The sequence below is a fragment of the Telmatherina bonti genome (genome assembly GCF_933228915.1).
Source record: "Telmatherina bonti genome assembly, chromosome: 15".
NCBI lineage: Eukaryota > Metazoa > Chordata > Actinopteri > Atheriniformes > Telmatherinidae > Telmatherina > Telmatherina bonti.
Window position 1 is genome coordinate 18,868,525 of NC_136613.1, and position 72,089 is coordinate 18,940,613.

The 72,089-nt window shown below is 37.2% G+C and overlaps 4 protein-coding genes across 8 annotated transcripts in view; all 4 read left to right on the forward strand.

Moving 5' to 3' along the window:
• Positions 1 to 10,376, forward strand: part of hs6st3b (heparan sulfate 6-O-sulfotransferase 3b) — a gene marked incomplete at both ends in the record, with an annotated part of 90,246 nt that extends 79,870 nt beyond the window's left edge. The window contains one exon of the mRNA XM_079253832.1: positions 9,608 to 10,376. Within this exon, the coding sequence (XP_079109958.1) occupies positions 9,608 to 10,376 (769 nt within the window). The remainder of the gene's footprint in view (positions 1 to 9,607) is intronic.
• Positions 10,377 to 19,203: 8,827 nt separating this feature from the next.
• LOC306766434 (muscleblind-like protein 2a) lies at positions 19,204 to 38,952 on the forward strand. Of its 4 annotated transcripts, XM_079254198.1 has the most exons (10): positions 19,204 to 19,422; positions 22,736 to 23,400; positions 29,932 to 30,096; positions 30,190 to 30,417; positions 30,501 to 30,755; positions 32,758 to 32,811; positions 33,154 to 33,310; positions 33,744 to 33,779; positions 34,574 to 34,668; positions 36,029 to 38,952. In XM_079254198.1, the coding sequence occupies exons 2-10, from the start codon at positions 23,221 to 23,223 to the stop codon at positions 36,041 to 36,043; spliced, it is 1,185 nt and encodes a 394-aa protein (XP_079110324.1). In that variant the 5' UTR covers positions 19,204 to 19,422; positions 22,736 to 23,220; the 3' UTR covers positions 36,044 to 38,952. The 4 variants fall into 4 exon arrangements, with proteins under 4 accessions (XP_079110324.1, XP_079110325.1, XP_079110326.1 ...); XM_079254199.1 differs by lacking the exon at positions 33,744 to 33,779; XM_079254200.1 differs by lacking the exon at positions 32,758 to 32,811.
• A 932-nt stretch (positions 38,953 to 39,884) lies between these two features.
• On the forward strand, positions 39,885 to 56,031 carry rap2aa (RAP2A, member of RAS oncogene family a). Its single transcript, XM_079254457.1, has 2 exons — positions 39,885 to 40,726; positions 55,314 to 56,031. Exons 1-2 carry the CDS (start codon positions 40,413 to 40,415, stop codon positions 55,549 to 55,551), a joined length of 552 nt encoding a protein of 183 aa, XP_079110583.1. The 5' UTR covers positions 39,885 to 40,412; the 3' UTR covers positions 55,552 to 56,031.
• Positions 56,032 to 71,520: 15,489 nt separating this feature from the next.
• LOC306766998 (FERM, ARHGEF and pleckstrin domain-containing protein 1) overlaps positions 71,521 to 72,089 on the forward strand; it is a 57,378-nt gene continuing 56,809 nt past the window's right edge. For both annotated transcript variants that reach the window (XM_079254877.1, XM_079254878.1), the window contains exon 1: positions 71,521 to 71,715. The gene's annotated coding sequence lies outside the window, so the exon portion shown is untranslated. The remainder of the gene's footprint in view (positions 71,716 to 72,089) is intronic.

Here is a 72,089-nt window from a genome sequence, read left to right on the forward strand (position 1 = left end):
TTTTATTTAAAAAAAAAAACCTTAAACCCATAAAAATAATGCTGATGAGCAAATTAATTAGCAAGGAGACGACAACTGTTAGCTGAAAGCCAAAAGCTGCTATTAAATTGAAGGTAGATGATGTAATTAATGCATTTAGCATTAAACCTGTGTCATAAATATAATCATCTGCATATTTGTCCTCTATTACCTTAGAGCACACCATTGAACCAATATGTTTCTGCCAGTCATAAAAAAAGCTTTAGATCCATTTCTAGTTTCAGTCTGCTCGCTAACTTCTAAAGCTGTTTTATCAAGACCAGCATTTACACATGAAAATATACATATTGAATAAAAATCAGGGCATCAACCATACAAGGGGAAAAGAAACAGTTTGTGTCATTCAATAAATCTGGCTCACACACTACTGCAGAGTTCTTGCTTATATTGATCTTAACCAGACAAGAAAACCACAGACAACATCAAGTTATATGATATATTTTTAAACTATTCAATAAGCTGCATCCGATAAAGTAAGAACACTTAAAGCGTTGACTGAAAATAAGTAAATATTATGTTCAACCGAAGTTTGTATTGTTATGAAAAATGTAAGAAAATAAAGCATCAATTAATTAGACTGTAGTGTTAATTCATTTATGCACAAGAGAATGAAGAAAGAATTTCCGAATCTGACGAAACTAAAGATATTTTAGATGTGGGTCCAGATTAATTAATAATATCTGTCACTATGGTATTATTCTCACCACATGAACTCAGGTCCGCTGCAACAGTATCTTCTTTTAAATGCAGATTTAAAACGTTTCTTGTCACACTAACTTTTAGCTTTTAATTGTGAGTTGTTGTTGTTTTTTTTGGTTTTTTTTTTTTTTTAATTGTTTTTGATTTTTTTATTTACAACACTGCTCTTATGGTCTTGTGTTTTAAATATTTTGTTACCTAATCATACTTGCATCGCTTATGTAATGCTGTGCTATGTTGTTGAAGCACATTGGGTTGCTGCTTGTCATAGTAAATTTACTTTATAAATAAACTTAACTTGACTTATTAGTCAGATTAATTCTCTACCACCAAGTCCTCGTCTGAGGATTCAGTTTTGTCTGTGATGACATCCTCTTCGGTCAGATTCTGTAGGACTGTTCCTCAATCTCGAGGAAGTTAGTGGATTAATCCCTACAACACTTTCAAATGTTGTTAACTATTAATAGAGTGGCACTCTTACTGTAATTCTCCTGGAAATTTATCCGTAACTCTTTGTGGGCCATTAGCTCAGTCTCGAATCTGCTGTGATAATTCCTGCCCCTATTTGTTTCTTCCAGCAAAGCTCATAAAATGCCATTTTTCTAGAAAATAGATGTTCAGTGATTCTGATTAGGTTTTGTTTTTTTCTTTGTTGTTGTTTTAAATATTATCAAAGCACTATTTTTCAGAAGCAGCAGAGACACAACAATTATCACCGTTGAAAAATTTCAAGGGAAGTGAAACTGCGACCACGTCACTAAAAACATGTACAGATTATATTTAATAATGCAAAATAAATATTAGTTAATGCACTACACTGAACAATATAACTATGTCTCTAGTGGATTATAACAACATTATATATATATATATATATATATATATATATATATATAGATATATATATATATATATATATATATATATATATATATATATATATATATATATATATATATATATATATATATAGATATATTAATAACAAACAAACATTTAAAAGCTCTGAATGCTGTTTTATCGCTGCATGCTAGCGTGGAAATCCTGCATGTTGTCCTTGTGTGCCTGAGGTTATGTGTCCTGTTTGAGTTTACCTTTAGATCTACATTCTTTATTAAAGCCTGTGACATCACTCTGTTCCTAGGATTTACTCCTATTGCCCCAAACACTCTAGCTGTGAAAGATGTCGTTCAGTTTATCTGTTGTCAGAAAGGAACAAGCTGAATGGCAGAACTGATCTCAGTCAATTACTCCAAAGAACTTCCATGTGATTTGGGGGAAAATTAGTGGCTGTAGATGGTTTGAATGATGGAGATATAATCTAAATAAAATAAATTGGTAGTTTACTCAATACAAAAAAAAATGTATTATTCATATCTGCGAAAACACACAGCTTTGAAGCAAACATACAGGGGTGTCCAGCTTCAGTCCTAAAGGGCCCCAATCCTGCATGTTTTTAATGTTTCCCTGCTCCACCACACCTGACTCAAATGAATTAGGCATTCACAGAACTTCAGAGGTGGATCCATTTGATTTAAGTTGAGTAATTTGGATACCCTTGATTACACCATAAAACATTTTATTATACATTATAGTCTGTGGAGTGCAGTCAGGGTAGGCAGTTCCTACCCAACGCAGAAAGAAACAAATGGCATCACTCTATTTTAATAATTAATTTAGATATTTTTCACTTTCTTTTACAGTAATTAGTTTATTAAAACAATCTTTCAGAACATAATTTCCTGTTGCCTGTAATAACAATCATTAAGTGATGGCATTTAGTGCTTTCATAGCGCAGTAAAAATTACTCAACAGCACCTCCTCCTGGCAGAGAAGCTGCACAACGCACCCCTGCGCCGTATAATAATCAAGGCCATACCCTCTACTGGTGGCACAGCACTGCTCTGCCTTTTCCTCTTGTATCTTCGCAAATATGTGTGATTATGCAAATACTGTCAGTTTTCCCAGACATGTAAAAAGGCAGTTCGCTACACTGCACTATGCCAATTGTCTACATACGTTTACAGAGAATTTGTGAATAGATGCTCAAAGTTGGCTGATGTGCTCACTGGATGGTTGACCCTGCTAGAGAGGCTTTAAAACAATTTTAGCATTTTTCTTTTGAGGAAAAACATCAACATAAGCTACTGGTTGTCATGACAAAGAAAGACTGCTATTGAATAATTTAGCTAGCTTTGCATGTTTTTTAAAGGTCTCTTACAATCTTGATTGTGTCAGATTAAGTAGGCACTTACTTTGTCATATTACCTTATCATTTGTGTGCAATTTGCGACTGCCTGCCTACCCAACCCTAAAGATCACAGCATGTGCCTGATTATAATGCTATTCTACAGAGATGGAGAAGGTATTTGTACCAACTAGATGAGACGGCAATCACGCCATGGATGTAGCTGCACCGAGGAACAGGGGAACCTTCTTGGGATATGATATTGCCTGGCCATACAGAAACAGCAAGACATTCATGTACTTGTTATGTTGGCATGAAGCTCAAGATTGAATCAAGTGGTATTTTATCATTTCAGTTCCGCTATTGGGGCAAATTACAAGCCAGTCAGTCTGGTTAGTCAATGAGAGAACAGCTTCCATAGCGCTTCATGTGGTGGATTACATGGTAGTCCTAATCCAGCTATGTGGAGAGTAGGGCTGCAACTAACAATATTAATAGTCAACTAATACGTAAATATTTTAACATTTAAATTTTCATAGAATTGCATTGAAATGATTATTTACATGGCCCTGCGATGGACTGCCAAGCTGTCCAGGGTGTACCCTGTCTTTCGCCCAAAGACTGCTGGGATAGGCTCCAACTTCCCCGTGACCCTAAATTGGATTAAGCGGTTAGGAAAATGAATGAATGATTATTTACATCTTGAAAAAAACCAGTTTTATAAGGTAAACAAGGGCCAGAATCCTTAAAAAAAATTCCTGAATACAAACAGTGATCCAGATCACCACCAAAATCAAATCACATCTTCCTTTTCACATTTTGAACAACTCCTGAAAATTTCATGAAAATCTATCCATAATTTATTGCGTTATCTTGAACACAAACAGATGAACACTGGTAAAAACATAACCTCTCTGGCGGAGGTAACAACCGCACATTACTACTCACTAATGCTAACCTTGCCATCCGGAATGCTGGGAACCATGACTCTGGGTGCTTTTATTTCAGATGGTCATGCATGACTGCCGTGCTGCCGTGGTATGCTAACTCTGCAGGGCAGACTACACATTGCACCCGTTTGGCACTTTGTTTAGCGTGAAATATCCCCAAACTTGTGAAATAGATTGCGCCGCCATCAATTTGTTCTTCATTGTTTAAACAAAGACGCTGCACAAAATGACAATACTGCTCCCAGGACTTCCTGTGGTGCTTTGCGTCATTTGCTTGGTGTTTAGAGTTCTTATACTGCCTGAAAAGCCATGGTTGGTAAATGATGTTAAGTTGCCTGGAGTAGCGTTTTATTAGCAAAGGCGTTACCGGCATTTATAACGCAACGCATTGACAATAGAATTTCCCATCGATGAATTTTCATTGTCAACAAGTCATTGCAGCCTTAGTGGAGGGCATCTGAACTGGACCACAACAAAATATCTGTCGCACAACCACCAAGACCAAAAGGCTGTAGTTCATGCCAGGATTTAATGACAGTACCTGAGCCTCTCGCTGTCATGATTTGGGTTTTTCCCTTTGCTTTGTTTTCGGGGTTCCTGTTTTATTTTGTATTTTTTCCTGTTTAGTTCCCTCGGTTCTTGTTTAGCTTCATTGATTTCCTGTTATTGAGTTCACCTGGGTTCATTTTGTTAATTGCTTCACCTGTTTCTTGTTTGGCTTTCCTGGGTATTTATACCACTCAGGTTCACTCCTTGTTTGCTGGATCATTTTGTACCTCAGTTAGTTTGTCTGTTCTTAGTTTCCTGGGTTAAAAATAAATCAGTCTTGAACCTGCATCCCTGCTCCCTCGTCTCCGCGTTTGGGTCCACACCACATCTCCACTGCTCTCGTGACACTCGTACAATGAAGTTTCAATATTTGGTGGATTTTTAAGGAATGGCATTGAAAATTGCTCCAAACCTGTAAAAGAAAATAAGAAAAAAAAAAAAGCCAAAGTTGAGACCTTCACTGGATGAATAAGGCCTTGTACACACACATCTGGGATTTTATTAAACCAAATCTTTTCCCCGCTGTCTAGAAAAAAGCCTTGAGTCCACAACACCTTGATTTCATAAAGGAAAAAAAATCCTTCCCCACTTAACCACATAAGCGCCTAGTTTAGCACATTCAGAGTGCGACCATGCTGCATAGGGTGCACTAGTGATGTCAGCATTTTCTGTTAGAGGCAGTGATGTTATACATCTTGATATACACGGCTTTCATTTCTGAGAATCATGTATGATTTCAGTCTCAGTGTGTCATTACAATGTGCTGAATATAAATCTTATTTTTCTTTTGTTCATTTCATACTAAAACAGAATCTATTGACAAGCAAAAAAAAAATAAACAAAACAACGTAATTTTACGTAAAGTTTCACTGAGAATAAAGACCCTTCTGTGCCCTAAAGTCTTTCCAACATTTCAGTTTCATACTTGACTGGAACACTGTGAATGACACTGCTGTGATGAAGAACAGCTCCATAGCGCTACCAGAGGTCATCTAATTGGGATACATTCATGTTCCCCTTCCTTATCTTTGTCATTCTCCACGTATTTTTGATTCATCAGTGGAATACTGCAATATAACCTGGTGCGCAGATTCACTAAATCAGCAGAATATTGTCATCATATTAACTTCTCCCCTATCGTTTAAAACCATTTGATGATTTAAAAGAAAACTCTTTTCTGAAAGAGAATGCTTCTTTGGAAAGTGAATGGGGGAAAAAAGTAAGGTGGATGTTGATCCTTATTATCGGGTGTTATTTCAAATAATAGACATCTCTTTTTTTCCAGCGTTTCATCCAACCCTTTCATGATTGCATTTTTCCGAGTCTAAAGGCAACTGGTAAAATTGCACAGAGCTTCGACACATTCCAGCATCCTTTCCTTCACATCCTACATTCAACCTTACTTTACTTTCCATTTTTATCCACACTTTTAAATTCCTCTTCCATCTCTGTTTAATGGCCTCTGTTTAGTTGTGCTCCAGTGAAGTAATGCTGCTGCTTTAGAAATAAGTATTCTGGGACAGAATGAGCTGCAATATGCCTTCTATCCATTATTGATCCATGATTAACTACAGTTCAGCAGGGCTCCAGACTTTAACACACTAAAACAGGCTTGCTAAAACTTGGCAAAGGCATGTGGTTTGTCACATCACTGCCAAACGAGACAAGCTGGGCTTTCACCATAACATCTACGAGAAAGCCTCCGAGTGTAAACTTTTCACAGCGCTTTTGATAGCTAGTGTGAAATGATTGTGGGGGTGATATTGGTGATAACAGAAGCCAGAAGTAAGAGAATCCTGTCAACATATACCCCCTCCCCCTTCGACAGCCATCTGTATCACTCAGGGAAAGCCTCCTTGAGACAGCTCTGCAGACCCGCTGATCCTGATGTATTTTGACGCTGATGGTGCACACAGCTGACCTTTGGGCTGTCGAGTGCACTCAGACAACACTTGTGTTTATGTCGCTGGTCTAATGAGGATGTATCTGCACCCAACCAACTCCAGAAGCAAGTGCCAGGATGCAGCTGCTCCTACCAGGGCTGTAACCACAGCTTCTCATCTGATCCGTACCAAAGAACTGGTTCAGCGGTGACATTCCTGTAGTACCGCTAGAGATGAACGTGAATGTGTGGCGATCTTGTGCTTCAGTCAAGAAATGCTGAACATTTTTGTTTTGTTTTTTTGCCATATATGAAGTTCAAATCTATATAATACATCAACAATTTGGCTAATACTTTAACTGCATACAGTATACCGAGTGCATGCTCTGTCTCTTTTAAGTCTTGAGTTAAAGATGGGAAATGTTTCAGCTCATAAGATGAAACTCAGAACAACTCACATGCTTAGAGGTGATAGCAAGGATAGTCTAATTTGTATCAGATAAAAATGTTTATTAAAGTCAACTATAGAGAAACATAAAAAGTACTTTGTGTTTGTTTTTCTTTTACATATTTATATATATATATATATATATATATATATATATATATATATATATATATATATATATATTCACCCTTGGGTGAAACTGTGTGGTTGTTTGCTGTGTTGAAAGCTCTAAAGCTGCACTGACAGCAGCTTTGGAGTCAGGGTGAAATCTCAGCACTGCGCTTCACTTTACCTACTCACACTGCTCTCAGGGGGCGCTTGGATCATTAAATATTCACATGACACACACAAAAGGCATCACCTTAGGAGAGGTTTACCTGGCTGTCACCTGTCCAGTCTTTGTTTTTCATCAGAATGTGCTTTCAGTGGAGGTCAGCGCTCAGATGTTTGGGTGTATGACACACAATTTCAAACTTTACTTAATTTAACTCTTGTACTCAATATTGAAGCTGATTTTTTTTTTTTTGTTGTTTGTTTTGTTTTTTGTTTTCTGTTCCTTGTGACCTGCCTGTCACCCAATGACTGCTGGGATAGGCTCCAGCCTCTTTCAACCCTGAATTGGATTAAGCTGTTGACAAAATGGATGGATAGTTTCCTGTTTGTTTTGTATTTTCTGTGGTATAAGTAATTAACATAAAATAACTTCATAACTTACAGGGTGCAAACAAGACTGTTGGTATTTTGTGTTTCAGCACATGGGATAAAGCTATGAAGAGGGCTAGGACAGGGGCTGAAGCAAGGTCCAGATAAAATACAGTTAAAGGCTGTAATAAAACATGAAACTCACCAGGTACAAGGTAGCAAAAGACATTTAACATTCAGCAAGAGTCACTAAGGGAATTTTGTTTTTTGCTCATTTGTTTGCTTGTTACAACTGTAAAGTGTGGAATGAAAATTCAACACATACATGCACACCCACATCCAAACACACACACACACACACACACACACACACACACACACACACACACACACACATATATATATATATATATATATATATATATATATATAGATATATATATATATGTACACACACAAAAGGCATCACCTTATATATATATATATATATATATATATATATATATATATATATATATATATATATATATATATATATATATATATATATATAAACATATATATATATATAAACATATATATATATATAAACATATATATATATAAACATATATATATATATATATATATATATATATATATAAACATATATATATATATATATGTAAACATATATATATATAAACATATATATATATATATATATATATATATATATATATATATATATATATATATATATATATATATATATATATATATAAACATATATATATATATATATATATATATATATATATATATATATATGTATATACACATATATATCACTCTATATATATCACTCTATATATATTAGAACTATATTATTAAATGATGACAAAGGGATGGGGTTTAATTTGTTGTTTTACCTCCACCCAGTTCTTTTCGAATACATCTGTGTTTTTTATATATTATTCTTGTTTCATTTAGGATACTTAGCAAAATAAGAAAATACAAGTAAACAAAGTTTAAAAACATAAACAACAGCAAAATTACAACCCCTACTTAAAAAACATGACGTTTCAAGAATCCCAAAGCAAACCAAACCAACAACCGTACACATTTCAGAAAACACAGAAATAAAAACTTAAAACACATCCAAATTTAACAAAATGCAGCAACAAAACAGAAATACACTCAGAAAACCAGACATTGTATTTTAAAAAGTTGCAACATTTTGACAACACACAACAAACCTGTTCTTCTCATTTCCTGAAAGTTTTTTTTTTTGTTTTTTTGATGGGCTTTGTGAACACTTGGGGGTATAGTATAGACTGAAATCTGTTTATTGCCTCTGTAGGCAACTTGTCTGACTGATAGAAAGCTCTAGGCTTTATGTTCTTGCAGGTCATTCACACCTGAGAGGCATTGAGGTCACATGTCTGTCATGGACTCACTTGACAGTCTTATGGGTCTTTGGGGTTTGTTTTCACCTGTGAGTTGTTTACCAAGCTTGCCATCACGTGAGTTGTAGTAAACACCTGGAACTCACTAGTCAGTCAGAGCTAATGACTCCTTTCAGCAGAGATGTGAAATCTCTTAAAGAACCAAGAACTACTTTGGGATTACCATGACCAAGTTGATTAGAATCTACAAGGAGATGTTTTATGTTTCGCTGTTATCTTTTGCATGCTAACACTGGCTTGCTTCTTTTGCATGCTCATTTGACAATGATTGCAGGAACCAGTAATTCAGAATTAAAGATGGTCAAATGTGTTTTTATGCTCTACAGAACTGGATAACAAAGGGTTGGATTCCTGGTAAAAAGTGCTGCAGATTGGAGGCACAAAAGCTGAAGCCTTATTATTTTGTAAGAATGTTTTGGTTGGCTCAGTTTTTTTCTTACTTTCTCTGTGTCTCTGAATTAAAACTATTTCTTGATACCCAATTAAACTCTTTGTTGGCAGGTGGAAAAGTCTGTAGAATCTAAACAGTATTAGCCCCCGCATGTAAATTCAGTGGTCCAGTTCAAGAGTTCATTTTCTGAGGGCAATATATAGAAACCAACTATAATAGTCTCATTAGCGAGACTTTCAGTTTTCCAATTAGCATTCAACCTTGAAGTTTCATACAGAGACAAAACTCACCATTTGTCAGCACAATGCAAGGCGGCTCTCTGTGATGGTGATGCACTCACAGCTTTCTAACTGTGTTTGTTTTGGCTGCAGGAACTTTTACTACATCACCATGCTGCGTGACCCAGTCTCCCGCTACCTGAGTGAGTGGAAACATGTCCAAAGAGGAGCCACATGGAAGACTGCCCTCCATATGTGTGATGGACGCTCTCCCACCCAGGACGAGCTGCCCACCTGCTACAGCGGGGATGACTGGTCTGGTGTCACCCTGTCGGAGTTCATGAACTGCCCATCAAACTTGGCCAATAACCGTCAGGTCCGCATGCTGGCTGACTTGAGTCTGGTGGGCTGCTACAATTTATCCTCTATGAATGAGAGTCAGCGCAACCACATCCTCCTCAGCAGCGCCATGAGCAACCTGAAGCACATGGCTTTCTACGGTCTGACTGAGTTCCAGCGCAAGACGCAGTACCTGTTTGAGCGGACGTTTAGCCTACGCTTCATCTCTGCTTTCACGCAGATCAACAGCACACGGGCGGCCAATGTGGACCTGAGCGAGGCTGTGCGCAAACGGATTGAGGAGCTGAACTATTTGGACATGCAGTTGTACGAGTATGCAAAGGACCTGTTCCTCCAGCGGTTCCAGTTCACCCGCCAGAGGGAGCACCAAGAGGTGCGCTTGAAGAGGCGTGAGGAGAGGCGTTGGTTGCGGGTGCAAAAAGAGCAAGACAGGCCATGGCCACCCAAACAAAAAGTGAGGGGAAACAGAGGCGAGAGAGGGGACGAAGGCTTTGAAAAGGCAACTGACAGTCACTTGCCCACCACCACTGAGGATTACACAAGCCAAGTGGCCCGTTGGTGAGGTCTCATCGAGAGAGACCAGCAAGAGAGAGGAGCTGATGGAGATTCATCACAGACATTGTGTCCAAATCTCTCTTGCACAACTTAGGTCTCTCTTTGTGTCTCACTAATAATCAGTCTCCTGCTTCTATCTGTTTTGTCAGCTATAGTGTGCTCCGAGTGCTCCGCTAATTCTTTATCAAAATTGCCAAGCTTGTGATTCTCACAGCAGCTCTGTCTTGGAGCGCCCTTTGGTGTCTTAAATCCTTAAATGATGTTCGTATATTCCTTTTATTGAGCTGTTGCCTTGGTTATTTCTGATTTGCTCAATGAGACAGTAAGTTGAAGAGAGAGAAATCAGAAGAAGCTGCTGCTCTGATTATTTATGTTGGCATTCACAGCAAAGTGATGAGTGTTAAATTGATTTTTTTAAAAAAGACAAATGCCAATGAAGACACTGTCAATGACCATTCTCACTTCAGCAGCATCATATTTTTGTCACGACTCATGGTGTCACAATTAATAAAGACGGTAGCCTTAAAACTTAGTTTTAAGTGTTTCAGCATTTGGGAAGCAGACCCACAGTGTGGGTTAAGAACCCAAACTGGTTCACATTTATTGGAGTGTGGCAACAGGGACTCAACACTGGGTTTCATGGATTCAAGACCACCTCTTTACCCACTAGGCGAGAGAGGCTATCACCACTAAATAGTTCAAATGTGTATTTCTGAGTCAGTGTATGACACAAACATGATGAAGTGACTGAAACTCAGTGAAGTGAGATGAATTCCAACAGTTTTCCTTAATTGTTGTGTAAAGCCAAATATGACATGTTTTAAAGGTGAATCTAATTAATTTTTTTTAATTTTATTTTGTTCCTCAGAGATCAAAGTTTGGGTCATTAAGATGAGAATAAGATTTTTTAAAAAGTCAAACAGATGAGGCTTTGAGAGCTCCTATCAAAAAGAAATGCAGGAAAAAAAAGAAAATTAACATTTGAGATATGTTTAGTCAGCTGATGATAAAGTGCTGTCAACTGGGCCTGTTGGTGCGGCTGCCTGAAGGCAGACAGCTTGCTGAATGCATTAAACCATCATTGCCCACATCAACATTGTGCTGGATGATTTCAGAACTGTAATTGTCAGTCTTTTACAGGATTTAATATACATTTTCAGACAAATCCAAAAGCTCAAAGCAATCCCTTCCTCCTCACCAGAACTTTCTTGTCGTTGATCTGACTTGACTGAGAGGGGTAAACTAACTCCTTCAGGTTTCTGCTCTGTTCTTAATCGTATAAGATTAGTTGCATTCATCTAGTGAACAAGCTCACACAAAAAAAACTCATTCATTAGTTTTTAATGTTTATTTGTTTTCCAAAGTGCAATACCTTGCAGTCTTTAGAACCTCTCTCAAGGAGTTGTCCCGCTTAACAGAGTGTATTCTACAAGTGAAAGTGTTGGTAAATAGAACAGGTGATGAAATGTCAGTGTGGCTGGTATGTTGCCTGACTGTAAATGAGATGATCAGCATTCAGTTCTCACGCCTCTCCCTGTCAAACTGGTTGCTTTTACATGTTTGTAGATCTGACGGCAACTTTGCTGTGGGCAGTGAGTGCACTCAAACACCAGCAGAGTGCCAGGCTTGTTTTTCATCTGGTCAAAAAAGGCTTTCGTGGCTGTGATGCTCTTATGTCTCTTATCTCATGTTCACTCACAACACATGCACATAAAATAAAATGTTCACTAAATGTTAACACAGGAAACCTATGCAGGAGCTATTACCATTGCTAAAGCAAATTTTTCATGTTTCTTCTTTGAAGAAATGCCTCATGTGGCACAGTTTTGTTTTATTGCGTTCCGTCTTTGAGTGATTCATCCAGGCCCCTGCAGTAAGTGTACTGAATGAATAGTGGTGTGGCGTTTGCAGATGTCGGGAGGTTTTTCTGCGCACCTGTCTGCATGGATGCACTCATGTTAAAACGAGATCAGTTAAGTGTGTGGATAGAAGAGGGAGAGGAAAGAGGAGATGTGTTGCACGGTTATAACACTCAGTCAAGAGTTTCAAGTGCAGCTAACCACGTTACAGCACTGTTCTCTGCATAATTGAGAATACAGTCAAGCAATTTGTGATGTTGCAGACGAGGTTGAGAACATGCAATTTAATGATGGATAATGGGTCATTCAGAAGGCTCAGAAAGAAAATTAATATAAAAATGACAGTTTTTAGTCATGCGAAGGTTCTGTATTATGCCAATACAGTTTTTAAAATCAGCTGAACACAAATCCAAACAAACAAAAAAAAGAAAACAAAATTATCCCCTTACTGTATTTACTACATTTACTTCTAAGTGATTATTTTCTTTATTACACGTCAACAATGAGAAAAATAACACTGTAGAGTCATATTTTCCCTATTTATATGTTAAGTATTACAGTGCTTTTCTCACTGTGGGAGAAAAAATAGTTGTCAGTATAGTTTCCTGCAATATTGTTACTTTAAAGGTCCAATGTTTAGGATTTAGTGACATTCATTGATGAATTAAATCAAGACCGGCTGAAAATATTTGCCTCAACTGCACAAGTGAAATTACAGTAAGTGCCAATAATGCAAAAGAAGTTTTTAGCACCATTTGTAAAAAGTAATGATGAAGCAGTGTTACAGACAGCAACTAGACTTGATCAGATGGATGTTCATGGGAGGAAGTTTTCCTCAGATATTTTTGCCAGTTAAGTACTTTTTTTTCTGATGAGGGTTGAGCCAAATTCTTCAAAATCTAACAAAACAGACATTGTTGGCCTTGGCTTCTTGTCGTCGATAAAGGAAGCTTTCGATGAGCTTGAGGCTATTCTTCTCCCAATATCCAACATCATGGTATTCATTTGTAATTGATTGTTTAACTTTCAGGCACCAAATGAGTCAATTTCTGTCAATAGGTGCCTCCAAATCCCAGAGGCCCAACACCAAGCCAACAATCAGCTGCTGGGCATGTCTGAACTTTCTGTGAGTTTCTGCCAATCTTCTTTCTGTTTGTCTTGTCACCAAATTTTCTGCTAATTCAACTTGTAGAATCAGCCTAAAGGATTGACGAGATTGCTCACTCCCATTTGTTGTTCGATGTCGCAACTGAGTACAGGACAAGGCAGGCAGCAGTGACAAAAGAAAGCTAACAGTTATGTTTCACATGGCACACACATCTTTATTCAAGCAACACATCCACAATGATGTGGCCTTCTTATGGGAAAAAAAAAAAAAACGCTCTTTATATACAGTCTATGGAAAAAACTGAAAACCAACAGGAAATCATGGCTAAAATTAAACTAGCTCTGCTTGACGTAACAAAAAAAAAAAAAAAACACAAACATGTCATTATGTTTTCTACTTGATTTATCTGCTTGTGGTTCTACTTTCCTTTCCTGTGTATTGTGCATTCTGCTGTCCTGTTCTACGTTTAGAAACAATGTCTTCTTAGGCAGGTGGAGGCTTTAAGTCCTGTGCCACAGATAGAAGTTGTCATTTGGCCAGTTTATGCACTATTTTGTAAGTTCACACACTGGAGACATGGAAAAACCCAGCATGGGGATGTCTCACCAGTGCTCTTATTTTTCATGGGTTTGGTGTATAAGGTGCATTGCTTTGACCATTTATGCCATATATGCATTTACTGCTAATTCTACTTAAATTAAACCACATGCAAATGTCTTTTTATGTTGTACACATACTGTATGTATGTAAGTGTGTGTATATTAAAAAAGAACTCTTAAAAGAGTAGCATCGGATCAGTTAATGAACATATCTTAAATAAATGTCAATGGTCTAGTTCCATTTTGCATTTTATGCTAAACTTAAACACGCTGTCGAAATTTAGGTCACTCAGCTTGGTAATTCTCAGAATTTATTTCAGAAAATGACGATTTTCCATCGAGCAGCGCAATTCACACTTGGGTGTAAATAAAGTGATGACCAGGCGTAAATGAGAATTTTCACACTATTATACACCTGTCCCCAGAGCTGTGTGACATGCCACTTTGTTAAAGGAGGAGTTTAATGAACATGTACTGCTCCACAAAATGACATCCCTCTGAGAATCTGATTTATCTGCTTCATTTGATTTTCACTTTTGCTGAAGAATGGCTTTGCCTGACAGTTATCAGTCATAACTCAAGAGAGTTTTCTTAGTGTAAAAGTTTTCTGTGTACATATTAAAAGTCTTGTGATGAAAAGAGCAATCCAAATGCTTTTTGGTGTGTTATATTTAATCTGCCGTTTTTCTTGTCAGACCTGAAAAAATGAGCAAGTTCTGCTTAACACATCAGAAATAAATGCAATGAATGCTGATGACATTCTGACGTGTGCTTTCTTTATATTTAAAGTAATCCAATTGTTAAGGTTTGATGCATCAGTTTGCTATATTTGAGGGTACAGTAAATATAAATCCATAAAGACAGAAGACTTATGCTGTTTATCTGACTCCTATGAATGAAATACAAAGATCACCCTGGTTAAGGATAAAGTTTACAAAGCAAATCATGGATAGAAGCTTCAGTAGTGCATACACACATTTAATCAGTGCTCTCTGACTAAGATCAATGTTACCTAGTTTTGCATCTGTTAAAAAAAAGGAACACATTTTCATCTTAGTATGTGTGCAAAACTAATGTTGAGGCTGGTCAGGGATTCTTAAATATCTTGCAAAATTTCAGAAAGGGTTTACACCAAATACATACTTTGACATAGCCAATACTGCATAAAGTAAAGATCGCATATTAGTCAGAACTTGTTTTTTCTTATCAGGAAGTAACAAAATAAGCTTGTCTGAGGCTACCACAAAAGACACATACAATCTGAAAATATTCACTATAAAATTTCATAAGAGATAATCAAGTAGCAGCAGTCAACTCCCAAGAAGCTAAACAGAAATTTATTAAGGTAAATATTACCTGAAGATACAGGGATTATGTGACAAATTTCAGCATATAAGCTGAAAAAAGACAGACTGTTAAATTGTTTTTACACAATCAGTGATTGCTTCGAATTTCAACAACATCTTGAGAAGGCATATGAAACTAAAGTGCCTGAGTTAACTTGGTGTTGTCTAAGACACACTGTATTTTGCATCCTTGCCTCTGTTAACATGTTCATCCTTCTGCTTCCCCTTAGGGTGTGGAGTGGGGATTGCCAGCTCAGCATTTTAGCTTGTGAGTGCAGTTAGTCATTTCCATTCAGATTGAATGACTGTGTTAGTGTCTGTGTTTAACCAACTGAAGTATGTAATGGTTTGATAAAAGTGCTGTCTTGCTGGAGGATATTGCTTTTCTGCAAATGTGTGGTTGATAATGAAACACTGTTGATGTAGAGACAGCTTCTAAAAGTAACTCTTTTGTACACTGCAACGCTGTAACTGTGGTATCGCTCTCACCCTTTTGTTTTTTTCTTTTTGTTTTTACTTTTAAAAAAAGAAATAAGAAACAGGTAAATGTTTTGGTACAGTGAAATCAAGTTATAGTGTAGAATAAGTTTATAGGGTTTTCAAATTCATGCATTCATTCTTCTACTTATCTTAATCAATTTGATTTGCAATGATTGAATACATATTTTCAGTGGTTTTATGGTGGTTAAATTAAAGAATTGACCCCAAATGATCCCACACTTATTGGAAACATAATTCATTTGGCTGCACTGCAAACCCACAGTGACTGCAGGATTAACTGCAGCTCATGTTGAGTCTCGCTAAGACTTGCAAGATCATAATTTGACAAATACTGCCATCTACTGGTCATGCTAGGTAGTTGCTGCTTTCCGTGTCCGTCAGGAGACAGACTAGTCATAAACTCATAATACCAATTTTATATGTGGAATTTTATATAAAAACGCATCAACATGTATATCAATGAGATAAAATTCAATTATTTATCATAAAATATTAATGCATACATTCAGATGGATGTGTTTTTTCTTAGAAAGGGTAGACTGTCCTTATGTTTCTCACAATATAGTAAAAGCAGGGCAATTTAAAGCTAGCAAGAATAATGCAACTTGGTTATGCTGACTGGATCATTCCCTTCAAGCTGACTGCTTATCATATCACATGTCTGTGTCTTCAGAATTACAATTTAGAAAATGTTTAGTAGCAGAATACTTTTGTTCCAAAGTCATTCAATTTTGAAAATATTGTTTTGATATTAGAAGAATCGTTTGCTTTGTAGGAGGGGAAAGGAAAGTACAGAGGACATGGATTAAATGTGTTTTAACTACCCCAAACCATCATCCAGTTAAGTACATTTTTACACTTATGAAACTGATGTACCACTACTGGATGCTTAATAATCCACTGTGTGAAAAAACATGCATTCTTTACGTCACAAAGTTTGGTAATAAATTATACTAAATAGAGTATAAATGTCAAAGATGCGCACAACAAACAGTGTTATGGTCAAATGAATGAAAGCACGAGCTCCCGCAGTCTCTTTGTTTTTTATGTCTGATTCGCTTTGACAGTGACATTTCCCTCAAACAGAGCAATACAGTGACCTTTCCAAGTGACACTCAGTGCCACATCTTCAGTCTGAGATCTGTCAGTGTGACAGATCAGATAAAGCTCCTCTGTGGCCTCAAGAGACCTGGAGAAATAAAAAAAGGCAGAATAAAATAGTCATGACTCTTTCAATTCATGACAAGTGATGGAATATATACAGTTTTAGTTTCGCTTTGGCTGACTTTGCTTTGTTTGAAAGAAAAAACACTCAACAAAACAAACTATTTACAGAGTTGTTCTTCTTTACAAAAGGCTAATTTAATGTTTTTGTTCACTTTCTTACTATTTATCACTAACATAGTTGTGAATTTAGTCTTAAAACAGCTTTCACGAAAATAATTATGGTGTTAAATACATTAAAAGCTTCCCATATTCCTCTGTCAATGAAGCAGAGAATCCACCAGCATTAGAGATTATACTCTATCTGTTGTCTGTGACATTATCATAATCAGAATAAGATAGGAAATACTTCAGTGATCCTAAAAGGAAATTGCTATATGACAGTGATTCTTAAAACAGCTAAATATTGTTAAATACTGTAATAACTAAAAAAAATAAAAATAAAAAAAAAAAATAAAAAAAAATAAAAACTATGAAAATAAAAGTAAAAAGTAGAAAAAGGCACAAGATTAGTTTGAAATGTAGATCAGGGATCCCTAATCCTGGTCCTCGAGGACCGGTGTCCTGCAGGTTTTCCAAGTGTCCCCGCTGCTACACACCTAATTCAAATCAATGTGTATTCAGCAGACATTTGTAGAGCTTGTCTGAGACTTAGTCTGGTGTGTTCCAACAGGAACAATTGGAAAACCTGCACGACACCGGTCCTCGAGAACCAAGGTTGGGGATCCCTAATGTAGATGATACAATAAATATAACACTAAAATTAGATATTTACAAAAGAATATCATGAAAGCGCTACTCTACAATACTAATGGACTCCAATGGCCAGAAATCTAAAGGTGGAATCCATCTGTGGCTGAACGTGTTCCTGAAGTTGTTCAGCACATTGTGCAGAGGGTGCAGAGCTTTCCACTACAGTCCTTGATTTGGGCAGCATCCTCCTTCTGACATTGTCGGAGTGACTTGTCAGAGAGCTCACGACTGCATGACTGGCTTTGCAGAGACGTTTGTTGACTTTGTTATTGTCAGTCAAGTTCTGGCTGCTGCACAACAGCATGAGGAATGGCACTGGCCACCACAGACCCATAAAATAGTCTGAGCATTGTCTGGCAAATGTTGAAGGACCTAAGTCGCCTCAGAAAACAGGGACAGCTTTGGCTCTTTTGTAGATTCCATCTTTGTTTTTGGAGAAGGCCAATTTATTGTCAACAAACACTCCCAGCCATTCAAAATCAAGCACAGTCAGCACAATTATTATGCCCACATTATAAAACTGCATTCTAGTGATTTGTTTCTTTTCTCAGAGGGGTTTAGACCAAATACATATCAAATCATTTTTGGTTTATATTAACTTAAATACAAGTGAAATATGGGGTGGTGAAAACAGTCAGCTGTAACCGTTGCATGATATAATGTCTAACACAATCAAAAATGTCTACATGTAAGCAGCAGTGGTAAAATCCTTGTAGCACAATCATGTTGTTAAACTTAAATGGTATACTGTGGTCCCTGCTCTCTCTTCCTTCATTTCCTGTCTATAAGCTTATCTGGGTTAGCATCCATCTTATTTGACCTTGGGCATACCTTCTATGATACATGCTACCATTGGAGCATTTGCTTCTGGTGCTTACAGCACGGAATCCAGTCTCAAGGGTCTAAATTTCAACTTTTACATAGTTATCCTTGTCAGCTTTTTGTAAATGTAAATACATATTAATATATGTTCACACGGGTCATTAGTTAATTTATTATTATTAATTCTTTATTTCTAATTAAACAAAGTCTTTGTCGAATGAATATTGACATACTTCGTTAACAACATGTTTATATTTATGTGTGAACGCGTGTTTACATACACTAATCCACAAAACTCACATGGTTTTATCACTGTTCCCTTGGTAACAAGCAAACCCTTGCCCTTTTAGCCTACTGGCATTCGTGTGGATTGTACCACCTTACGGTTTGTGCGGAGGGGGGTATTGGAGAATATACCGTACTGAATTTCGTCAGTGTGCTCGTAATTTATTATTTTGGATGAGCGTAATGATCGGTTTAATGGATAAGATAGTTTAATGTAACATGGTGTTGACTGTACCGAGTTTTAAATGTTATATATTCGCCCATTTATGGTCTCCTGACCCCACAGGACCCTGTCATCACATCAAACTGACGGTCGTACAGTAAGCTGTCAAAAGCTTGTTGCTTAAATCTGTGCTGTGCTACAACGGTAACGAAGAAATGGGGTCGAACTAGCTTTAATTCTGCGAAGAGGTAAGGAATTAAAGTAGTTGTTAAACAGACCGCTTGAAAGCACTTGCCATCTTGTTATCATTAGTTCATTCGCCGTGTCGTCCGTCTGTCCTCGCTTCTGCGTGATACCGTTTCCTGAAGGAAGCTGTTCGATCCTGATGATGAGGTAAGCATATCCTGTCCTCGGATCTAATGTGGTTTAGGTCATTTGCTGAATATTAGACTTACTGATCAGCACAATGTCCGCGTGTGACAGGGATGTCTTTAGCATGCTAGCTAAGTTATTAGCTAGCTAGTGTGGCTCACTTTCAGAATGCAAATCAGTGCATTTAGGTGTCAGGCTGTGCTAATCGACCGTGTGATGTAAAATAGCGTCAGGTAGATGACTCATTGTGGGAGCTAGCAAGTCCAAATATATTCTAGCTACTTTTGAAAATGAAGCAATACGTTTTTAGCTGTTTATTGTACATAGAGCTCCTACATATGCGCGCATTATCTCACTTTAGCTAGCAGCATTGCATCCACTGTGGCTGCTTTTCACAATCAGGTCTTTATATATGTCAGGGTAATCAAAAGTATAGTTAGAGAGGCAATGAATAGACTAGTTAAAATATGTTTGGGTTGATAGTGCTTCAGATTTGAAAGGAAAATTATAAGAAAGTATAACTTTATTTTATGGTTACCTTAAGGTTAGCTTCGAAAGATTGATTAACATACAACATCCAGTTTGTGGCACTATATGCAAAACAGACAACCGCAAAACATTGTGCAGAAAAGGCTGCATTTTAAAAAGTCTATGTAACAAGAAACACAATATATTAGTAATACACAACTTTTTTCTGTGTAATTGTTAGTTCAGATTGTCAGATGGTTTCATTATGTATTATCATTATTTTTATCATAATACCTTTTGTCTGTGTTTTCTGCTTTGTGAAATCAGTGGTTTTCTAATAATGTTTTGTCCAATTTGTTATGTTTTCTACTTGCAAAGAGACTAACATACAATAGAGAAACATTGCATTGCATGACAGTTTACTGCATGTACTCATTAACTTAATCTATGTTGTAGCAAGATGTAACGTACAATGATACAAAGTCTCAAAATAAACTAACTTAAAATATAAAGAAATACATAGAAAATTACCCACTGATTATAATACAAATTTGCTGAATTTTTGGAGTTATAACATATCTGCATGTAATTCAGAAGCTGTTTATGAAACAATGATAATAATATTGTTGTAATAATATATTAATTAACTATCAAATTACAGTTCATATCCTAAATATACAGCTTCGTGTTTTGTAGTCACAATGTTTTGTTTAATTAAATCTTAAGAAGGCATGTACAAAGTGTTGAATTCCATATTCTTTAAGTAAACTGAAATGATAGATAGTCAATAGGAAGTTTTCCCATTGGTGTATGAAGTGATTTCCTATTGGTCGGCCTCAGACTGGGAGGGTTTTTCCAGAGGCCAGCACCCAGACAGGAAGGGGGTGGCTGGAAATGGTTTACTCAAAAAGCAGCCAGATTGTCTTTGCTGTTGAGAAACGAAAATGTTAGCTATATAATTCTATGGGGACAGAGAGCGAAAGGTAAGACCCCCCCCTATTGTCTTTATCTAAGCAATGAGGCAGTTTCAAAATTGTAACATTAACTCTAGGCTACAGAGAAAAGTTTAGTGCCGCATAAAGTGAGAGAGGCAATTTTTCTTGCTCCATTTCCTGACTTGTGCTAAAGGAATTTGCTGCAGTATGCTGTGGTATTGCATGGGCTGTTGCAGAGGAGGAAAAGAAAGAACAACAGCAGTGTTTATAATGAATCTGTGCTCTTGGGTTTTATACTCGCAGAGCATGTTTCTTTCTCTCAGTGGAGAAACTTTTAAACTTCTCAATATATGAATGAGGCTCTTGAATTGACCTCCTTTTTTTTCTCTCTACTCAGCAACTTGCGTTATGGCCAGATTATTGTACAGGTTTGACTTTCCCTTTGTACTTGGCTCCCGTCATGATATGTGTTTGTTTTGTTAATATCTTTGTATTCTGTATAAGCTTTGGTGGGGTTTGAAACGGTAAAACCTTAGCTGTTCTCGATATAATCTGACTAATGGATTGAAAAACAGCCTTTACTGAATAAAGTACATCATAATAAAGTGAATTTGTGATAACCATACATGGCAATAAATGTGTCATAACCCACATCTTACTATTCTCGGTATTGAAGCTTGGAAAAGTTTATATATTGTTATTGAATAATTGATTCCCATGACACCACTCAGCTACACATTCCAACTAGCAAAACAGCTGTGGCTCTGTGTACATCATGTAGCACGCTAATGTTTACTGAGGAAGCATAAACGGGGGAAATTTTGAGTGCTTCTGTGAAAGGTATAACACTCCATTGTTTGATTTTTTTTATTGTTTAGTGAAGCATCTTTACAAAATTAGATGGAAAAACTGGCAACATTGCTGAGTAAAAGAGAAAAATCATTTCTGCTCCAGCTTCCCCATGACCCTGAAGTTTAATAAGTGGTATAGAAAATGACTGACCATGAAATGAGTGAATGAAGACTAAAGAGGAAAAGATATCAGGTTTTTAATAAACTGTCTTTTTCCTTCAGCATTACAGTTGCTTTAACAAGATGCATCTTTGCAAAGGTTTCATACTAGGGCATATGCTTGTGAATCTAAAAAGTCTTAAGCACATATCAAATAGATATGCAGCTTGGAGTGATTTGTACGTCTTTGTAGAGACTTTTGTCATTCTGTGCTGAGAAGATTTTGTAGAGCAGAACATTTTAAGTATGTAGTGAAGGTCTAGCAATTAATTTGATCTCTTGTTTTTTTTCCTTTGGTGGGATGGTCATACAGGTGGTTGGGTTTGGGTCAAGTCTTTTTGTCATCATAGTCTTAAAACGTGTGCATGTTAGCTTAATTTTAATATGGCTGAAAACAAAGAACAGTTGTGTGTCCAGCGACCGACTGGTCTGTATTGTTTGTCTCTCAGGGCAGTTTTCCTCTCTTCTGCCCTCATGTAGCCATAGATACTAAAGGTAATAATTTCCTATAGGAAAGTAGATTTTTATTTCTTCCTTTTGTAATGTGTCACCAGCTTAATGTTAGAACAGAGTGGAAAGGACATAAGTCTCAAACAAAAGTTGTTTTGGTCCAGTCTACACATTCAAAATTTATGGAAAACTGCATTATATAGAAATGTAAAAATTACAAAAGCACAGAAAGTAATAATTAAAATGAAAGAAACTATGTAATGTCAAGAGCTTCTACTACTGTAGGTTTTAAAACAATATATTTGCTGTTGTTCATCCTCATCAGTCTCCTGTTGTGAGCTGCTAATGCTCTGAGAAAAATCAGCGTTTTGTACAGATTGACAGTAAAGACTGAACATTGCGATTACAGTTGTGTTTAACAGGATAAAACTTCAGAAATATACATGTTTTTTTGTTTTTGTTGTATTTCAGATCATCAAGAAAAGTGCCTTAAAGAAGACAATTCCAGTCTGAAGTTGGTCCATGATCATAGCTGGCCTGTGCTCTCTTTAATGTCACACTTAAGTACCTACACAGTATACCTCAGCTGCAAGCCCTTTGCTGCTAGTTTGCACACATCCACCTGAGTTTGAGCCATAACATAAGAGGAAAGAACTGTCAGAGAATAATGACTTGAGAATGTTCTACTAAAGTCACAAACCTGCGTTCCCTCACTTGTTTGATCTTCATGGACACTTTCAGTTCAGGAATATATATACACTTGAATTTAGTTCAGCATAAAGCATGTCTGTTGGATGATTTCTCTGCTCTAGCTAATGGCGAAGTCATTGAGTTGGCTTAAAAGAAGATAGTATTGCACTTAAAGCTAAATGTTAGATTAAGTCCCAGCCTTTGCTCGATTTTAAGTTATTAGACCCTAAAATTGATCTTAAACATTTATTGTGAGCTTAAAATATATGGACATGGCGTTGAATATGGCCACAGTGAGAGACACAAAGTGGCTGACTTTGGAAGTCTGCCGCCAGTTTCAGCGAGGAAACTGTTCACGCAGTGATGAGGAATGCAAATTTGCACATCCGCCGAAGAGCTGCCAGGTTGAGAATGGAAGAGTTATTGCCTGCTTTGACTCTCTAAAGGTAAGACATGCAGTGAAATATTAGACAATGTTTTTCCTTTTTTACACACTGCTAGGATTAGGGTTATATAGGTTAAATTTGACCTGTTTGGACAATTTGACATCAGTATAAATATCCTTTGCATTATTCTTTTTGCCTGAAATTTGAGTAGCTTTCCTTAAGTGACTCAAAATACTTTTAAACTATACTAAACATATAATACTAGATATTTTTATATTTATATGTATTTTTTATATTGTGTTGAATTTCTACATGGTTTACTACCCCACCCCCATTTTTGTGTCCCCTTCAAAACATCATGTCATTTGGCTCATATCTCAGTTTGTTCTGTTGGTCAGAATGGGACCGGGCTGTTTCCTTATCCTGTCAGATAAAATTCAATCTCCAGTTAGTTTTTTATCTCTCTTTTTTCGTTCTTTAATAACTTGGAGTAACTTAGTTCTTAGTTCTTTGTATTAGTTTGCATCAAGAGCTCGGTTTCCTACAGAGCCTCAACTGTAGAGCAGCTTTAGTGGGATACATATTCATTCCTTTCCCTAAAAGTGTTGAATAAGAAATAATCCTGTCTGGATTTAATCTTTTACCTGCCTTAGAAACAATTCTTTGAGTTCCTGTTTGTATTAAGATGCTTGACGTTCCAAGCACACTGCAAACTCCAGTCTCAAATCTGTACATGTGTCTTTCAGGTCTGAAAAATGATTCCTTATGCAACACTTTTCCAAAAAAAATATGGTAAAATAATTATTGATTTTTATTCAAATTGCTTAACTGGCATAGATCATTAAGAAAAAAAATACTGTCAGTTGGATTACAGTAAGTTTATCCTGTGTACTAAGTTACCTAGTATGGGGTCAGGACTGCCTTAATCCACTTTAACACATTCACTATCACCCCCAGAACAGCTTTACTTCAGGATTATACTCATGTTAAGTCGTCATCTTATCTGCTCACTCTTTGTTCTTGGAGAGCAGGTCTCTGCCTAAATGGTCTAGAAACTAAAAGCAGTAATACAAAGTAATTACCCTATTCTTTTTTGAAAAACTACATGTTCTTTCAAAATATTATTAGATGCATTTTATAAAGCTGCATATTATTGGAGTTCTTGTTAACTGCAATATCTTATTTCTAAGAGATTGATTGTTACAAGCTTTTATAAAGAAAAAAGTTTTACATTTTTTTGAGTCCTAAGAAGGATGTTTGTTATATTTGGGTAGACTAAGGCAACGTCTACTCAAATCTGTCTGAAGCAAGATGGACAGTAAAGTTACTTTTTGAGCTACACCTGCTCTCTTATTTAAATATACTTTTAGATAGTCTTTTTAAAGTAGAATTGTATGTACCATAAAAGAAAACCATTAGTATGTTTTGGTTATTAACACAGCTATTTTTCCCTAATTCGATGAAAAAAAAGACAAACAAACAAAAACCTCCATTACTATTTTTCCAGTTCAGTATTTACAGCTTTTACCAGTATAGCGTGCTTAGAACCAAGGCATTAACCTCCCAGGCAATAGCTCCATTTGGCTAGTTGGTGTAGGTAACACAAATCCTGGCCAATTTACCGACGATTACATATAGGCTTTACCAGTGCTATTTTTAACATGTATAGGCTATATAGGCACGGGCTGTTTATATCCTACAACATTTAAGTTAAAATTACAGTCTATCTTGACTTGTCCACCGATGGTTTGGCCATGTGATTTGTAAAATTCTGGCATGAAATCAAGAGATTGGATCAAAACAATCAGAGATGAAGGTCCTTAGCTCAAATTACTCATAACACAGTTAACTTTGTGATACAGAGGAATGTGCTCAAGCTTTGGTATTTTAACTTGTATCTCATGACTTCGGACAGAGCTGAAAGTCCTGTTGATGCACAAAATAAGCCTGAGCTCTTCCTTGCTGCCTCTATAGTTTAATGTTAGATTGGAGGTCTGAAACACTGCTAAGGTATGGGCACTGAAACTGGAAATCTGTTTTAAGAAAACAATTACCCTAATCAACCAACATCTTTCTAAGAATTTTTTTTAATTACAACACCAGTTAAGCTGAATTTGGGACATTGTGTATCTATCAATTAAAACAGAACACATACTTGCAAATCCTTTTTAACCTACATTCAGCTGAATACACTACAAAAAGAGAAACTGGTATACTGTTTTGCTGTGGTTCCTTTTGGTTTTTTTCCCCCAAATATTCATTTAGTTTTAATTTAATGCCTGCACACGCCAACAAAGCTGGACAGGGACGTGCTTACCACAGCTTATCACATTTCCTTTTAACAAGTGTTTGAGAACTAAGGACACAGTTAAAGCCTTGTAGGTGGAATTATTTTCTTTTCATTTGATGTTCAGCTTCAATTACTCAACAGTCCAGGGTCTCTATTACTGTATTTTCATAATGTAACACGCATTTTTAATGACAGACAGGACTGGACTGCAGACATGCCAGTCTAGTACCTGCATTCTCTTACGAAGTGTACAAACACAAATGTGGTTTGGCATTGTCCTGCTGAATGATCAGTGGTGTCCCTGAAAAAGACATTGCTTGGATTGGAGCATGTGTTACTTCAAAACCTGTATGTACCTTTCAGCATTAATATGTGCATTTCCTTTACACCTAGAACTGCGCAAAAAAAAATAAAAAAATATTGCAATAAGAAACCGCTAATGGAAACACCTTAATTTCGAAAAAAGTCTCAAATATTGCTAAAAAGCTTTTATGCTCTCATGAGTTGTTTTTTCAGGTGTTTTGATATAGAAATATATTGCAAAAGTATAATGGAAACACTTTTTTTGTATTTAAATGTCTCTGGACGTGACGTGGGGGGTTCATGACCAGTTCATTTTCGGTGGATAGCACAGTGTGGAACAAACAACAGCAAATTTCAGAGTTTTAGAAAGAAATGAGGGAGAAGAGCTTCGAATTCAAAGCCTTATTTTTTGTAAGATCTTCTGAGAGGAATGAGATTATACGACACTTGAGTACGGTGCCTGGGAAGTGCATAACAAGTTAAAATTTAAAAAAAAAAAAAAAAAACACATTTCAAAATTCAAAAACCAAATTACATTTCAAAAACCAATTCACAATACAAAAAACAAAATTCAATTTCAAAAACCAAGTTAAAAAAAAACTAATTTAAATTAAAAAAACAACAAATTCCCTTTTTAGAAAACAAATATACATTTTTAAAAACGAATTTAAAAATAAAATAAGTCCTTCCCTTTCTGTGTAAAGCTGTGTTTTGCTAATTTGTTTCGGGATTTGTAAAAGTGTTCTGCCAATTGTAGATTGTCTCGGCTTTTTTAAAAGTGTTTCCTGAAATATACATTTGTTTATTGGAATAGAAATTTGTTTTCTTAATTTTAATTTGTTTTCTAAAATGTATATTTGTTTCCTAAAAAGGGAATTTGTTTTCCTTATATAAATTTGTTGTTTAAAATTTACACTTGGTTTTTGAAATTGAAACTTTGTTTTTCTTTATATTGTGAAATGGTTTTCAAAATGTAATTTTGTTTTTTAATTTTGAAATATGTTTTTTGAATATTTAATTTGTTTTACACATCTCAGCCACCATATTTGAGCCTTATGCGCTAAACACTGTTCAATGGAAGCATGTGCAAATTGCAATTGTTATTTGTTTCGCTTTTATTTTGTGAAAAAAATGTAATGGAAACGCAGCTAGAGAAGTGCAAGTCATACACGCCATGTGCACTGACACATCACAGATGATTGCTTTTGAACTTTGCTCTGATAACAATCCGGATAGTCTTTTCCCTCTTTGGCAGGGCCGCCTGAGGGGTTGAAGGGCACTGGCATCCAGTGTTGGCTTTAAGCTTTGCTACTACTGTGCAGAGATTCTTCCAGATTTTCTGACTCTTTTGATGATATATTATGGACTATAGATGATGAAATCCCTAAATTTCTTGCATTTGTACATTGAAAAATGCTGTTCTTAAAATGTTGGACTATTTGTTTACACAGTTGTTCACAAAGTGCAGAACCTCGCCCTCTTTACTTGTTAACAACAGAACCTTTTGGGGATGCTACTTTAGCACTAAATTGTTTAAAATGAACCTGTTCAGCAGTGGAATGATCCAAACAGGTGTTTCTCAGCAATCCTCAACTTTGTCAGTCTTTTGTTGCCCTTTTTCCAAGCTTTTTTGTAATGTGTTGAAGGCATCAAATTATAAACGAGAAAATATTTGGGGGGAAAAAACACAATAAAGTTTATCAGTTTGAACATTAGATAAGTAGTTTATTCTGTTGAATAATGATATTTGTAAATCATTGTATTCTGTACATTTTACACAACGTCCCAGCTTCATTGGAATTGGGGCTGTAAATTTGTTTTTAACTGAGGTTTTGGGAAAAGCCTGCATCAGATTCCTAAAGTGGTCTTAAACTGGAAACCTGTTTATTGCTGTTTTTTTTATAATGATTGATCTTATATCCTTATAAATCCACAGGATGTGTCTCGTTTTCCTATGACCAGACATCCCTCTAGACCTTTTAAAAACGTGCAGGGCTACAGAGTTGCTTGAATGAATAAAAATCACATAAGAACTTAAAATATTGGAGGGAAGACAAGAAGGTTGAAATGAATATGCCAAGAAAGTGGTGTAAAAAGCTTCAACACAAGCCAAATATCTAAAAAAAAAAAATTGTTTAATTCTGGATGTTTCATGGTGGTTTTGATGTAAACAGTAAGACACAATGACCCGACAAGCCTAAGGATTAAAAAATTCCTAAGATTAGAAATTGAAAGAAAAAAAATCTCCCAAAATCATGGCATTTGTCATTATACTGTAGGAAATCCACTGTTTCTTCACTGTTGCTACTTATTAAAAGATGTGCACTAATAAGCAAGTCATTATCAGTAGATTATTGTTCAACATTCAAACACAATTGTTGTGTAACATGAAAACATTTAAACTTCCTGGGAAAGAAAAGACCACATTAAATGTGTTTCTCAGAGATGCAGATGGATTGTAAATTTATGGACCTGTATTGCTCAACGTTATGGTTCAGATGGTTTGGATCTAAATACGGTGCCTTAATGTGCATGCTTGTGCAAGCCTGTTGTGCTGATTGTACTGACATATCCATCAGCCTCTCCCAGTGGCAGCAAGAGTTGCTGCTGGCCCCCAGTCTTCAAAATGGTTCCCATTTTCAGCAAGGATATTTTCACTTACCAACACTATGAGTGTATCTGCACTTACATCACATAGGCTTTTCATTAAGCTGAAATTTTCTAATGAAAATAAATGCCAGTTCATTAATGAAATCCTAATGATCATAAATAGTGAACTGAACTTGAGAACTAGAGTGAGTTTGAAAGGAAGATTTATGTTTACTTGACAAAAATATCTTCTGTTGACTCTTGCAGCTCTTACAGCTAGTAGTAAATCTCATCTTGGACAAGCAAATCAAAACTTAATCAGAAGTCACTGTCAGTTCAATAAATGATGTCTCTTTGTGGCATGAAAACTTCATGGAGGTTGTTTTTTAAGATTTTTGGACTAAATATTTTGCAGAATAGATATTACCTACTAAATGTAAGTTCTGTGGTTGGTAGTTTGTTCCTCATCCAAAGTAAGAGTTTAGGCAGAGGAACAAAAATTATATGATTGTCGTTTGCCTTTTTTTTTTTTTTTTTTTTTTTTTTTTTAGGTAGCCTTATTATGCAAAAACTACTTTTCCCAGATTGAATTTAACTTCATAAAGAGTTAGAGCACGAGAAAAGAATGACTTACTAACATGTTTATGTCTAAATACAGTGTTAGCCTTGGTAGAGGACGACCTCTTCAGATCTGCAGATTAAGAAATTTCAACAGTTTATAAGGAGCTGTTGGAAGGTTACGTTTTGCCAATGTTATCTGTCTGTCTGTTTGTTTGTTTGTTAGCAACTTTACACAAAAAACTACCCGGCTGATTTTCAAGATTTTTTTTTCTAAGAATGGGTCTTGGTCTGACTTTGATTCCATTAAATTTTGGGAGTGATCCAGATCACCATCTGGATCCAGGATTTTTTTTTTTTTTGAAGGGTTCTCTGTCATCGCAAGCTATGGCCATTTTTAGTATAAATACATATAACTCCACAATAAATAGTCAGTGTGCTTGGCCCAAAAAATACAGAAAGAAATTCCCAGCAGTGTTTACTCAATATCAAAGACTAATCTGCTAAATTCTGGTTACTATGATCCAGAACACACAAAAAAATAGGGGATCTTTGGAAGTGTCATCACTGCAAGAGATATAAGCTATCAACGTGCAACAAACAGCTTAATATAGCCAGGATACTGTGGATTCCTTATCAGAGACTATAGGAATTTAATACTGTATCCATATAAAATGAATAAGCTCCTTTTCAGAGATCTGTGCTCTCCAAGTGCTTTTCTAGTTTATACTTGGCTATATTTCTGTCCATCATGTTGCACTATAACCCAGCTCTGCCTTCTCATTAAAATTATTTATGTATGAAAATAACATCTTTAATTGAACTACTTTTGTTTCTCTCTCTGAATTTAGGGAAGATGTTCAAGAGAAAACTGCAAGTATCTCCATCCACCTTCGCACTTAAAAACCCAGCTGGAGATAAATGGGCGCAACAATCTCATCCAGCAGAAGACAGCAGCAGCTGTACTTGCCCAGCAGATGCAGCTCATGATCCCTGGACCGAGTCTGCAGCCCGTGGTAAAGTACTCATAATAATCTCGGAGGAATTCCTATTTGTATTATGTGTGGATGTTTGGCTGTATTGTAACATCCTATTCTCTCCCCTCATAGCCAACATTTCCTGTCACACAGGGACTTGGTACTAATTCTAGTCTTGGTTATGGTTCATACATCGGGCCCTTGAGTCATGGAATGAGCCTCATTCCCTCAGACATCCTCTCCAGTACCCCGGTTCTTGTTCCTGGCAGCCAAGCTGTAACGGTGCAGTGCTCGTCCTCCTCTTCTTCCTCTTCTTCTTCTTCTCCCTCACAGAAGCAGCAGCGTACAGACAAATTGGAGGTATTCTTGCTCTTGATTAAACATGAACAAAACAGAAATATAATAAAAACAACAAAAAATAAAATGAAGTGTTGTTCTTTCAGGTGTGTCGCGAGTTTCAGCGGGGAAACTGTGCAAGAGGCGAGACAGATTGCCGCTTTGCTCACCCTAGTGACAGCCCAATGATTGACGCCACCGATAACACGGTCACTGTTTGCATGGACTACATCAAGAGCCGCTGCTCCAGGGAGAAGTGCAAGTATTTTCACCCACCTGCACACTTGCAGGCCAAAATCAAATCGAGTCAACAACAAGTCAGTCAGACTGGCATGGCAACCCAGGCCACAGCTGCAGCCATGGTAAGACTCAGTGTTTGGTGTCATTGTGTTTGCTGAACGTGGATATAAATATGTCTATGCAACCTTTTGTAAAAGATACTGACTTAGCAAATGCTTTTAATGTTCTCAGAAAATAATTAAGTCCCTCCTAATGAACTAAACAAAGTAAGAAAACCATAAAATTTATTTTAAATAAAATGACACAATGTGTAATGGAGTGTATTACTAATATCAGAGCCAGGACTTTTCTTTCCATGCTGTGGACACTGAGTTTTTCCAAGAAAATTTGAAAACATTTTTTTCAGATTACAGTATTTCAGAAATTCTGTTTCAGTCCACCTTTCCTGAAGCTGTTGCTTCCCACACAACAGCTCGCAAGGCTACAACCAAAGCAAGCCCCAACATGATCAGAAAACACAACTATGAATGCAAATACATACCAAATTCAAACCTGAAAATCTAGTCCCCTCTTTACAAATTGCATATATTCATATACAGATGTTGGTTATTGAGATTATCAGCAGCTGGTCCATTTTAGACAAAATCTAGGAAACGCAGCTTGATCTCCTCCCTTGTCACAAATTCACTAAGAAGCAGTGTGATTTCAAATTTAGATCCTATTTGCATTCACAGCGTCTAAGTCATGTAAAACTTCACTAAATAAGAGTGACTTCATCTTGGCATTTTGTTCAAACTTTTCAGTTGCCTTCCAAAGTGTGAATGAACGTAGACTTAAAATGTCAGCACATTTATCAAATGCCTTACATTCAGTGTAGAAGTTGCTTTGCAGTTCAGATTCTGTGCAACAGCATATCGTATAAGTCATTGTTATAGTGAAGCTTCATAAAACCTAACTGCAAGGCGAAGAGCAAAAGCCACCACAGTAATACACTTCAAAACAACGGGAGAAATTGCTTTTTTCTTGAGTTTTATCAAAATAATCTTTAAGTTTTATCGAAGCCAATAATGGTTTGGTTTAAGTTGCATTATAAACTTATTTTAAATTGACCTTAACAAGAAAGTATTTTAAGGTTTTATTCTGAACACTTGAAATGAACAGCATTAATTTTGCTTTAAGTACTTTTTGAAGCTACAGTTGTGGGAAAATTATTAGATCATCCTTGTTTACCAAAATTCCCTGTTAATATTTAATGCCTGGTATGAGTAAAAGTACATTTGTTTGGAAAACAAGAACTGTTTAATATTTTCTCCGTGATCGTATGGGTCTTTCTTATTTGCTTCTGTGAGCTCTATAGACCTTTTAGAAACAAATCAGCGTCCACGTACATCATCTGTGGTTATTCACATTTTCAGTAGACTATACCAGCATTGGATTTGGGTTGTATCTTAAACTGATAATATGCATAATACGTTTACGTACAGTGCAAGTTAGTGAGGCAGCCATTATTCTATCTAAAAGCTTTGTTGTAAATTTTTGCAAATGATCCATATTGTGTGCTTTATGGCATCAGATGCATGTGTTGATTTGTGATACTGCTTTGGGCTGCTCTCATAAAAACAAGCCATCTTTCATATAACAGTAAACATTTTCAGTACTCGCTGTGTATTCCATTGATATCCCTTCCTCAAAACCATAAAATCTCTATGTTTTCCAAAATTTAGATATTGTATGCTTATTTGTGCCACGATTTGATTATATTAACAAGTCTGATCTCATCACATGGAATGTTATCAGGAAATTCATTGTACAATTTAAGGATATACACAACTACACATTGTCACTGTTGATCTGATAGACTAATTTATCTGTATATTTGAACTAACTCAAAATTGAAGTGTTTATTTAATGTGGCGTTTGATCAGTTATTTTGGTTACTGTGCATGTATATTATGTTTTATGTGGTATACTACATTCAGATTATTTTGTTTATGTTTCCCCCCCTCTCACCTATCCACAACGCTGTCCTCCATGATGCACCTCTGCTTGCTGTTACCTGTATGTTAATGCGCTTGAACCCCATTGGCCCACTGCCATCATGTGCTCGCTGCCTGCTATTAAAAGACTCAGTCGACTGCCAAAGCAATGAAGCGACCCCTCGAGGCAACTGTAGACCTGGTACTTTCACCTTTTGCTTTGCATGTAGCTTTTACTTGTACGATAATAACTTTTAATTTTTGTCATTGTGGTTTAACACCTCTTTAAGTCTCAGTCTTTATGTGCACAGTCATCATCAGTATGTGTAATTGCTTACATTTTCAAATTTGTTTTGCATTTTTAAAAAAAACATTATTCCAATCATATTTGTTTGCTACAGTTGTGGTTGAAATTAGCATGTCATTTTGTTTGTTTTTTTCAAATAAAAACTAACAATTAAGTTATTGAAAAGTGTGCACAAAGCTGAACAGAGGTAAGGAAAAAAATTAGGAGATTTCATATTTTTTCTTGTCCTTTTCTCAGGCCTTTCCACACAGTGTCCTGCAACCTTTACCAAAGAGACCAGCTCTTGACAAGAGCAGCTGGGCCAGTTCGCTCCTAACTCCCAGTTTATTGCACTACCAACAGGCTCTGGCCAACACACAACTACAACAGCCCAGTGCTGCATTTTATCCCACAGGTGAGCTTCTAAGCCACAATGGCAATATAGCTTTTCATTTACTGGTTCATGTTCATCCCTCTTCTCTCTGAGTTGTCCACTCAAAACTTGTGTTGAAAGTGGAACAAATAAAGCTCTTCAAGCTAACAAGTTTGTTAAACAGCATTAGAAAGTGTAAGATGCATTAGCTGCACAGTGTTGTAACACTTTACCACTTGTTGTGTGATACAGTACTACCATAAATGAAAGTAACTTAGGAGCAAGCTCTCAAGTTAATGTCATGTTGTGAGTGGGTGAACACTAGTGTTTTTTTCTTGCAGTACATTGGTGAGCTTTGCTTGTGGCCGATACACATTTGTGTGTTTGCTAAACTAAACTAAACGTCTGTGAACCAGATTGATATGTATTTGTCGTGCTAAAATGCCTTCTCTCTTTCCATTTCATAATCACACAGGTTCTGTGTTGTGCATGACTCCTGCTAACAGTGTTGGTAGGTCCATTCCTCGTGTTTTTCAAAAAAATGTCCCTTTTTTTTTCTCTTTCAAAAGATAACCTATACCTTCATCCAAATAAAATGTTTTTTCCAGCACTAGAAAGTACCTGAATGAGTCAAGGGCCCACACTAAACCATGTTAAGATGATCAGAGTACATAATTATACTTGTTACTGTAAACATTTTTTAGCTCTGTAGCACATTTACATACTTCACACAGTGTGTATACACCTTCTGCTAACATAGTTACTCTAGAAATTTTAACCGTGGTGGATTCTGTTTGTAGATTTACCATGTGCCATTAGGAAGGATTAGGAAATTTGGTCAGCATCCCAGATATTTTTTTTTTTTTTACATCATTAAAACAGTCTCATCAAATGTGAATCTTGGAAAAGTAAATATCATATACAAAATACCTATTTGGTGGCATATACATTTATATATATATATATATATATATATATATATATATATATATATATATATATATATATATATATATATATATATATATATATATATATATATATATATAATCTTTTGGGATGCCAAATAATGGACAGATTTCCCAATCTTCTTCTTATCAGTCCTACTTTTATGTTGTCCTCCTGCTGTCTCGCTTTGCTGTGTGATCACATGCCATCTGCTGGTCTAACCCAATGATGGCTTGCTGCTACTGTCATTTTGTATTTGCCTGGCAAGAGAGAGAGAGAGAGAAAAAAACATTGCTATGGTTACCATAATGCTCCACCTCCCTTTTCATTGCTTCCATGGTTCCCCTCCTGAAAAAGTCCCCATGATGTACAGTGCTACGCCTGCTACTGTCTCTGCAGCAACTACTCCCGCCACAAGTGTCCCCTACTCAGCAACAGCACCAGCCAATCAGGTTTGCTCCTTTTTACAGCTTTCTGTCATAAATCCTTGAGCTCTAAATAAGTGATTCATCTTTAAATCAAGGGAGTTGCTCTGTCAGCATAGAGGTGCCCTGCTTGCATTGCCATCATAAAGCTTCTTGTACCTGTAGACCTTCAGCAGAACTGCTAAGCTGCATCTCATCTCTTTCCCTTATTACAAACAACACTTAAGAAGTCTTCCACCTGCAAATAGTGGTGTTGTATTTATTCTTTATTGCATGTTTTTTTATGCTTTGTTGAATGTGAGTGTCTTTTTCATGCAAAATGTTAGGATAGGAGTCCACCATAAAGGGTATATTAATTGGTAAATATCTTTATCTGGGCATATGTTTATCTGTGTGAATTGCATCTTGCTGTGAGATTTTTGTAATATTTTGACATTTCTATCAGGTTATTTCCTTCTAAAACATTTGATTTCATGATAACTGGAAGATCCTAAATGTCATTGTTTTAGGCTTTGTTTTTTTAGTTCCCATCTTCACTGAAAGTGTTTTAAATACATGTATAGTAGAGTCGTTTACATGATTCGATGAAATCTAAATATTTAACTCTTTATCGGGCAAAGAACCAAATTTGTACACTTCTCTGGACAAACAAAATGCCTCTGCATGATCGTCCATGACAACCCAGAACTACACCAGTCATCAGGCTACATCCTAACTACTTTACTGGGATTAATCTTTAGCATGAAAATTGGAGAAAAAAAATATACAATCTATTAGTACTGTCCACTAACTACTGTATAATGTTTGTTATGTTAGAAAGAAAGGATCCAAGTTTTAAAGTTTTGTAAAATCCTTCAATATTATAATAGCATTTTCTTTTCTATAGTTGAACATTTACATATTTTAGTATTTCAATGAGTGCCCAATAAAGAGTTAAATAAATTCAATGAAAAGGAGAGACAATATTGTGGTTTGACGAGAAAGATTAAACTCAAGACAAATGTTAGCCATTTACTAGTTATGTAATTTATTTTCAGAGTTTCAAGGACAAGAAGGTTGTGTTCACACTTGAGGTTTGCCTAATTTGAGGTAAATTCTGGTGCAGTTTTTGCTGCACCATTTTCACTATTTGATCACGTGAAGATATGTTGACACAACATTGTTGCACACCAAACAAGTGAGCCAAAACCCTTTGAAGAGGACAGGTAGGTAGATTGGCTGGTTTGTTTAATATTGATTGGTTTCATATATTGATCAGTTTACCAGATAACTTAACTGCAAGTGTGAACACATCCTATATCTCAAGTGGTTTTCATGGAACACAAAGGCATTTGAAAGCTTGTTGTGTGACACTGCTCAGTTTTTCTGTTTTTTTCCTCTTAACCAGATCATCCTCAAGTAACCATCAGAAACAGAAGTCAGTGCCATGTTGCTGATGATAAAGGTCCCCAACAGCCTCTCTGTAAATATTCTATTAACGTCACACACAGTGTACAACAAGCTGCATGCTCTTAGAATCACTAAAGCAAAGCCTGCAGATACTAATTTGATACATGATGATCAGTTATGTTTGAGGACTGCCGTAAGGCATCACAGAAGATTGTTGTATGGACACACCTTTACACCTGTTTTGACATCCATCCTCAGTAATGTGGATAAAATACATCAAATACTAAACTAAATCACTTCTGAGAAGAAGCCATTGTGTCTGTCAAAGCCTCTTTAAACAAGAAGTTCTGATCAAATGCAAATAACAGACGGAAAAGCAGACCAGCAGTGCCGATACAGCAGCAACGCCTTTTTATTAACCAATCTTAAAAAGAAAAGAAATGTTGCTCAGTGTTTTGAAGTGAGTACATAAAATGCAAATTTTGTCTGATGTGATCTAAAATCCGCTTTCAATGAGTTGACAGTACATGTTGATGTCAGGTGTAAAGGAGTCCTTTATATTGGAGATCGTTACTGTTTTGTCATCATCATACAGAACTTTTTTTTCCTTCTTGAATGTTTTATTTAAACTAAAAACATTAGTTTGTTAACGATTATCTACCTAGTGCCAGATTGAATTATTTAAAACAAAGCACTTATTTAAACTCTACACTTCATATTATTAAATGTAATTTCATAGCAGGCTTATGGACATCCCTTTAAAATTAACTCTGAGACGTCCATCTCTCTACTTGTCCCAGTTACCCACGCAGAACTGGATCAGTGCTCCACCTCCTGGTGTGCCTTTGCATTGCATATACAGGTTATTTCAAGAGAAAATGCTTTATAATCAATCAGTTTCAGATACGGTTTCTATGTCCCCCTTTGGTTAGCCTAAGAAACCCAGTTCATATTGTTAACAATGATTATGGTAGACTTATTGATAACTCTGTAAGTAGTTTTAACTTGTTCAACTTGATATAATAAAACAGATACGGTATAGCCAACCACGTTTATACAAAGAGTCTCTATAGGCATTAAAGCTAACTCATTAGAAAGGTGTGGAATTACTACTGCTTATGTTCAGACTAAAGTTGTTGTGATCCTGTAAAAGTTGAGTATTGTGTGAACTTAATGTTACAGTCAGACATCAGAACTGTATTATTTGAATGTTACAAGTGCCTAAAGAACTGTACATGCAAAGACATCTAAGCATATTTAAAAGGCTGTGTGGAAATCACATAATTAAATCTACTTCTTTAGTCACAGACATCAGAATTAAATGTACAAGTTTTGCGATGCCATGTCAGTGCATTAGTATTTTGTGCACACCTGATCAGATTTAGTCTTGCGAATAATTTTTCACTGACGTTAGGATGTGTATGTGTGTGCTATATATAAGAATTAATATCGAGTTTTTTGTTCTTTTGCTTCACTTTAAAGATGATAAAGTAGTTTACAGCAATGTAAAGTACTTTCTGTGTTATAGTAGAGTTTGAGGAGATGAACATTTTTAGTGAAAATTAGTCATGTGTGGTTGATCCCACATTATGCAAGTATTCATTTTTGTTTGAAATTTATAACATATATACTGAGCATTGTATCTGTTCAAGAGAATAATCACTCATCTATAATGTTTTATAAATGTGTCCCTTAAGTTTTAGCTCTTTATTTTACAAACTCTCTGTCCCAATCTTAAGCTTTTTTCAACTTAGAAAATTTGCATTTGTTCACTTTTCATTCTGTTTTTTCCTTATGAATGGCTTTACATTTAATTAATAGAATATTAATATGAGTACACTTGCATATTTTACTAGTTTAAAACCCTTTTAAAATGCATTCTTCTTATAGTTTATGATGAATGTAACTTATTAAACTGACTTTAGCTCTGCTAATTTCCTCAAAGGACCTTGACGTATTGTATTAGCCTATGAGAAGTTGTTTTATGTCCAGGGATTGAATGTTGGAGAGAGGATAAGATGAAGGCTTTTCATCCTCATCACTGCCTTGATACCTGTAAGGGACAATGAACTTTTGTTTGAGCAAGGCCATAGAAATTTTTGTCATGCGAAGAACTGCGTTGTGCAGCCACATTGTTTTCAAAAAAGTAATGCTGTAACAGTTTGTCATTAAATGAGTCTGATTAGCAGATGAGGCAACCTGAAGATCCAGAGACAAAATTGCATTTCTTTTAGGCCATAAATTGTCTTTTCTCTGGGTTGAAAACTTGACTATATAGTGGACAAATTAAATTTATTATACTATTTATACAGCAACATCAATCGTATGTTTAAGGTTAGAGGTTAGCTATTAATTCCACAGATGTTTCAAAGTTAATTTGGTTTTCCTAACACAATTGCTTGAAAATTTGGCTTGTCTAAGTTGTTTAATTTCCCTTTCAAATTCAGTGCATATTGCTGAATGTTTGTCTCACCTTTGCGGTTTGAGTTTGCATCATCCATTAAAAAAAACGTGTGGACAGGAAGAATGTTTGGTCTGACTCACTGATGGAAACATTTCTCTTTAGCACTTTCTCAACAGTCAGATGACTGGGAAGACATGCTTTTTTCTTTGTAAACTCTGCCTTAACTTTGACCTATCCCTAAGTTTTCTATTTGTTCAGCTATTCTGAATTCAGTGTTGTCTTCACAACTTTTCTCTGAAATGCTATATGAGTTTTAAGTTCAGTCCCACGGTTACAGATAGTTTTACAAAACCAAACACTGAAATGCATTATGTTGATCAGACTGACCAGCTTTTCCATTACATATGATTGTGACCAAGGCATTGAATAAAGCTGCCATGCAGGTTCGATCCTGGCATCAAATTCCCATTTTAGATGGTTTTTCGTTTCTTTCTTTTGTGCTGAATTCAACATTTCATGGTGAACAGTTTTTTCCTGTCAATTCTAAATTGTGGAAAGTCTGATATATTGCAAATAAATTAATAAATGTCATGTTAATGTAAGGTTGTATGGTGTTTTTCTTGTTTTTTTCTAATACACACACACACACACACATATATATATATATATATATATATATATATATATATATGTGTGTGTGTGTGTGTGTGTGTGTGTGTGTGTGTGTGTGTGTGTGTGTGTGTATGTAGGTTCTGATGTTGAAATATTGTTTGCACATAGCTGCCTCAGTTCTAAGTTAGTTATTATCAAATGATTGCTAATAGTTACAAATATTCATTCTGATGTTTCATAATGGTTAGCATGTTTTATTATAATTTTTTTTTTTTTTTTTTTTTTTTTTTTTAAAGCACGAAGTTGTTAACCGCGTGCCAGGGAGGTGTAATGTGTTTGCAAAGCAGCATCTATTCTGAGTGATCGATGTGTGATTTTCGATCTCTCGTGCTTATGGAGTTAAGCAGCTTTCAAACAACGTTCTCAAATTTTAGCCGCGGGCTACAAAATGCAGCGTGGCCATAGCAACAGCATCCGATGTATTTTCCTCCTCTTGGATACACATCCTCGAGCCCCCTCTGTGATTGGACGAGCTCTCTTTGGATGTCACTAGGGCAACCGAATGATGGGAATTTTAACACATGAACGGAAATGTCTCCTCTGAAATTCACTGGCTCCCTCAGTGCGGGTCCCATTCAACCACGGGTGAGGCGTACACGGCGCGAACACGGCCATTGGACTGTTCCTGTGTCCATCCGATGAGGGAGGACCCTTTTTTCCCCCCCTTTGCTTTGCTACGGGAGCCGAGCGGGGACCGGCTGGTTACGCAGCGGCCGTGGGTCTCCACCCGAGAGTATGGCGGCTGTAATTGCACTGGATCGCGGGGGAGAATCGGGGACATGCCAGAGATGGTGAAAAGGAAACAAAGAGACGCACACTCATCATTTCAATGTCGCCGTATTTCTTTAGTTTGTGTTGTTATTTTTCCGGGTCGGACTGCAGCCTGAAAGATTGCTTCTGCAGTTTTTTCTCTGGCTAAAAAAAAATAAAAGCCAGCGTTTTTTCCAGCGTCCTCGATGGAGCAAGTTTATTATTTTTTTTTAATGATGCATAGAGAAGGGTGAGCTAGGCAGATGAAAACCCGCACAGTCCTCTTCATATTTCCATCCTCTGTGCACATTTCTGGACAACTGCAGTCCTCGGATGCTCGTGTAGCTGTCAGAGTCTGGCCTGCAATGGGGAATTTCTACAATGAAATCCATCTTGGGGCTCTGAGTCTTTGTGCTCTGCCATAGCTGAGCAGCGGCGAGCAAAGGCTGTGTTCTTGTCAACTCGTTCAGAATGGGACACGAATGGTGAATGTTATACATGCATTCATGTCAACGACGCGCGGAGTTTGATCCCTTACGACTTTATTAAATCCACAATGCGCGAGTATAAAGTGGTGGTCCTGGGCAGCGGTGGGGTCGGGAAATCCGCCCTCACCGTGCAGTTTGTCACCGGGACGTTCATTGAGAAGTACGACCCCACCATAGAGGATTTTTACCGCAAAGAAATCGAGGTGGACTCTTCGCCATCGGTGCTGGAGATCCTTGACACCGCTGGTACCGAGCAGTTCGCCTCCATGCGAGACCTGTACATCAAAAACGGTCAAGGATTCATATTGGTCTACAGCCTCGTCAACCAGCAAAGCTTCCAGGACATAAAGCCGATGAGAGATCAGATCATAAGAGTGAAAAGGTGGGTGAAATGCAGCACAAGAGCACAGCTGTTTTCATAGTGTTAAGTGTGAATGTTGGAGATCATTTGGCACATGTATCGTAGCCTGATGAGAGCCATGGAGGTTCAGGATGGGCTTAGGCCTGGTCTGGAAACTGCTTGAATAAAGATGCTGCACATCTTCAAGGCAGGTTATAAAACACCACATACTTTTTCCAGTTTTCTCTCCCACAACTGCTTCAGGTGGACAGATGCCCTCACACTGCTGTATCAGCTTATCAGTCATAAAGTCCACTAAGTTTTCAAGACTTTCTATGTTTAACTTTTGACAACAGTGCTGATCCAAAATACACTGGCAGCATACTAAATACTGTCTGTGATGTGCCAGGCTGCTGTTATGTGGCCATCAACGTCCATGTTGCCGGATGCTGCAACCCCTCTGAAATCCCCAGAATACCCAAGATTCAATGCAACAAAAACTCTGCGGAGCTTCACAGAAGCACAGTGTTAAGTAGTGAACTATAGAGGAAAACACACACTATAATGTGAGCCGGGTTCCGCAAAGGAAAGCCCTTTGTTTTTAATCTACAAGCTGCACAATCTCTCCAGGAAGAACAGCGCAGTGAAAGGTGTCTCGGGCACTGTTACACAGATGATCCAGATATGAGGTCACAGGAGCGAGCTGCTGACTGATAGCTGCTAGAAGATAGTGTTATTGTTGCTCCGAGCCAACCTAGACCCATGAACTGCGCAGACATAGTCCATTGTATGTTCACTTGCTGACATTGCATGATGTAATAAAGCCAACTGTGAGCTTATATGTGCAGTGTCATATAGATGCAGCTGCTCAAATAGTCATTCATGGATCTGTTAAGTCAACGTTTGTGTGTTTCAGTGTTCTGGCAACATACACTGAGCTGTGACTGTAGGCTCATCAGTCATTGTAAGTGTTGCAGCCAGTCAAAGTAGTCTAAATCGGAAGCTTACAGCTCATACTATTTACTCTGAACACTAATTGCGATAACATGAAGCAAAACAAACAATGCTTTGTGTTTTTTTTTTTTGTTTGTTTGTTTGTTTTGGCTGCTTTCAGTTTTTTTTATTTAATTGGATTCAAACTTTTGCAACTGCACACCCAAAACAGTTCTGTTTTGTGGCCCTATTTGAAAGAATGGGGTCAACGTGTTTCCTCCACATGAGTTGCAAATGGGAAGAGGTGTGTTCCGTCTGCACCACGTGAGTGTGTATCAAAGTGTAAATGTGTACGTGCATGCTCACACAGCAGATGCAGCTAGGCTGTTATGTGATTTCACACCTCGCACTGAGTTTGGCGCTATCGCCAAATCTCACAGCAGAATTTATTCTGGAGCAAAAACATCACACTCCACACACTCGTCCCACACAACGGTTAATTTCAGGCCCCTGTGCTTTAGACAATCAAAACTTCAATGTTTCTTTTTGGAGAATTTCAGGTCATGCATCATCTTAGCTGCTCTTATTAAGCTTTGACTTACAGTCTGCTTGATATTCTCGTTGACCTGAGATTGTTTATAGCAACAGTGTGTACAGTATCAGCTGGTCAGAAAGAATTTGCAGCATGAGGTTTACAGACCTCAGCACCTGTCTCGTGCAGTGCTTACAGTGAACCCAACAGTTTATTCATGTTTTTGTTTATAATCAGGAAAGATTTCTTTTACTTTTACAGATTTCTCAAACACACATACAGGTTTAGTTTGACCATAGATTTATATGGCGACTTAGTGTCCTTTGGAAGCTTATAAATCTGCTTTATATTTAGAATATAGTTCATGTTGGACCACTGTATGAATGTAATGCCTACCAGATGCTTCTGTTAGGTACAGGGAATTTAAATGTCATGACTGGAAGTTATAAAAAACACACTACATGGTTGAATACTATTAAAATTCTAAAAGCCCATTACAGCTTGGACCATGTAATTCTGTTTTGTATCATATGTAACTGCAAGAAATGCATTAATGTTTTTTGTATTATCAGTCACATAGGTGATATTTGAAAAGAAATGGCTTGTTATTGAAAGACAAGGGAGAATAGAAGTCTAACAAACTTCCTGTTCAATATCCATTGTCTAAGGAGTTTCCCAAGAGCTCCTTTATCTAAATTTAGCACAATTCATAAGGAAATCTCTGTTCAGTCAATTATTTCCCCCCTTGAATTATACCAGTTGGTGTTTTATAGATTGTTTGAAAGCCTGATAAGTCACCTTTACAACAATGTTTGACTTGTAAAGTTTATGCGTCTGTTGAATGAGAAACGTGGCTAAACATGTGGGCAATGCCGCCAAAAATGTGCAAAAATCACCTGCAATATTCCCTCATTGGTATTCAGTCATCATTCTGTCAGTCGTGTGCAACTCACAGATGTATGACTGGCACTTGTCTGACACCAAACTGATAGGCATATCAGACTGAGGTTCTGCAGCCAGTGGAGATCTCCAGAATCCTGGACCTAACTCCACCATCCACCGTTGTAATGCTCTCCCACACAGAGCCAGGATCATCACAGAGGAGCTCCAGAATATAAGTGGGAAGAGGCCTGCCTCAAGCAAAGACTTCAACCCAAATAAAACACTCAGAGGAGAGGTTTGGGTGTGCTGTAGTGCCAGTGATAAATCATCAGAAACTCCAGACTACCTAAACGTTTAGCCGTGTTTGTCATTCCACAGAAGCACAATCCTAATAAGTTATACCTTGCTGTAGCGTTTACTCATCAGGCCTCATAATGGTGCATAATACAAAAACAGTTGGTAAAGAGGGGAAATAATCAGTAAAATACAAATTTCTTGACTTTTTCTGCTGATATTAGTTGGAAAGACATATAAAAGAGGTGAAAGATGTAAAACAACAAGAGACAAAAAAGTCAACAAACTGCATAAATTAGCTGAGATGTTGTAGCCTTGATATTTCTTTTTAAAAAGTGTTAGCAAATACTTTTGAAAAATGTAAATTGAATTGTAATTTCTCACTCCAAAATAAAAAGAACAGGAAAGGTCGGACCTAAATTCCTCCAAACTGCACCACTTTGTTTGGTCACTGCATCAAACCAGCCCTAAATTAGTTTGCAAGTTGTACAAAATGCAGTAGATTGTGGTGAAAAACTGTTGTGAGGGGGAGCACATGCATTCTGCAAGGGAAAATTAAACGCTGTTCAAACAAACAAATCAAGTTGTCTCATTAATGGGGAGTACACGACTCCCAGCTGGTAAATCTGCACAAAAATAATGAAGCTTTCAAACTCCAGCTTGATTAAAAAGTAAATCCATTCATTTATTGGACGTTAAGGGCATATTGCACCATGTCTTAGGTGTACATAGACAGAAACTTTCTGACAGGAGATGATAAATTCATTGTAGCAGAGCAAATACCACCACTGTCTGACTTGGAGAAAACATTTATATACAAACAATCCTTCTCCAAATGTTGAACAAACACATAAATGCCACATATTTCAAATTTATTGCAATCCCTATAGCGTGAAATCAAAGTGGCAAAGCAATAAGCTCTGGATGATAGAAGACAAGAACAGCAGGAATGTTTGGCATTAAATATGTTTAATGCTAAGCATTCCTATGCACCCATTTCCAGAAATTGATCTCCTTTGTTTTTGGAAAGAAAGAAAATAATGTGAACAGTAACTATATGCATTAGCACCAATGTTAAAATCGCTTGAGTTATAATGCCAACAATAAAAAACATTGAGTCTGATTAAAATGATAAAGATAAATAGCGTTTCCTATGAGGTAGAAGTCGCTAATCAAATCGGTTCCTAAAGATCCGAAGCTGGAATTCAGCAAGTTCAGGATGTTCCCAGCTGCTCAAAGAGATCTGTGGGAAATTCCCAGCATCGGTAGGAAACACAAAGACATGAAAAGAGAGACATCTGAAAATGATAAGAAATGAGAGAAGTCATCAGACAAAGGGAATTTTCCTCTTTACGCCCCTTTGCCACAGATTGCTGGAATGGTTTCTGGTGGCTGTGTAAGATTTTGCTCCCCTGTCGTATGAAAAGTGACTGTGAGGAAGCGTAAGCGGCTGGATTGCTCTTGTGTTTCGCCTCTTCGTCACTCCTCACTGCCAAAACACTGATGACCCGTCACGACCATATCGGCATCAGCTCAGGTCAGAGGCACTGTTGTGTGTCGCTTTCACTCTGAACCCTGTCGGCATCTATCAGTGCCTGCTGATAGCAGCGTGGTAAGACTCATGATTACACCCTGAACGGCCTGTGTTGGCCAGGGACCTCATCGCTCCTCACTTCAGCTGCAGCGATACGTTCTGATTGGTGACTTAACAGACCGTAGTCGAGGACAGCGTAGAAGACAGAGGTGAAACAGGGTACCATAATAAACCATGTTGTTCGCATTGCTGTCCTGCAGTCATGGTGCAGCAGCATCTGCAAATTATTGTTCTGTCCTCTTTGCATTCTTGTGCATTACTAAGATGTCTCTTCAAGGCTTGCTCATGTGCCAGTTTATTGAAAGGATTACGAGAGGAAAGAGCAGCAGCATCCCTTGCTGTTTTTGTCTTGTGTGCCAGCTGAACAAACAAACAGATCTAAAGGTCAGTAATGATTACTTAACAGTTGACCTGGTATTTAGACACATTGTCAAAGCCCTCCCTAGCAGTGGACTGTTGCTCCAAACCCTCCACTGAAATATTTTTTTCAAACATCTACAAGTATTTTTCCACTTCGCATCAAGTCCTACCTTCAGCAAGGACCAGATTAGTCAGAGGAAATGCCAGAAACAGGTGTGTAAACAGGTTTAAAATGAATAAGCAAGTAACAGTTTAGCAATATAACATTGCTGTGGATCTGAGGATGTTTAGCGCTTGAAATTACTATTGATCTCTGTTATCTGCATCAGGAACCTTCCTGATGATGGTCTGTTAATTTTTTCCCCAGTGAGGCTGAGATTTATATAATTACAATGAAATCTGCAAACCTTCATGATCTTCTAAGAATATATAAAATATCATTTTGGCTAAACTTTAGCATGCTGCTACTTACACTTGACATTATCAGTAGGTTAGTTTTCCTCCAAAGTGCACCAGCTTGGCTCTTTGTTCCGAAGGCTGTTGTCTTGTTAAGAATTAGCTCATTAAATAGCAATAACAAGCATGTGTTATTCTACTCTTTCAAAGTGGTGATCTTTGATAAATTAAGACGATCCAACTTAAAGTAGGCCTGATAAAAAGAAGCAGCATAAAGAAAACAGCTTGAAAGTCAGTTTCTCGTCCTGTTGCACACAATTGAACCATCCTAGGTAACTATGAAAGACCTTTTTGATAGGAAGTGTAAACATCTTTGGCTCTCAGCTGCCTGAAGCCACAACACAGCAGGCGATGAACAGCCAGGCCAGCAGCAGGCTGACACATTCTCCAGCACGCTGACTCTGTGTGTTATATCATATGCTACCTTACATTATATCTCACACTGTTTCCTTCACCACATGGATGGTTCCTCAACCTTCAAAGGAGAATGCAAACCTTCGGGGGGGGGGGATGATGCGTATCCGGTAAGAGCAGTTGTCCTTTATAAACCATCTCATGCTTGTCTGCACTTAAACTTCTGTGGATTAAAGATAAAGTAGCAATAATGTGTCAAACAGTATGTTTTGGTTTTATTTTGGATTTATGGGGTTGGTATTTAAAGGTACTCCATTAATTTATTAGTGCTTTGTTTAAAGAGTCTTTAAACCCCTAACATGGACCCCACCTCAATAATCCTGAAAACACTTCCATTAATGACATTATACTAATCTCTATAAAAAGGTGTCCTTCTTATGAATAGAATATGCAGAATCTGGGGAAAAGGGATCATTTTGGGAACAAGCAGCTTTCTGCTTTATAGTCTGCTTAGTCTTTATTTTATTAGTTTTAAAAATGTTTTTTATTTGCATTCAATCACTCACCTGTCCAAATGTTCATGAAATAATCCATTATAGTCAAGATATTTGTTTGTCATTAAACAATATCATTTGTGTCCTGATTAAACCTCCTGTAAAAACTGAATATTTAACTTAAAATTGGTGGAGTACTCCTTTAACTAAAATATTATGTCAAACATATAAACTATATGCAGAATCCGGCCGGGGTCAATATATTTGCTTCCACAAGCTGTCTGGCTTTCATGTGTAGCTCATTTGCTGTCTGATTGTCTGATTAGTATTGATCAATCACATTTGAGCAGTTGATTGCATACATGCAGGAAAACACAAAAACACTTGCAAAGAGAACTTGTGGTGATGACAATTTAGGGTTTTTGAATGTTTGTGCTATAAAAAAAAGTAGTGCTTAAAAGAAAAAAGTGCTGACCTTGTGTATGAGTTTCCATATGGACCGAAGTTAGTCCAGGTATTTATATTGTGCCGTGAATCCGCTGTGCAAGATGAGAGTTTACACAGAGGACGTCAGAGTTAACTCAGTGACTGTAAAGAGGTGTTGTTGCAAAACAAGCCCAAATCATCCCCCTTCCATCACCATGCTTGACATTGTTGGTGTTGTTGCTGATATGCTGTGTTTGGTTTTTACCATTTGTAGTGTTGTTTGTTATGGTCTTGTCTTCTCTGAGGAAACTGATGAGTAGAGGTGTGCCATCTTAAGTAACTCACGATTATATTCCGGTTCAGGTTGCTATATGCTATATTATTGCTATATTATTATTGCTATATTGCTATATGATTCAATTATTAAACGATTAGCCCGGAGAGGTTTTTTCTCACTCCATGGCTATATTCATACTACTTTATGGTCCATTCAATCTCCATTAATTCAAATAACCAAACAAATTTATATCTATCTTGTATTTACATATGTTGAAGAATTACATAAATCCATCACACACGAAACATATTTTTTTTATCTTGTCTTCAAATATTTCCATGGAATCTGCAGGACAAACGTGTTAGCAATAGTTTGGCACAACAACCAGTGGCATACAAATGGAGTAAGTCTTGTCCAGGCTATGTTTGTTCTCATGCCCATAAAAACCTAAATGTTTCCAAACAATAGCCTCCAACTAATAAATTTCCCGCTCAGTAACAGTAAAAAGCTCGCTGTAGCCTTCTTGGTATCGCTGCTGTTTAGCCATTCATACAAGGAAAGCAAGTTTATTTGTACAACACATTTCGTCTACAAGACTATTCAAAGTGCTTTACATAAAACATTAAAAGCAGTTGGTGCAGAGATAGTGTTAAAAATCAGTAAAAAAAAAATAGCATCACAATCAATTAATAAATGAAATTAAAATGATGACAACAAAGATAAGTTCAAAGTTACTGTGCAGATTTCATGGATAGATGCATGACAAAAGAAATGTTTTTAACATGGATTTAAAGGTGTCTACTTATGGTGAAAGTTTTATCTTCACTGGATCTACTCTGCTGTATCAGCTCTACTGTTTAGGAAGTCCTGTAAAGACCATTACAGAAATTCAGTCACTGGAAATGAAAAGACGAGTTTCTCCTGGTCTTTCTGGGGGACTAAACCTTTCATTTTGTTGCTGTTTCTGGGTTGGTGAAATGCTTTTAATGACAGCTTTCATGTGGCTGTTGGGAAAAACATGCTAGTGCACTGTTAACTAGAAATAGGAGATCAGCTGCTTTTTAAAAGTCTGATGGCACCATGTCCAGATTCTAACAAAATTTTTCAAGCAGCAATATTAAATTGTGACATAACATCAGAGTTATTTCTAGGTTTTAGATACAGACAAGTGTGGCATCAATATTTTGTCCAGTTGTTTTAATTTTTTCACTAAACATTTGGCAAATTCATCGTAGTTTTCAGTGGAAAGAAGCTCTGCCCTGAGCTGTTTAGGATTTGTACGTTTTTCAATCAAGAGTGCTAAAATGGTTGACTTGTTGTGAATCTTCAAATGTAAATGGAGCTTTCTGTGTCTGATTAACGTACCTTTTCCTTATCAAGAAACATGTTAACCTTAACTCAGTAAATTCGCAAATTTCACGACTTAAATCTGCAACTTTAACACATATGACTTAAAAGTTTATTGAACTTGGGTCAGACTTTGACTCACTGAATCAAGACCAAAGGTTAAAAAGCATGATGCACATCAATTCATTTCCTTAGTATGCTGATGAAAGTTCATTTACTTAAAATTCTCTGATTCAGAGCAGCATCTGAAGAATTTTAGATTTAAGTTCTGATCGTATGTTTTGCTTAAAATGAATACGTTACTTTGCTGTTACAGGTGAATGTAATTTGAACATCATTTCATTTAAATAATGGCTTATTTAGGACTGGAAGCTCAAACATTTTTCAGTATTTTTTCCTCCACCTGTGGATGTATATGTATGTTATCTGTCCATCCAAATGGCACCAGAGGGCCCAAAACATTGGTAAACATCCCCCAGAGACAAAGTCACCAGTCTTGATCTCACAGCTTGGTTAGTGAGAGACATGTCAGCTGAATATTACTCATTATTATGAAGTGAAGCAGACTGATGGATAATAAGTATGAAGTGGAAAAGCAGTGAGTCAACAAGCTGTCAGAGTATAATATTTTAATAGTTTTTTATTATATACAAGATCATACAAGAAATCTACTACATACAGTATATCACAGAAAACATCTGAAAATCCACTGAGGAGAAAAAGAGACTGACTGTATGATGTTTTTATGCAGCCCTCACCCTTCTAATCAAAAGTTGGCAAATTAATCACTAAATGCTCAGGGGTAAATTGTTCAAAAATGAATCTTTTAATCTCTTCTCACCTGTGGACCCATAAGATGTCCAAAGCTACACAGTCATGTGAAAAGTACACCCACTTTCAATTTAAAGGTTTTATGTATGGGAACATTAAATATATAGCTTATATTATATTATATTATATTATATTATATTATATTATATTATATTATATTATATTATATTATATTATATTATATTATATTATATTATATTCAGTATAATCTAATGGTTACATGCTTAATTGTTTGAATGGTTTTCCCCAACATTTCAGTCAGGTTGAGGTCTGGACTTTGGTTTGTTGCCTGGTACATTTGTTGCAGGGGTCAGGTGGAACTTTCACGTGGATTGAAATAAACTAAGTGTTTCCGCTGATCTGAGGCTTTCTGGGAGTTTGTTCCAGACATGTGGAGCATAGAAGCTGAATGCAGCTTCTCCGTGTCTCATTCTGAGTCCAGGAACTGATAAAAGACCAGATACATGTTGCATGCAGGGTCTGGTAGGTTCATACTGGGACAGGAGGTCTCTTATGTATTTTGGTCCTAAGCCATTCAGAGCCTTATAGACCAGTAACAGACCATCCTAGAACGGACAGGCAGCCAGTGTAAAGACCTCAGAACTGGACTGATGTGGTCCACTTTCTTGGTTTTAGGCTGGACTCAGTTTAAACAGATTTTCTGTAAAAACTGTACTTTGTTTTTCAGATTTGTCTGTCTTTCACTGTGTGTCAGACAGCATGATTACCTTTAAGGAGCTGGTTATGTGCCAGCAGCTTTGCTGTTACACATCAGATTCAAGGATAAATCTACAGTCTGTCAACTTCAGTGCCCATTTATCTGGACCAGTTTCAGCATTTCTCGGTCGATGTCTGCCATTTTTAAGTACTATCAGAGGAGGAAAGTATAGAGAATTAATTTTTACAACCTTCAGAGAATCTCAAAGAGGATGTCAGAAGCATCACTGCCAGTGCTTTTTGGCTCTAATCAATGATTGTTTAAAGAAACAGAAAATGTTTTATCCATGTTAAGAATTGCTAATGAAATCCTGATGTAGCAGAGCAGAAATGTAGACTGGAGATTTTCAGGATGCCCAGCATGTTACGCTGCTGGACAGAGTTAAACCCAGAGGCTGCCTTGTAGCCGGGTTCCTATGTCCATCAGCAAGACTTGTGTGAGATGATCTGCTTCATGAATTATAGATAAGATGTGTCTGGGCGAGCTTGAATGGATGTTTGCAGTCAGGGTGTTCCAATACCTCTCGGCGTTAGGCTCAAGGCTAAAGTGTGCCATGTTGTTTGTGTGCTTTGTGTCAGAGTACAAACACAACTAAGCTCAGTAATTCATTTGTCATTATGGTTGTACTGTGTTAAAAAAAAAAAAAAAGAGTTGTCCTGAATGGTTTTAAATGCTGGTGGGTCCAGAACTAGTGTGGGCAACACCCTTTAAGATGAAGCCCTGGGAGGCTCTGTATCCATGGAAGCCACCATTCCACACCTCCTATATCACTATATAGACCCTTCTCTTGGTACCAGATGTCCTTATGGTGTGTTCCTTTGGCGATGAAGCCAAAGATGAGCTCCAAAAATGTAGAAGTGTGAAGCTAAAAGTGTTGTTAATAAAAGTGAATTTATTTACATTTAACTTTTCTCATGTGTTTGTACTCGGTTCTTTTATTTTTTAGCATTTCTTATGGCAAATATCACAATTTTGTAAAAATGAACATATAATTGTGCCAGTTATGTAACATTATTTAATTATAAAAAGCAAATACACTGCATTTATACATTCTTATATCTATTTACATGATCTTTTCTGATCAAGAAGGTTACAAACTGAATGAAATGACTCAGGAATATTAATGTTTCTTTCATGTCCTGCATCATTAGCTCTTTATTTTCTGCAGTATGTGTTCAATAAAAACCAAGCAAAGAAAGTCTGATAAAATTAGATTGTTTTTTGGCTACTGTGATGTTTTCAAGCAAGAAATACAATAACTGTGAATAATTCTCTGCCAGCTCACCTAAGAAAATCATGTTCCAAGTATTACTTTGTTGTTGAACAAGCGCTCAACTTTTGAGCTTCTGTCAGGAAGGCAGGGCTTATGTTTTTGCTGGTGTTTGTCTGTTTGTCTGTCGATTAGCAAAACTACTGGACAAATTTTCATGATTTTTTTCTGAAAATGGGTTTTGGGCTAACTTAGATTGCATTCAACTCTTTGGAGGGATCCGGATCACCATCTGGATTCAGGAATTTTTTGAAGGACTCTTTATCATTGTGTGATAGGAATATTTTCAGTATATATGCATATAATGCCACGATAAATGGTCAGGGTGTTTGGCCAAAAAATACAGGAGAAGTTCAAGGCAGGTTTTACAAAATATCAAAGATATGGATCCCAGCTCTATTTTGGATACTACAATCCAGAACAGGACAGGATAAATTGAGAGAGAGCAGAGAGATTTCTGTTATGTTGACAAGATGATAATTTCATCAGTAAATGAATTACTTTGGAAGCTCTATGAAGTGTCATTATTTTCTTTTCTTTTTTTTTTAATTAAAGTAATTTTTTATTAAGGTAGTTCATATCTATTATTAGTTTTTCTATGTTTGGATGGATAGATAATAGAAAATAATCACACCTGCAAGCAGAACTCAGTTGCTTGCCTTGTTATGATTGTTTTAAACTCTTTTTTTGTTGTTGTTGTTGTTTTTTTTGTTTGGGAGTTTTAGAACTAGAATGAGACAACATGATGGAAGATCAAATGTAAGGTGGTCATGTAGCCACATACTTTACCTCCATAAGTGATGTTAATCAAAAACACACATTACCCCAACTTAAAATAAAGCCACCCGAGGGTTTCTCTGAAAAAGGACACTGCTTTGAAGTTAAGCTTTCGCCTTGCAATCTCCTCGCCCAGAACTGCGTTTTGGTGTTATTTTCATTGTGAAGGTGTGGAAGGGAATTTAAGGTTCCAAGCAAATACAACATACCATCAACCAGATGTGGTCAAGTTATTCTCAGGAAAATCACAGCTTTGCTGTTTTTGGTCACAACGGGAGTGCAGCAGATGAGAAATGGGTGCCGTATGCTAAACCTTAAAGCTCATAAACACAAGATGTAGTTTCTCCTTCAAGTTGCCCCCAAGCTGAAAGAGGGAAAGTGTCGGTTTTGGTTACACACCGACCCACCTCTGAGTTCAGCTCTTTAATTCTTCGGTAGTTCCTCTCGGCTGGTGGGCTGATCTTGAGAACAGAATGTTATACTTGAGATTAAATTTTACCTGATAATGTATTTATGAGGAGATCAAAGTCAAGAGGTTCAAGCTCATTTAATGCTGAAACGTGCAGCTCCTAACTTCTAAAAGGTACTCTGGCTACTTGGCCTGGAATACTATCAAAGCTGTCGTTTCCCCATCTCTCAAGCAACAGATGTTTCCTTGTTTGTTGTTTTCCTTGTTACTAAAGGGAATAAGTATGAGAGTTTTTCTTTCTGTAAAGAATTTAGCAGCATGTACTCTTTATGCAAGAGCAGAAGTTGAAAATCCTCAGTGTTTGGGTTATATTTTACTGTGTTGCACATTGTTAACACACACATTTGAACTCAAATGATGGGTCCAACAGATGAAAGGTATCATCTGCCTGTCGTTTAAAACAAACATTAAAGAAATACTGACGCAATCTGCTGTTTAAAGAATCTAACAACACATCATCTGTCTCCTTTCTGATGTCTTTGAACATTTCTATGTACAAACTGCTTCAGAGCACACACTGCCATCTTCCTCATTTTCAAATGTGATACAGTGATTACACCTGCAAAACTACATGCCAGCTGCTCTTTGTCAAATAAATAGTGTAGGAACCCATCTAATTTAACTGCCCGTCTCCTCTGGCTTCCCCCAAAGTAGTCCAGTTCCACAGTGACATGTTGTGCTTTGCAACATGGCAACAAGTTCAGAGCTCATAGGATTATGGCCACTTCCTCCCTTCTGGGGTCATGGCTCTACTGTCCATTTCCTGTACTCTTCTGGGTCAGGCTTAAGAATTGTGCACGAAGCTGGACGCTTGAAGGTTTGATGTTAGTGCCTCACAGCAAGAGGAAGCCACCCTGGCTCTTGACATTTAAAAGCTTACTGTCACATTAAAAGATCATGTGTGCACTAAAGTAAGAATGCTTTCAAAAAAAGATCTTTCTAGTTGGATTTTCCACTTACTACTTTTACTCCCAGCACATTACTGTCAGTTTCAGCTGACATGTTAATGTACTAAACTAAACTAAACTAAGGTGGTAAAAGTAAATTTGCAGTGATTTTGATAAATTTCTTCAAAAAAATGGTGGAAATAAACCAGCCTGGCGTCTCTACCAACTGGTTTGGGCATGTAAAAAGTGTTTGTTATGACACTACTGTTTCAAATTTAAACCATTTCAGTGTTGTTACATTATTATTACCTTCTGTTTAACATCTCAACCATTTGCTAAAAAAAAAAAAAAAAACATTTATTTATATATAGCAAATGGAAAAACACAGAGAAACATTTTTCTGTTCCTTTGTATTAGTCTGAATACCAGTAGTCTCATGGATCATCTTGCCACACTGCATCGGTTTCCTGGGAAACACAAGCTGACCAGTGCACTTTAACCTGCCACACTGCAAGAAATGCTCAGGAACAGGATAACACCAAAATCCCCAGATCCTACACATGATCCATGTGGCTTTACCACACAACTCCCAGGACCTGAAGAATCCACTGCCTGCTGCCAACATCCTGGTGCCAGATACCACAGGGCTCCTGCAGATGTTCTGTGTTCATTATCACAGTTGTTTTATCAGAAGGAAGGCAGATTTTTGGTGACAATTATACAGAACTGACAAACACAGAAGTTCTGGACCTTTATTTGAGTTCATTTTTCCCACTGATTCTCTTTCTATTAATTTCCAATAGTTTTTCTATAATCATGAGTTTCATAATAGAAAATGTGTTCTTGTTCATCAAGTGGTCCCATGACCTTTGCAAGACCCTAAAAGTTTTTATTCAGTGGGAAATTTTCATGTCTACTCTCTGCGTATGTGGGTTCTTGCCAAGTTTTCTGGCTTCCTTCCACACCCTGAAAACATACATGTTGGTTCAACTGGCAACTCTAAATTGGCCTTTAGGAAGGCGTGTGAATAATTGTTTGTCTCATTTGTCTCTATATTGTCCCGGTGATAAACTGGCAACCTGTTCAGGTCTCTCCTGGTGGCAGGTGGGAAAGATTTCAGAAATCATTTTGATTTCATATCAAATTATACTATAGGAACATACGTAAGTTCACATCAGATTGTTGGTGTGTGGAGGTGTGACCACAAATCTTCCTTCATACCTAGCTCTTGGGTGTCTATACTGGATCTGAATAACTATGGGTGATGTTACACTTTGCTGAAATAATAACCAACAAAATTTTTGTTTTGCATTGCAGATGATGGCTGTGAGTACATGCTCACAGATAGATCAGCCACTCAGCCTCTGCCTGTTGCCCAGATCATTAGAGATGATTAACCCCTTGGCATTTCTGCAATCATGCAGGAACATTCAGAGTCCTGCCTGTGACCCACTGCAATGCAGAAGGGTTTTTAAACACAAACATTTGCTGCTGTTTTCTCTGAAAGAAATTCTCCTGAATGACCTGCAGGTCATATTTCATCATGAAACTGACCAGTGGGATGAATTAGTTATGATACAGATTAATTAGGGCTTTATTTAGGACCTTTTCTTGTATTAAGAATATGCTGCTACCCAGGTCTTGAATTGTGCTTCTCTATCTTTTTAGATTATCAGGAACAAATATCTCAGATTCTCATCTCTGATGGGGGTTTTTGTGTTTTCTCAGGTACGAGAAGGTTCCTGTGATCCTGGTGGGGAACAAAGTGGACCTGGAAAGCGAGAGGGAGGTATCGTCTGGGGAGGGTCAGGCGCTGGCAGAGGAGTGGGGCTGCCCGTTCATGGAGACGTCGGCCAAGAGCAAAACCATGGTAGATGAACTGTTTGCTGAGATCGTTCGGCAGATGGACTACGCCGCCCAGCCAGACAAGGATGACCCCTGCTGCTCCTCGTGCAATATACAATAGCCCTTGGGGCCTCCGAACAGGCCTGGCAAAAAGTCTACTGAGAGGAAGCTCTGTCGACTCGCAGCAGACACAGACACACTTAGACACCCACATGCACATGCCAATTAAACTGAAGATAGATTCATGGTTGAACGCAATGGATTTTTACTCAGTGAAGCATTAAAGTTGCAGTGACATGATAATTAATAACATGTGAGTAATGCACACATTTTGAATGAGGAATGCCAGGAATTTGCCGCAAGAGAAATTGAGAAATGACAAAGAGGAACATGCCCTCGCCTTATGTTACTCTCTTTTTATTGTTTGTCTTTATCTTTTCGGTTTTAAGGGGAGAGAATTCATTCAGCGCAGATTGGAATCTTTACTTTCTGCTTTGTTAATCTGCTGTTAAGAAGTAAAAGGTTCTGTTGTGTTTTTTCATGGTTTTTGTTTCACACAGAAAACTGAGGTGCATTTCTTGTTACCATGACTGTTGCAGGTCGCCACTCCGCACAAACTCAATAAAGGTTTTTCTGAAAACCAAGAGTTTCAGACATTTAGGAGTATTTGAGTTACCGTATTTTGGGATTTTCTTCTCTCTTTTAGTTTCTGTTTCTATTGGTGGGAGTTTTTCTACTCATCACAGGGCTGAACCAAAGGGGTGACCTGAAGACACCTCCATTTTCTATTTTTTTTTTTTTAAGTTGTTCAAAGTGGGAATGGAGAGAAAATGGATAAGTCAGTGTCCTTATTGAAACATTGGTGCAGTCATTCCTTTTCCATTTCCTCACTTTAGGATTTAATAGTAAGCATAGGCAAGTCTTTCACATATCGTGTGATGTTTTGTTCTCTCTTTTGGGAGATGCAAACAGCTGATTGCTGAGTAGTAAAATAAGTAACTGCATACATCCTGATGGGATAAAGAGTATTTTTTAGTATTTGAATCTCCTCTCTACAGACCATCTCCTCAAACCTTTCCAGAAAGGAGTGATGTTAAAGGTGAAGAGGCCAACATTCACCACACTTTATATCTTCCATTTCCGCTGGAATTGATGTGAAGTGTGGCGCTCAAAAGCTTCACCATCCTGATGCCGTTCTTTATGTGCTCAAATTATTCAAACTCATGGTGACAAATAGTAAGCAGGCAGGTGATGATGACAATGGTTGTGTAAATATTTTGTATTGAAAGTGCCAGCTCGTTTGAAGACACTGACTCAACACACATGGATTGTCAACTGTATGCATGGCTAGTAAAACAAAAAGGACTTTCATTGTTTGAGATGACTATAGGCTGCGGAAATGTGCAAATCAAACACATACACGTCTGGATCTGGACACTGTTTAAACTGTACATCTGTGTTGCCACGGGAGCCAGACTTTCCCCGTGTAACCATTTTCATTGTTGATTTTCTATTTTTTTATGTGACCATTTACTCTTTATCCCTCTATGAATGGTGACACTGTTACATTTGACACCTGAACAATAAAAGTGCGTTCAACACTCGAGTGCAGCTGCCAGGCTTCAGTGAAATGAGGTGAATGAATAGATGCCATTGAAAGAAAGGTGTTTGTGTGTTTTGCTGGTTTGCTTTGCTGGTTTTCTTCTTTGCTTTTCTCAGTTTGACAAGTTTATGTTTATGAGAACTGTTTTTTGTTAGTTTTTTGCCATTAACGTCGTAAGCGTCAGCAGGTCTACGTCTCTCCTGCACACAAATAGCAAGAAGCTCAAAGTAGCTAAAATATTTCCTTATGTTTACAGCATAATGCTAATATAATAATTATTATAAATGTGTTATTTTGTAGTGGGCGGACATTTGGAACTACTTTCTACAGTACTGCAGTGTCTTTATTTTACATATTTACATTATTGGAGTTTTAAAAATCCATCTTATAAAGTCCAAATAGGCTTTTTGCATCTTTTTATGATGCTGAGAAAAACATATTAGAAGATTTATTCTGTATTGAACTTGTTTAAAAAAACCTAAGTATTTTCAGGCAAACTCCAAAATTAAGACCTTTTCCTTTAATTCACAATCCAAACCTATTATTGACATTTATTAGTGAGCTATATCAGATATCCCTGATGATTAGTGATCCATCTGAAGCTATACATAAGCAACAGAATCAAAGTATCTTCAGTGCTGGAGGAGTTATTTAGGTATTATAGATAAAAGCAGGAATAATGCACAGTGAAATATTTAACTGCAGGTAAGTATTGCATCAACTTACATAATATTTGAATAAATGTATTTAATTATTTTCTGCCAATAGGGATTCATGGTGGTGTTGTGGTTAGCACTGTCACCACCAAAGCAAGAAGTTTCCTGTCTGAACATCAGCTGAGGCCTCTGTGTTTACTGTGCATGTTCTCCCTGCATGGGTTGTCTCTAGACTGTGTAACCATTGTAAAATTATTTCACAGTGAGGCAGTTTAATCTGCGGCAGTGTTTGTCAGATGGTTAAAGCGCTGTTAAGCATTGTTATGACCAATGTTAACAGGTGTTAACTCAAATAGTTGGAGAATTTCCATAACCCCTATAAGAATACTTCCCTCTTATATTAGTGAGAAGAAAAGCAAAAAATTCTACTGAAATGATTTCTTCTAGAAAACAGCTGCTAAGTACAGCATTTTAAAGTGAAGTGTGTTTGTACTTTTTTTTGTTTGTTTGGACAAGTTTAACAGTTAATTTTAGCTTCACCACTGAAAGTTTATTAGTCAATTTGTTCCAAGAATTCATGGCTTTTCAATTCAGCAATACAGTCTATGGAATTTCCGGCTCCTCCAAATATGACATGTTCCATATTTAGTGAAGACAGCTTGAAATAAAAAGGGAAAAAGCCTCTATCCCCCCATCCTCCCAAAAAAAAAAAAAAAAAAGAACAAAAGAGTTGTATGGTGGAAGTAAGTGTGACCTACATCGCTTAACAGCAGACATGGGTAAAATATAGCTCAAGGTCAAGAGCAGCCAATTAACTATCTTGATATGCTCAAACACAGGAGTCATTAAATCTTCCTTGTCAGTGACAGTGGTTTAGGTTAATAAGGTCAGAAATGACATTGTCTGGACCAGACTTATTTCTAATCAGAGTTAACATCAGAAAGTTTGGCACAGAATTCTTCTCAAAGCCGAGATTTCATATTTCAAGAGAGCACCAGTGTTCAAAAGACAAGCAAAGTTGTTTTCTTTCTGTATTTATTACGAAGTATGTTATCAAGGCTGCAACTTTGTCCCTGACATTGTCTTGCAATTATTTTCCAGGTGTATGTCTTATTTTTTTTAAAAAAAGATGTCAACCATCAATGATTTGGCATGGAGAGGTTGCTGCATGCTGTTGTACAAGCTCACAAAGCAGAATCGTGTTTCTTTGAAAACTCATTTTAAAAAAGACGTAGTAGAGGCAAGTGGTATGCTGGGACAAATCTGCTCAATGTGTGACATTAATTTACACGCAAGTGTCACAAAAAGCAAGAATGTTGTCATGTCCATTTGCATAAAAGTCAGTTTAATTCCTGGGAATACTTTTACATACCAAAGAAATTACTGCATAACTACTGGCTAAAACCTAAGTCATCGCTGGTTTTCAGTTCATTTAAAACTATACTCAGTCACACAAACAACACAAGTCCAAACAACTAAAAGTGATTTTTATCCCAACTGAATATACATCATGTAAATTAAATTTTTTCGGCTCCAAGAAGCTTTTCTATCCTCAGCATGAAGCAACTGCTGTCCAGTCAGACTTCCCCTGCATTGAGCACATTTCCAGCCAATGAAAGACTTTACAATTACGCTGCATGACTCACTGACACAATTTAACCTGATGTAAGAGTACAACTAGAAACCGAAACAGAAATGCTCTGGGGTTTAATTTAGATTGTTGTGCTAGGGGTCAGGACATCTGAACCTCAGTGAGAAAACAGGGCATTTGAACCACCTGCACATTCCGCTCTCATAATGTGAAACACTTGTCCATGTCACAGAGGCTTGTGAAAAGATGAAAAGATCCAACCTGACCCATCATAGCCAAAGCTGGATTCAACCCCATGCCACCAGTGTCCCATCTGCTGATGAAGTCATTCCACTCCAAAGATTTTTTTTTTGAGAAATTGTAGCATGAAAGTCACACCTTCTAGTGTGTAGAAAGCATTTTAGGAACAGTTTGAGTTTGAAATCATATAGCATGTTTTCTAATTCCAAACAAATAGAAAACAAAGATGATGAACTTATGAGATTAGAGGACCAGAAGCTCTCAGCTTCTATCACAACAAAGATCATGATAAACTTCCAGTCAAACAAGGTTTAAGCAAAAAATACTTGTGTGAATTTTACACCAAATGTAGAGTGTTTAAAAGTCATTCTACCTATATGAGTCACTGTAAATGCTGTGGGACATGCAGTCATTACAACTGAACAATTAAAGCCTTTTCTGTTGTATGTAGCAGTGAGTTTGTCATCAACACTCTGAAAGCTAAACCTTACTTATCCAGTGAATCTCTACATCCCTGAAGACAGATGTGTCACTAGTTGCACTTCCATTACAGTTTTTTTTTTTTTATGAATAAAAGTTGAGATTTTCAGAATATAGACAGTGTAATTTGCAGGTGTTTCTGCTAAACTGTGTGTTTAGCACGTGAGCTTTCAAAGCGAGTCATGCCAGGTAATCAGGTAACGTCATTTCAGGGTTTTCCACAGCTTTTTTAAGCTCTTCTCCCTCATTTTCCTTTCTAAAATTCTGCATTTTGATGTTGTTTGCTTTCAAGGATGGTGGTTATGTGTTTTTTCCTCGGTCAATCCATACCATGCCATCTTTACTTGAAATGAACTGGTCATATGGCCACCTACGTCCCATCCAGTGATGTATAAATGCAAAAAATGTGTTTCCATTACACTTTTGCAATATACTTCTGTATCAACACATTTGAAAAACAACCAAAACTTTTTAGTGATATTGAAGAGGTTTCTCAAAGTTTAGGTGTTTCCATTACCATTTTTTTATCGCAATAATTAGGTTTTGTGTGGTTATGTGGGTTGTGAAAATGCAGCTACTATGTCAATTTGATCATACTTTTGGTTGACGGACTGTTTTTCAAATTATCACAACACTGTAATAAAATGGTTAGTTTACTACTTTTGACTCATATACACAAGCTGGCAGAGAATAGGTTTCCAGCTGTCACACACACTGGCAAGAAAAAGAAAGAAAGAAAGACTTGTCTGCATTTTTCTGCATGTGTTTGCAGTTAGTTGTGTAACATTCGTGTGAAATGTTACAGTTTACATGTGAGTTTCTGGACAGAAAAAGCTAAATGTGCCCATTTTCGTTGCCCTGACAGAAACATCCTTAGTGATAATTAATGTGTATACCCGGGTGTTGTGTTCCCATTAAAGCCAAGCCAAGCTGGAGGCAATTAGAACTGGCATCGAATGCAGTCATTTGATGTGGGACTACATGCTAATTACACACTTTTGCTTTACACACGAGCCGGATGTTAGGAGGTAGTGTCAAACCTCTTAGAAAGATATAAGAGAGCAAAGGCTTCCGATTACTTGTTACACTCTTTATATGTCTGTCTGTATATGTCTTTATAAATTTTGGGCCATTTTGAACAGGTTATATATCTTTCCTGAACTAAAACAAATAGCATACTAAGCTGGGACATCTCTGCTGGCTTCTTAAAATCACGTCTTTGTAACTTTCATTCTGTACATAATGATTGATGACGACTGAGCAAAACCATTGGTCTGTATGATTTGCAAGGAGAAAAAAAACAGGTTTAAGAATCTGTAGGCTGAACAGGTTCAATGGATTAATCATTAAGCTATTAAATCGCCAACTGAGCCTCCAAAAGGCTCAAAGACTTTTGAAAATCGGCAAGACCAGTTTCAACTTTAGCTAAAGGAAATGGAGGACTTGCAGCTTAGTTCAGTTTTTTGTTTTGTTTTGTTTTGTTTTGTTTTGTTTTGTTTTGTTTTGTTTTGTTTTGTTTTGTTTTGTTTTGTTTTGTTTTGTTTTGTTTCCCAGGCTAATTATCCTGTCCTTTACACTGAGTCATAAAACACACTGATGACATCACCAAAAAGCTGGAAAAAAATTCTAGCACAGTCTGAAAATGTAGCTAAAGCTATATCTGAAAAATGTCGTCAAATAAAAAGACAGTTTGCATGAGAGCTATAAGGGAGTAGATGGATCAAACTGGATATGGTTGAAGAAGGAAGGGAAAGTTAAATCATAAATATGTAAATACATGTTTTGCCTGATGAAATGGTCCCACAAACAAATAGAAAGCAGCTAGAACGTAATATTGATAAAACATCAGCAGCAGGCAGGAATCACATCGTTCTCACGCTATTCTGATATTGTGTTGTGTAAAGTTGCTTTACTGTACAGCTGTGCAGCATGGACAGCTTCTTCCTCTAATTATTAGGCTCCTTTTTAAGTACGGAAACCTTCACATTGCTTAAAAGAATTGTAATATACCCCCAGACTCTCCACATTTAGAACTATACATGTATGATATATGAGATAATATGCCGAATTCTGCTGAATTCACTGACACAGAAATCAGGGAGATAGGGATGGGTCGGATAAGGATCATGATTGGGTCTGAAATCAGTTTCATTCTCACTCGTTTACCCCTGCTACTCAACTTAATAATAAGTATGCATTTAATTAGATATTTGGACACTAATCATCCATTTACATCAAGCCGACAAGTGTGGAGTTTGTCAGGATGCCCCTGAGCCCCAAGGAGCATTTTGCATTTATTTGTAGCCACAAAGAGGCTCTAAATGCTCACAGGCACAAAATGATAGTCTTGTTAAATGACCTTAAAGCCATTCAGAGGATGAGTAAAGACATGAAAATGGCAAATATGAAACAAAAAATGAGCTAAATTAGTCAAAGAGAGTACTAATACACTTAAAGTGAACAAAAGAGGACGGTCAAATCCCCATACTGTCTTGAAATAAGAGAACATTTTAACAAAGAAGTCCACATGAGTCTTTGCTTTTTCTGTTTGAGCTGATTTGGTTGATAAAGTTTTAGAGATACACAGAGATGAATGTTCGTTATGCTGCTTTCCATGTCTTGAAGATCATTGACAGCCCCCTCTTGAGGTAACCCCAACAGCACAGTCCTCTTCTCATCTGGTTGTGAGACCAACACAGTCTTTTAGCAGCTACCAGATGCAAGTAAACATAAGGCTCTCCTGCATCATGCAGGGTTTCTTAAGGCCCTGTATCTTGCTCTAAATCTAAACCTGCTCATTGTTTTGCGTTGCACCTTCTGGACTCATGGATTATTCAGTGTTACATGCTTAAGTTTTCTCCATCTGTTGTTTGGATTTCTGTTCCTTTCATTTGTAGTATAGATGGACTGGCGACCTGTCCAGAGTTTACCCTGCCTTTCACACAAAGACTGCTGGGAAAGGATCCAGCTTCCCTATTACCCTTAAACTGGACCAAGCAGCCAAGAAAATGAATGAGTGCATGAATGTAGTAAAGTTAAATCTGTTAGTTTCAACTGCTGTGGCTCTACTTTGACTAAGAAGAAATGCTGCAGTAATTTTATAAGAAATATTAAAAAAAAATTTTTTTTAATGAGTAACAGATGTGCTGGCCTTGTGATATGGACTGGCGACCTGTCCAGGGTGTACCCTGCCCCTGATTGCTGGGACAGGCTCCAGTTTCCCCGCGACCCTTAATTGGAGCAAGCGGTTATGAAAATGGATGGATAACAGATGTGATTTAAAGATTAAATGTAATTCATGACAAAAGCAACTTTATTTTATTAAAGCTGTTTTTCTTATTACTTTGCCTCAGACCAGTTGAGGTACTTTGGAAACGCCAAACTCTCCTTTGAGTTGCTTGTCAACGTCCTCATTTAGCAGCTGCCTGATGTGAGGCAGCCAGTGTAGAGCATGTGTGGCTTGTTTGTGCTCTCTTGTTCTATGAGGTGCTTTATCCAGCCTGATAGGACCAGAAGACTGGAGGACCTGATGGCAAGAGGTCCCTGTGGCGTTCATTAGGATTCAGAATCTCTCTGGCATCATTCAGTTTGCAGAAGGATCATTTGTGTTTGAGGTCGTATATAGTCAAATAAAGTACAATATCTCTGTTGTCTAGTGGAAAGGTTTAATGAGAATAGATAACCAAATGGTTTCCAGGGATCAGCCTAAGAGCGATGTTGTGCAGTCATACAGTCTTGTTAAAATTGTTCCACTTTTATATAAGTCCCTGAAGAATCAAAACAAGAGTGACTTTCCAGAAATGGGAGGTGGCATTTAAAATGCTGAAACCGCAGCGGGAGACTGACTGGAAAATAGAAAAATAAATAAATAAAATCAGCTTGAAAACAACCCCCTGAGTTTCAGAGTGTAGGTAGATGAACTAAATAGGTGCTGACTCATTGTTACCTGTTCTCAGTGCTATGAGCCAGCTTCTCAGAGATATTGCAGCTGTGACATGTTTGTTCCAGCTGAGATCTTCGACATCACCATGTCAAATGTCAAGATTAAAGAGGGGGTAGCAGCGTGAGTCACCATCCCCATCTCCCCTGAGCTGCAGCTCACACCCCCAGAATCTGCGTGGGATCCAAACAGCAGCAGTCCATGACAAAAAGACTGCGTCTGCCTGTCCTCTTTTTGACTCCAGGGCACGCAAGTTCAAGAGGCTGTTTTTCTAGGGAGCAAAAGAACACCCTGTTGGCTCAGCACTTTCGAGGATGAAGCAGATTCCAATGCACAGACCAAACAAAAGACCCTTTAAATTGCTTTAATCCCCTTATTGATCAGTGGAGTGTTAAAGTCTCCATGTGCTTCAGACAGCGGCTGTAATGTGTGGAAATTAGCCTTTTGTGTCTTTGCAGCACAGAGGAATAGTGAAAATCAATAAGATCCCATGTGAAATGAAGAGATGATGTTTTTAGAGGAGATGTTTTCTTTTTCATAGAAGTCACACTGCACAGCATCCAGTCAACATGTTTCAAGCTGGTCATGCCTCGTTTGTGGGTTTTTTTGTAGCATGCTGGATTACTGGAAGCACGGCTAAAAGATTATATGTTGCATTTACACCATCTCAGCTGGACAAACGCGGCGACAAGACTTATCAACCCACACTGTCAACCTCCGTTTGATGTTCTTCCCCTTATGTCTTGGAAACAGTGTTGATGTGCAGGAAAGTGGGGGGGGGGGGGGGGGGGGGGGGGGGCGGCGGCAAACAAGCAAAGCTAGGACTGTCAGAGAACCTAATAACTAGTTGTCATGGCAACTAGATGGCAACACATGAGTTGTCAATTTCACACTCTAATTTGCTGCTGCCACAGAGGAGGGTATGTGGAGGATGATCTATAAAAAAGGGAAAAAAGAAAAAGATCTTTTACTAAATGCATCTATCCGTGTCATATCTTACACTGTCCTATCTTTTTCTGCGATGGATATCAAATGTATGATTTTTAACCAAATCACCTGAATGTATGTAATGTGATGTGTTCTTTTGAAGTGAATACATGGGAAGACTGAACTGGAGTCACTCCCCTACCACATTTTATTTGAGTTTCATCAGATATTTCTGCCTCACCTGCAGAATTCTGAGACCCAGTTTCTGAGAAATGTGTAATTTAAAATTTGTTTCTTTCTCATGTTATTTGTAGGAATATTTGGAAACCATGATGATGTTTTGTCCCAGCAATGGACTGGCGACCTGTCCAGGGTATACCCCGCCTCTCGCCCAAAGGCTGCTGGGATCGGCTCCAGCTGCCCCGCAACCCTTCATTGGATTTAGCGGTTTCCGAAAATGAATGAATTAAGGAATGAATGATATTTTTGTATGTTGACATGTTTGGCTTTCTCAAGGGTTTACAAACGTTTAATCACAGTGAAGTTTCCACTAAGTTCCCACTAATTCTTCAAAGTAATAACAAAATTTTTTTAAAAAGTTCACTTTTTTATTAGCATTTTTCAGGTTCATAAAAACCAAAATGCATATTATCTATTATACTTTCATGTACACTAAGAACCTGAAAGGTATCGGTCCCTTTTGTTAGTGAACCATTAATACTGAACCAGAAGTGCTGATCGGTGAGCGTCTGAAGCTATGGGATGTCTCAATCTGGATGCTCTTCTGCTTCCTTCAAACTTTATTTGAAACTTTTCTGTGACTCTCTGGGGTTGGAGGGAACTCTGCTCATGGAAAATCAACTAAAGGAAACACTTGAAGGTTTGAGACAAGCTGACATAAAGTAACACTCTCATGCTAAATGTTTCCCATGGTTTTATTATTCTTTACAGTTAATGTGAGATTGTTTTGTGGAGAACTAAATCTTTATCACTAGGCTCCAGAAAAGAAAAAAGAAATATCTGCTTTTTCGTAGCACCTGAATGACTTGGATCATTCCAAGTTGAGGGGAAAAGCCAAACACTCTCAAGTTACCCTTTTTTTTTTAACATTCACATAAACACAGTAAAAAACGTGGCAATGTGCCAAGACAATGTGGCTCCACTGATGAGATATAAACATAATAAAATCAAAGATACAAATAGCATTATATAAACACTACCAAATATAGTCTGTTAGCCTCAAAAATCTTAGCTGCTGGCATGTGTTTCCACTCAAGAACTGAATATCTTCTGTCCTGTTTTTTTGTTAAAGAAAGCCTCTCTAACTCGATTTTCTACAGAAACACAGAGGTAATGAAATCTGTGTGAACATCTTGCCTTTATGCATTCACTTGCCATATCAAGAGCAGTTTTTCTTCGCTTGTTCTCCATTTGTTTCCTTCCTCTTTAAGTAGAGCGTGTGATGAAGCTCCCCCCTGCTGTTTTCAGTCTGTGTGGAGGTGTAGGCCTCAGCAGGAGCTCTACGGTGGTGATGATGTCCGAGGAAGAAGCTTCATTTCTAATCCTTGGATGTGCATTCCCAGATACCCCCCTCTGCTTAATCAGCTGTAACAACTCCCTACCTCTTTGTACGTCCACCTGCACACTCCTCTGTTGGAAAACAATGAATGACTCTCTATTCTGAAAAGGTGAAAAGATGTAAAAGATGGGAATTGTTATTACAGCTGTTGACTGTTTTCATGACTCCATAATTTCAATCTTTGAGTCTAAAGAAACCGTTCCACTGTGAGGTCAATAAAATGCAGAAAAATGTTTTGTTTAGTAATAAAGTATTTATGAATAAGGATGCATAAAGATGGAGAGTGAAATAATGATGAGTATAAAAAATAAAATGAATGACGCACTTGGATTCTTTCAAAGATATATTTTCATTATCCAAAAATAAAACCACAGTGGAACTTCGTGGTTTGTGTTTTTAGGGCTAAGTGTTTTCTTAATTAAAAGCTATTAAATCCTACATCTCTTTTGTCAGTCTTGTTTTTGCAAACTGCTGTCAGAGCCAGTTATGCACTCTGTTCACACAAATCAAGGAAATTCAATTAATATAGGTTGTAAAAATGAACACAAATGCTGCGGATTTATAAAGATACTTGATGGAACAACATAGGAATTGATGTTATTTTTATTTTTCTTTGACTGCAACGCCACACTATCTCTCACACACACATACACACCGACATTCAAACTCATTTCTTTCCACTCTTCTCAAACAAGCAATTATAATCAGATTGAAGCAGCTGTTGCATTTATATCAGCAGATCGTTACAAGCAAACATTACAACATCACAAGCAAACTAGTCTCTGTGAGTTTAAGAAATGATCAATTTCATTTACATCTTTATCCCTCCTTAAACCAAATACAACTTTTGGGGGCAAATCCATGTGGAAATTTTTAAATGTGCCTGTCATCGACACACCAGTGGATTACAAATTATTCCAACATCCATCCAACAATCAATTGAAACAAGTAAATGTAATAAATCGATTAAAAAATGAAGAAGAAATAATGCTAAAATGAAAGAATATTGTTGTCAGGTCTTAGATCCACTAAAAGTCCATGATGGGAAAAGTCTCCTCATACATACCTGTTAAATGCAACAATGTCATTAACTCATATTCTTTGGAAACAGATTGTCCTTGGGGTCTCCCAGCTGATTAAGTGTTATGCTGCATTGCAGCAGGAACTGGTTCAGATGCCTTTATGTGACGCTGAAATGAAACAAAGTCAAAAGCACATTTGTTCTAAGATTATTGGCAAGTTGTGTAACCCACACCCTTACCTACTCACAACGAGAACATGCTCAGTCTCTTCCAACTTCTCACTTCAAATTGAAGCTTTGGAGTTGCAGCTTTTCCTGACTGATGCTGAAACACTCCTTTACACACCACATCAGTGTAATCTGCTACAGTCAGTGTGTTACAAAATAACAAGGTGTTGTAGGTGTAACTGTTGGTGTTAAGGGTGTCTTGGGATTATGAGTGTACTTTTTGAATAAAACTACCCTAAAGGAAAGACGAGTTATTACAGTATTAGGTGAGAGGAAGTGCAATTGAATCCCGTGTGGCTGAGAGCTCCAGAAAAAAGTGGGATTGCTTTGTTACAGAGCCAAAAGTTTAGAATCAGTTTGAATAGAAGTTGTCCTGAAACACTGCACTGACACAGAGACAATTTGATCTCATTCCGATGATCAATAGCACGTCTGATTGTGACTAAACAGCAGCCATTGTCTTCTCATTACTGATTACTTAACTTTAAGGAATAATTATTGTAATTGTAGCAACAAAAAAAAAAAAAATCAGGTTAACTAGTATGAATCTGTACGACTTTAATAACTTCTTATCCTCAACCTGAAAGAACCTGCAAAAATTAATTCTGTTACTTTTTCCGTTTACACCCAATCCGTCAGCAACAACGTGACACATGTAATGCCATCTTTGCTCATAAGAGGCAAATTATTGTGAATTTTTTTTTTCTAGGAGGTTTAAAGCCTCATCCACATTTGTAGTGAACATTTTTTAAAAGGAATGATGGAAACTGTCATGGTGCAATTACTTGCCATCCTGTGGTGATCAGTATAAAGTTAAACTGCTATTCATTCACCCTTATATAAGTGGATGAGAGATCGCTCAAAATGTACCAGCAGATCTCGATTGCTTACATAACTAATCCAAACCAGCATTGTCTCTGGTCTGTTTTCCCTTTCTCTCTGCAGCTTTCACTCATTTTCACGCTCTTGCTGATATGTTCATCTTTGCCTCAATTCCAGCACAGTGCCTCCAGAGGGCCTGTGAAGCTGCCAAGACACCAAGTGTGATTTCTTCCTCTTCAGTCCCACACCACAAAAGCATAGGAGACTTTCTCTCCTGCCAATCAGAAGGTGGGTGAGCAAGAGACATTAAAAAGAGATGTGGAGGGAAAAAAATCCCTGTTTAAGTGTTTCACCATAGTGCTTGTCTTTTATCCCTGTCCCTCACACAGCTACGAACACAGAGGAGTTGGTGATGTGGAGCCAAAAACCCAGCAACCCTGATAAAAGAGGAGAACAGGGAACACTTGGCAGTTATTACATATTATAATCAGAGGCTCCTTGATATTTGAATGGTCCCTTTGGATGCATCATAAAGCTGAAACTGGTTTGTTAATATCATGATTGGAGACTGTCAAGACAATTCCATGACAAGTACTCACAACATTAAAGAATAAAGAGACAATTGCTCTCAATTTTTTCATAAATCTAAGTTTACAGTGAAAAAATGTTACTTTATACTGTTGATATAGAAATGTGAAATATGTTCACATGTCAATTCTGATTCATAGTTATGACATATGTACAAATACTTTCAACACCCGGTGCATGAGAACAATATGTATAGAAAATGGAGTTCCTTTGTAGTTCTGTCACACCTAAAGTCACACTTTATGAGAAATGCCAATGGAGATCCCAGAAGGAATAGCAAAAGAAACTCTATAGTCTGCATGGATTTTGTGGAGGAATTCAGGACCATGGAGGATTTCCTCACTGCAGATGGCCACTGCAACTGACTGGAATAGACTGATACTCTATTTTTTCTTTTTAAAATATAAAAACAAATTTGTAAGCTTCTGACTCCTCATAAAGCTGTAAGCATGATTAATACATTTTTTCCTCTTAAAAAATACAAATTGTAAAATAATTTGTGAGCATTTGTCTCTTTTTCTATTAATGTTGCCAACAATTGTCTACACACCATCAAGGACAGTTGTCCCAGTAAAGCCATCTGTAATGTTCTGTAAGGTTTGTGGTCAGCAGCATGTGATTCCATTTGACTTCACATACTTTTATTGCAAACAATAGCACCCCCCAGTGGACTCTAAGTAAAAATGCAGGGTCTTCAAGATCATAATGCTTTGTATTTTGCAAAAAAGAGTGCAGCATGCTGTGAATAAATAAAGCTGAAAACTCCTGAGGCTGCTGCATAATTAATTTTCACCTGTGCTGAAATGCATCAAATCTTGTGCATTTATATTGTATAAAGGAATATTTAACTCACACCATACAAACATTTGTTTAATACATTCCAGTGCTTTTGGCCATGAGTGGTAAATGCTTTAACTCACAAACTCTAAGAAAATCAGAGGAGTGTGTGCAAATTTTAAAAACCATATCAAAGTGCCAGTGGTAATTCTATTGTTAGAGTACTAAAAAAGTACCTAGATTATTAGTGTCAAATAAAGATAAGTTATAATATGAAGATAATATTAAGATTATTTTATACACTTAGCACTAATGTCAGGATGCATGTACTGTGAGAAAGGTAAAAAAACTGTCTTTGTTGCATGTCTGGCAAGAGGTATGTTTCTGTTTAGTATTTCACTAATTTCCAAAACGTGTATTTGCATTTTTATGTTCAGACATTTAGCTTAAAGTGTTGATTTGTTTGGTTTTGTTTTGTTTGTTTTTTATCATATATTTATATCCAAACATTCTGTTGACCAAAGATTTGTAGCCAAACAGTAGCTGAAGATTTTTCTTTTTCTCCTCTCCTAAGTTTTTCTTTTTGACATTTTCAGGTCCTCACTGCAGTATATTGTTATAAGTAAGTATAATGGCATGCATTTATTTATCTATGTCACATCAGTAAGAATATGTAGTGCTTTACTGCCTTTACATGAGTCCGAGCACAATAGGTAAGTAAATTTATGTTTAGTTGATTACTGCTCCACCTTTAAGAATACCAGTTTGGTGTTTAATTACATGTAGTTGAAAAGCCTGATTGCTCACCTTTACCACAAGGTTTAACTTGTAAGTTTTGGGCTTCTATGGAATGAACAACACAGTTAATCTGGTGCCCTCAAAAAATGTGTCACAATCCCTTGCGATGTTCTACTGTTGGTATTCACTTGTGTTTTGAGTCCCATGGTGGACTGCATGATTACACTCTCCCACCGTAATAAGGAAAAAATACAAACTACACTGGCAATTTTAACACTATAAATTCCACTCTGTCAGGGATCTCAATTGAAAAGGAAGATACAAACAAACCCACAACAGTTTGGCAGGTCACAGGTCACATTCTGCTCTGAGATACTATCTCATTCCCCAACCAGAAGTTGCTGATGGCCAACCAGTATGGTTGTGTTGGTCCCTCTGACACAAGCTAATCCTGAGAGGTCATCTTATTTGTTTTTATTGGGTCTTTTAAGCAATTTTCTTATTTCATTTTATGACATTTTATGCAATGTACAATATTTCCTTTCTATTTACAGAAACTTTTACAAACCCAATTGTCATTTGATGACTTTGATGGAAATGGATTGTCTCTGTAAAAATGTGTAGGATTATTATTATTATTATTATTATTATTATTATTATTATTATTATTATTATTATTATTATTATTATTATGATAATCATCCAAATGTTTAATTTCAGGTGCCACATGCAGATAAGTCACCGTTACGGCATGTAACGTGCTGTTCCAGCTGCAGCCGCTAGATGGTGGTGTTGCTCTACGGTCTTCCTGTATCGCTGAGAAGGTGGAGGTGCAGCAGCACCTCCTTCATTGTCTGAGTAAAGGCACCGGGAGAAGATCCGCTGCTCGGTTCAATGTAATCCCGTCTCTTCCCGGCTCGCTCACTCAGTCGTCCGCCATGGCGACCGCAGGAAGCCTTCGCCTTGCTGCGAGCTGCCTCTAAAACTCAGCTGGGATTCTTTTTTCTCCCCACTACGACTGGACGTGGATGTGAAATCTCCCTTCAGCTCTGGGAAATACTTTGGTGAGGACAAGCCTGCATAACGAGAGAAGGGGTAAGAATCGTGCAGCGCAAGTCCTCCCTCAGTGTGGTCTTTAAGGGAAGTGATTCAACTTGTTTGAGGAGATTAGGGTTAAGTCTTGGCAGTATCTTTCCAGTGTTGTTTTATGATCCTTTGGATTTCGAGGGGAAAAGGGGCAACTATCACTGTGAAAATCCTCATATTCAGCCAGTTAGGTGACTGACTGTCCTTTCTGTCCTGCAGTGTGGGTTGCGTTGCACTAATATTCCTTTGCAGACGCCGCAGTCGCTCAGGTTTCCTCGCTGTGCAGTGATTCATGCATCAATGAGACTTTAAAATGACCCAAATGTCGTCAGGAAGAGTGCATTTATTTTTTGCCACTTAGTTTCCAGAGTATGTCCAGGTGA

Bases quoted from the DNA above. Each gene is read 5' to 3' on its own strand.
- LOC306766434 (XM_079254198.1), top strand. From the start codon at position 23,221: ATGGACATGGCGTTGAATATGGCCACAGTGAGAGACACAAAGTGGCTG. The intron at 30,756-32,757 runs GTAAGACTCAGT...TGCTATTAAAAG, and splicing joins AGGCCACAGCTGCAGCCATG to ACTCAGTCGACTGCCAAAGC. The intron at 33,311-33,743 runs GTGAGCTTCTAA...ATAATCACACAG, and splicing joins TGCTGCATTTTATCCCACAG to GTTCTGTGTTGTGCATGACT.
- rap2aa (XM_079254457.1), top strand. From the start codon at position 40,413: ATGCGCGAGTATAAAGTGGTGGTCCTGGGCAGCGGTGGGGTCGGGAAA. The intron at 40,727-55,313 runs GTGGGTGAAATG...GTGTTTTCTCAG, and splicing joins CAGATCATAAGAGTGAAAAG to GTACGAGAAGGTTCCTGTGA.